The 66313-nt window shown below is 42.6% G+C and overlaps 1 long non-coding RNA gene across 1 annotated transcript; it reads right to left on the bottom strand.

Moving 5' to 3' along the window:
• Positions 1-16474: 16474 nt before the first annotated feature.
• Positions 16475-38872, bottom strand: LOC140717031 (uncharacterized). Its single transcript, XR_012096422.1, has 3 exons — positions 38801-38872; positions 35394-35571; positions 16475-16982 (listed from the first exon to the last, which is right to left on the bottom strand). It is a non-coding gene; the product is annotated as an uncharacterized lncRNA (long non-coding RNA).
• Between the last annotated feature and the right edge of the window lie 27441 nt (positions 38873-66313).

Below are 66313 nucleotides of genomic sequence, written 5' to 3'. Positions count from 1 at the left end.
ATGGTAAGGTGAGGCACTGGCAAAGAGAGAGGCAGAAAACTGGGTCTCAGGTGGAAATCGTCAGGGAGCCAACACAAAATGGCCGATATATGGATCATTTCTGACATATGATGCAGGATTCTTTGTCTCTGAGGAGTATCCACGAGTACCTGAACCTTGTCGTCATTTGGAGGCTTGCATGCCTCAGTGACCGGAGAGCTATGTCGGTTGGAGTCACATTTTATTCATTTTGGGTTGCCCCATTATCAGAAGGGCTCGCAGGCTTCGGAGAGGGTGCAGAAGAGGTTTACCGGGATTAGAGGAAACCTGATGGAGGTGGAGGGAAGATCTGATAGAGGTTTATAAGATTCTAAGAGAGAGTAGACAAAACAGTATCTTTACCTCAGGGTTGGAATGACTAATACCAAAGGACGTGCAGTTAAGGTGAGTGGGAGTGAGTGCAGAAGTGATGTGTGGGACTATTTTTTTAGATGGATAGTGGTAGGTGTTTGTAATGTACAGTCTGGTGCAGTGGTGGGGGCAACTGTGGTAGGGGCATTCAAAAGACTCTTAGACAGGCACATGATTGTGAATAAAAAGGAAGAATATGATCCTCATGTAGGTAGAAGGCATTAGTTTCATAGGCATTTGATCACTAAGCTAATTAATTGATAAATCTGATTTAATTAATAAAATGGATGTCTGAGGTAAGTCCTTTACACAGAGAGTGGTGGGTATGTGGAATACCCTGCTAGGGGCGGTGGTAGAGGCAGAGTGATGAGGGACAGTTAAGAGACTCTTAGATGTTGGCTATGTAGGAGGGAAGGTTTAGGTTGATCTTAGAGTAGTTTAAATGTTGGCAAAACATTGTGGGCTGAGTGGCCTGTACTGTTCTGTACTGTAATGCTCCATGCTCATGTTCTGCTGTATGTTCTAAGTTCTATATTACAGTTTAGCACAACATTGTGGGTCGAACAGCCTGCCCCTGAGATGTATTGTTCTCCGTCCAATGTTCTATGAGTCAAATGTGCAGTCACCACAAGCTTAGACAGAGGGTCAAGCATTCAACCTTTAGCAAGTGGCAAAACCCATTCAATGCAGATTAGCAGCATTATGACAATGTTAACGGTGGCCACAGTAGAACAGTGGTTAGCCAACATTTTACAGTGCCAGGTATGGCTGATTTGCGGTTCAAATTCCAGATGCCGTCTATAAGGAGGTTGTACATTCTCCCTGTGACCATGTGAAATGCGAAGAGACATTTTACGACATACATCAGTGATAATAAACCTGATTCCAATTCTGATTCTGACCTGTTAAACTCTCCTGCAGCTTGCTTCTTTGCTTTCATATTCCAGCATGTGGATTTAATCCTGACCTTTAGTGCTTCCAGCATGAAGTTTGTACATTAGCTATTTGTCACAAAAATGCTGGCCAGTAGGTTAATTTTGAGGCCCCAGTCTGTTAGGGTTGACTATGAATGTGGCATTCCAGCTGTCTAGATACACAAGCCAGGGCAGTATGATATGGGGAGCACACTATTGCCCAGCTAGCAAGCTCCCCCTCTCCACCCATCTGATGAACCCAAAGGAAGGGCAGAGACCGTTGCAATTTTGGCACCCGCAGCATTGCAGGACGTAACCAGTCAGCATTGAATTCAAGATAATACTGCCTTCGGGATGCCAGCTCTGGATATTTCTGTCCAGGTGTACTCCTGAAACCTTCCCCGTGAGTGGCTATAGCCACAAGCTGAGGAAGGTTTTCAAAGCTTGCAGAGGGATCTGGGCCAGCTGGAAAAATGGGCTGAAAAATGGCAGATGGAGTTTCATACAGACAAGTGAGAGGTATTGCACTTTGGAAAGAAAAACCAAGGTAGAACATACAAGATAAATGGTAGGGCACTGAGGAGTGCAGTAGAACAGAGGGATCTAGGAATACAGATACAAAATTCCCTGAAAGTGGCATCACAGGTAGATAGGGTAGTAAAGAGAGCTTTTGGTACATTGGCCTTTATAAATCAAAGTATTGAGTATAAGAGCTGGAATGTTATGGTGAGGTTGTATAAGGCATTGGTGAGGCCGAATTTGGAGTATTGTGTGCAGTTTTAGTCACGTAATTACAGGAAGGATATTAATAAGGTTGAAAGAGTGCAGAGAAGGTTTACAAGGATGTTGCCAGGACTTGAGAAACTGAGCTACAGAGAAAGGTTGAATAGGTTAGGACTTTATTCCCTGGAGCGCAAAAGAATGAGGGGAGATTTGATAGAGGTATATAAAATTATGATGGGTATAGATAGAGTGAATGCAAGCAGGTTTTTCCACTGAGGCTAGGGGAGAAAAAAACCAGAGGACATGGGTTAAGGGTGAAGGGGGAAAAGTTTAAAGGGAACATTAGGGGGAGCTTCTTCACACAGAGAGGGGTGGGAGTGTGGAATGAGCTGCCAGATGAAGTGATAAATGCCAGCTCACTTTTAATATTTAAGGAAAACTTGGACAGGTACATGGATGAGAGGTGTATGGAGGGATATGGGCCAGGTGCAGGTCAGTGGGACTAGGCAGAAAAATGGATTGGCACAGCCAAGAAGGGCCAAAAGGCCTGTTTCTGTGCTGTGATGTTCTATGGTTCCATGGTTCTATGGCAGTGGAGGTTTGAGATTAGAGTTTTCCTTCTCCTAGATAAGGTATTAACCACGGCTGATGAGCCCCAAAGGGAATGGTTTTACAGCGCCTGTAACCTGCCTTTGCCCCTTCTCCTGTCAGTAGAAACGGTTCCACTGGGCTTAGTAGCTAAATCAAAGAGCTGGACCTGGTTGTCAGAGATATTTGAGGCGGACACCATTGGGAGCACTTAATTGTCACAATATGGAGGAGCAAGGGTGCTGGAGGAGGACACAGACACGTTTTTGTAAGGTTAACTAAACAGAGTTTATTACTATTTACAAGGAGAGCCGTGACGCAAGGATAGAACAGAGAGAAATCAAGGAGAGCAATGAGGAAGCGGGAATAGGTGTAATTGACAAGGACTCAGGCCCGGGTCTAGGCTGGGACTCGGGGTCTGGGGGCTAGGGCTTGGAGCTTGGGGATCAGAGCCAGGGCTCGGAACACGGTCCTCAGAGTTTGAACTTGATACTGAAACCTTGGAGCCAGGACTTGGTAACTGGAACACCAGAGCCAGGACTTGGTAACTGGAACACCAGAGCCAGGACTTGGTAATTGGAACACCAGAGCCAGGACTTGGTACTTGGAACACCAGAGCCAGGACTTGATACTTGGAACACCAGAACCAGGACTTGGTACTTGGAACATCAGAGCCAGGACTTGGTACTTGGAACACCAGAGCCAGGACTTGATACTTGGAACACCAGAGCCAGGACTTGGTATTTGGAACACCAGAGCCAGGACTTGATACTTGGAACACCAGAGCCAGGACTTGGTACTTGGAACACCAGAGCCAGGACTTGGTACTTGGAACACCAGAACCAGGACTTGGTACTTGGAACACCAGAGCCAGGACTTGGTACTTGGAACACCAGAGCCAGGACTTGATACTTGGAACACCAGAGCCAGGACTTGGTACTTGGAACATCAGAGCCAGGACTTGGTAACTGGAACACCAGAGCCAGGACTTGGTACTTGGAACACCAGAGCCAGGACATGGTACTTGGAACACCAGAGCCAGGACTTGGTACTTGGAACACCAGAGCCAGGACTTGGTAACTGGAACACCAGAGCCAGGACTTGATACTTGGAACACCAGAGCCAGGACTTGGTAACTGGAACACCAGAGCCAGGACTTGATACTTGGAACACCAGAGCCAGGACTTGGTACTTGGAACACCAGAGCCAGGACTTGGTACTTGGAACACCAGAGCCAGGACATGGTACTTGGAACACCAGAGCCAGGACTTGGTACTTGGAACACCAGAGCCAGGACTTGGTAACTGGAACACCAGAGCCAGGACTTGATACTTGGAACACCAGAGCCAGGACTTGGTAACTGGAACACCAGAGCCAGGACTTGATACTTGGAACACCAGAGCCAGGACTTGGTACTTGGAACACCAGAGCCAGGACTTGGTACTTGGAACACCAGAGCCAGGACATGGTACTTGGAACACCAGAGCCAGGACTTGGTACTTGGAACACCAGAGCCAGGACTTGGTGACTGGAACATCAGAGCCAGGACTTGGTAACTGGAACACCAGAGCCAGGACTTGGTACTTGGAACACCAGAGCCAGGACATGGTACTTGGAACACCAGAGCCAGGACTTGGTACTTGGAACACCAGAGCCAGGACTTGGTAACTGGAACACCAGAGCCAGGACTTGATACTTGGAACACCAGAGCCAGGACTTGGTAACTGGAACACCAGAGCCAGGACTTGATACTTGGAACACCAGAGCCAGGACTTGGTACTTGGAACACCAGAGCCAGGACTTGGTACTTGGAACACCAGAGCCAGGACTTGAGCATAGGAACAAAGAACACAGAGCTGGGACCCCTCCTTGGGGACAGGACTTAGGGCCGGGGCTTTACAGAGAGTCAGGACTCCTCCTTGGAGACAGGACATAGGGCCGGGACTCATACACACAACACAAACAACAGTCTACTCGAGTAACGGCAAACGGTCTGCCTACTGAGTTGGATATGAGACCACATCACAATGGACGGTACTATAACTGGGCCCAAGTTTGCTCCAAGCAGCGGGAGCTCTTGACTCACCCTGGCAGGTTAACATTGCCCGGACCCGCTCCGGCAAGGGAAGGCGGCTTGCTGGCACTTGCTGCGGGAGGAGATTTGGCTTGCTCCGGCAAGAAACTTAGTTGGCTCCGGCTAGGTGACTTTGGCTCCCACTAGCTTCGGTGACTTCATTAACGCTCCATAACGCTCTTGCTCCAAATGGCTGAAGCCGGAGACTTATAAGCTGCCAGTTCAGTCGAGAGTAAATTGTCTTTAATCACCAAGCCCAAGGGACACAGGAGAACAGGGAATTAAAGGGAAATACGGTCCGGACCGTAACACAAAAGGAACCCAATCCGGACCATGACATTAATGGGTAGTGGGAGCTTATCCTCACTACCACCCCCAGTAATAACAACCTTAAGGAATCAGTAAGTAGGTTAATAGGTTACTGTAAATTAGCCCGAGCATTGGTGGATCATGGGAGAACTGGGTGAATTGATTGACAGGTGAGGTCACAAGACAGAGGGACTTATGGGATTGCTCTGAGAACTGAAAGACCTACTTCTACATCATAAAGTATAATCAGAGAAAACTGTGAAATCCATTCTGGGATCCTTCATCCGGACAGTGGCTGGAAAGTAAGCTATGTTGCCACAGTTTAAATTTCATGCAGAATTTTTTGGAGGACCAAGAACCACAGGGATTGGTGAATAGCAGGAATCTATTTAAGGGAACGCGGAATAATTACTTGTGGCAGAAGGGAACTGAAGTAGATGGAATGAAGTATGATGGATGAGTTTCGTGTGAATCATTAAGAAGGAACGTTAGAGCTGAACGTTCTGTTTCTATGACGAAGGGTCTCAACCCGAAACGTCAACAGTGCTTCTTCTTATAGATGCTGCCTGGCCTGTTGTGTTCACCAGCATTTTGAGTCTGTTTCTATGCTGTGGTTCTGTGGAAATCTAATTCGCATTAGATCTGTTTAATGGTATTGATTTATTAAAGATAAAATGTGGATATTGAAGAAATTTTTTTATTTTGTTTCAATTTTTAAAATGTTAACTTTAAAACATTGAAGACAAGCTTTGATTTCCCTTTGATGATTGGATGATGTAGCTGCAAAGCTGGTTTTCCTTTGCAGCAAATAAGCAGCTGGAGGAACTCAGGAGATCAAACAGTATCTGTGGGAGGAAAGGCATTGTCCAAGTTTCGGTTTGAAATGCTGCATCAGGACTGAGAGGGATTGGAGCCAAAATGCCAACAAGTTCCACAGACCCGCAGACGCTGCATTCCTACAGCAGACTGCCTGTTGCTCCAGCTTCCAACATATGCAGGCTCTTATGTCTTTTCTCATTTTGCCTTGTGTGACAAATTGGGTGGACACACTGGTGTTACTTAAGGAAACGGATGGCTCCAAATGGTCCTGTTTGATACGTGCTCCAGTTTCTTTCCCGGAACTGGTTCATTATCAACACAGGAAAGAAACAAATTACAAAGCAGCAACTTTCTGTTTGCACACAACTTTGTAGAATGTTTTGAGTTCAAGTCCAACTCCCAGATACCAAGACACAAAACAGCCTCTGAATCTCTTAAGCCACAAGTCCATAGGGTGTAGAAGCAGAAATAGGCCACTCGGCCAATTGAGTCTGCTCTGCCATTTCATCATGCCTGACTTATTATCCCTCTCAACCCCATTATTCTGCCTTCTCTCCATAACCTTTGATGCTCTGAATAATCAAGAACTTATCAACTTCCACCTTAAATATACATAATGACGGCTTGCACAGCATTCTGTGGCAAAGATTTGCATAAATTTGCCACCCTCGGCCTGAAGAAATATTTCTTCATTTCCATTCTAAATGGACATCCCTCAATTCTGAGGCTGTGCCCTCTGGTTCTAGAATTCCCGGCTATAGGAAACATCCTCTATGTGTCCACTCTGTCTAGACCTTCCAATATTCAGTAGGTTTCAATGTGATCCCCTCTCATTCTTCCATTCCATCTTTTTCTGTGTCAATGGAGCACTGCCTTGTCTTTCTGATCTCTGTGGTTGGCATAAAACAGTTTAAAGAAGATCAGGGATCTTCCTCCTCACTTGCTGGCCCTCCAACACTGCAAGGTGTCGGTAAGGGAGTGCCACCGACTGACGTATTACGGCCTGCGGGAGTACGTGCTGAGAGATGCCCAAATCTCAGTGCAGAAGCTCTGAAGGGAAGGAACACAATCTGGGCTCCTCCTGTGACAACACATTGAAGGGCTCTGTCTGGCGGGAAAAGCTCTCGAACGTTAAATCACCCAGGGGGCCACTTGAGTGACAGTGGTGCAATGGTTTAGAAAAGTGTTAATACGACCGGATGTATTGACCAAATGGGGCCAAGAATGTAGAGTTTTCTCCTGTTTTATTTCTTTTTGTATCTATGGAATGCCTTGATTCATATTTTTTACTGTTACACTGCAGATATTTCATTTTAGCAGTTCTGTAAGACCAGTCTGTTATGCTTTCAGCTTGTTGGGGTTACCATTAAAGATAAGGGATGCTTAGGAATGGGAGTCATCCAATCAGGATAGTGGAACTGGGAGAAGCTTCTTGAGAATATGCCGGGGAAAAGGTTTTGTGAGGGACACTGAGGTTGGCTGCGGTCTTTGTTCGGCGGGAGATGAGGAGAGAAGAGCTGGAGAGAACCGGCCGTAGGATTCAATCCGGTGGGAATGATCGATTCAATGGAGTCCAAGGTACGGAACTCAACCAAGGATGGGTGAATATGGCATTTGGAAGATTTGAGCTCCAACCTGTGCACATTTGACAGCTTAATTATAATGGGCCCTTTTTGGTTTTTTTCTTTTTTCTTTACTAACACTTTGATTAAGTTAACGTTCATAAATATACTTCCTTTATAATTGTGTGCAGTGTGGGATCTGTTATTTCTGCTGTGGGTGATTGCACAGGGCAGTAAATTACACAGTATTCACACAAGCCAGAACTTGGATGGGTGAGACATCCCATTCTCATGGGTTTGGCGGGACCAAAGTCATATACTCCATAGGCGTACAGAGCCTGAGAAAGGTGGATTTTTCACCGTGGAGTTCAGGGGCTGTTAGCACGTCATTTCTAGCAACACCCAGTAAAAATGGGGTTTCATCTGTATTTGGTTTTGTATTTCCTTTTAAGTTTTGAAATAATATTTATCCCAACATTGAAAGTGCTGTCCTGCTCATTATCAAGTTTTTTATTGTGGGTTTTTGCTGTGCCCACGTTAGCTGCTGTAACTCCTTCAACTGCAGCAGGCAGTAACCACGCTTTCATAATGCTCCAATGGTTGTGTGATTTGAATGTCCTGAGGTCATGAGAGGGACCAAAGAATCGTACATTGTTCAAGGTTCAACTCCAGTGTTCCCAATGGAGCTATAGGGTCAAACATACAACATAGTAACAGGTGCCAGGCTCCACACAGATCATCCAGTACCCAGCTGTACCAAGCAGAGACACAAAAAGAGAATGCAGGCACTGGATTCTGGAGCAATAAGCATAATGCTGGAGAGAAATGGACAGTTAATGTCTTGGGTTTGGACCCTTCACTTAGATACGTCTTGACTTGAAATGTCAACAATCCATGTCCCTCCACAGAGTGTGTCTGACCCACTGAGTTCCTCCAGCATCTGCCTTGATGCCCCGTCCATACTAATTTCACTTTCCACCAACTGGTCTGTATGCTTTGGCGATTCAAGTGCTTACAAGGAATTGCCCTTTGTACTGCTTTGATATGATGTCCTATCTCAAAGAACAGACAAAGGTTTCTCACTCTCCATTCAATAAGATAAAGATGAATAAGTCAAGATGGCACTGATACCAGAGGATAAAGGAAATAGCACCTTTGGCTGGCTCTGTAAAAGTCACAGCGACTGTGGCCATCTTACCAAAATGGCACGCTCAGTTGCAGCAGCTTCTATGTGGCCAGAAAAATGTGCTATTGTCATTTGTAATCGTATGCTTTATGATCACAAGATCCTGCTAGACTTTAAGAACTTAAAGTACTGCATGTCTACCCCATCAGTGAGTTTCTCATTGGCGGAGAAACTGAAGGAGCCAGACTTGGTGCGGATCGTGCTGCTGCCTGCATCAGAAAGGCTTCAGAGGAGTTGGCTCACAAAGGCGGTGCACCGTCCAACCGCGAGTGATCGTCTTAATTGCTTTACTCGTGACTGCAAAGCCCTGTTGGACCTCGTTAATGTGGAACACTGCAAGTCCGATTCATTGATTTGTTGGCGGACACCAGGAGTGGATGGCGGGGAAGCAGTGTGAGGACGAGGCCACAAGCTGCGGTGTCTCCTGTTTACAGCCGCCCAGGAGAGAGGTGTCCAAGTCAGTGCCCTCCACCAGAGCATGGGGTGGCGGTGCGGTGAGGCATCCTGTCTCGAGATGGTGCTCAGCTGAAGACAAGCCATATAGTGTTTGAATGCAGGTTGCTGCAACTTTCATGGGCTCGGGGTCTTGGACTACATATCTTTTGTTTGCAACTATATTTTACTGATGTCGTATATGCGTTATATGTGCCTCGTGCTGTTGATACCGTGTGTTGCTTCCTGAGCAAACACGAGGAAATCTGCAGATGCTGGAAATTCAAGCAACACACACACAAAATGCTGGTGGAACACAGCAGGCCAGGCAGCATCTATAAGGAGAAGCACTGTCAACGTTTCGGGCCGAGACCCTTCAGGGTTGAGTTCTGACGAAGGGTCTCAGCCCGAAACGTCAACAGTGCTTCTCCCTGTAGATGCTGCCTGGCCTGCTGTGTTCCACCAGCATTTTGTGTGCGTTGTTGCTTCTTGACCCTGTTTCATTTGGCAGTATTCATGGGTGTCCATGCATAGTTGAATAACAATTAAACTTGAACTTAATGTTATTGTATGTAATTATTGTATGTAATTAGTTTTGCTACAACAAGTGTATGGGACATTGGAAAAAAGTTGAATTTCCCCATGGGGATGAATAAAGTATTTATCTATCTATCTATCTATCTATCTAGCCAGTGGGCATTAGTCATTTCATTACTTCATCAGCTTTCCTGTTCTTTTAATACCTTCATTAATTAACAGGGAAAACAATTTTCTATTACCCTGGATGTAAATACACTTGAGAAGGTGCAGAGGTGATTCAACACTTTTATCCACTGGTATTTTATTTACCTATTTTGTTCTTTATTTATTTTACTTATTGAGTTAGAGTGAGGAACCTGCCCTTTCATCCCTTTGAGCTGGGCAGCCTAGCAACCCACCGACTTCCCCCAGCCTAATCACAGGACAACCTACAGTAACCATTACGTCTTTGGACAGTGGGAGGAAACCGAAGCACCCAGACGAAGCCACCCACACACAGGAAGGAACGTACAAACTTGCTCATAGACTGCGCAGGAACTGAACTTCAGACTCTGCTGCCCCATGCAGTAATAGCAACATGCTAACCACCAAGCTACTGTAGCTTTACAATTATGAGACTTTAGAAGCAGAATTAGTCTTCTCGGACCATTGAGACTGCACTGCCATTTAATTATGGCTGATGTATTATTCCTCTCAACCTTATTCACCCACCTTCTTTCCATAACCTATGATGCCTTTACTAATTAAGAACCTATCAGCCTCCACTTTAAGTACACTCAGTGACTGCAGATTGTCTGTGTATACAGCAGAATCACTACCCTCTGGCTGAAGAAATTCCTCCTCATTTCTGTTTTAAAAGGACTTCTCTCTATTGTGAGGCTGTGACCTCTGGTCCTAGACTCCCCCGCTACAGGTAACATCCTCTCCACATCCACTTCATCGAGGCCTTTCAATATTTGACAGGTTTCAATGAAATCACCCCTCATTCTTCTAAACCCCAGCGAGTACAGGTCCAGCGCCATCAGATGCTCTTCATACATTAACACTTTCATTCCCAAATCATTCTTGTGAAATTCCTCTGGGGTTTCTCCAATGCCGGCACATCTTTTCCTTAGAAAAAGGACCCAAAACTGCTCACAAAACCCCGTGTATGATCTGACCCATGCCTTATAAAGCCTCAGCATAGCATCCTTGCTCTTAAATTCTATCGAAATGAATGCTAACATTGCATTCGTCTTCCTCACCACCAACTCAACTTACAAGTTACCCTCCAGGGAATCCTGCATGAGTACTCTCAAGTTCCTTTGCACCTCAGACTTTTTTTTGTAATTTAAATTTTTATTATTACTTATTCTTATTTTACAAAGCAGCACAGCATATCATAGAGCAGATACAGTACAGCATATTTACACAGCCATCCCATGACAGGAAAACATATACAACTAAGAAACAGAAAGAAGTTCTAATTTAAGTTTAACTTAACGTACAACCAAAATTGATCCCACGCAGCTTTCACTTTTCCCTCATTGTTAATTCTTCCCAACATGCCATTCATACGATGAGATCTTAATCATTTCCTCAGTCCATTCCTTCACAGTGGGACATCTGGGTTTTTTCCAGTTTTTCAATATAATTCTTGCAGCTGCAATGAGACCCACCTTTAAACTAGTAAATTTGTCATTGTTTACATTAGGTCTCATTGTCCTATCACCCAGGAGACAAGGCTGTAGGCACAAGGGCAGGGTAGGACCCGACCAATTCCCCAACAAATCAAGAACTTTACACCAAAATGGACGAACCATGGAACACTCCCAAATCATGTGAAAATATGTGCCTACCTCATTTTTACATGTCTAGCATAATTTTTTTTAATTTTTATTTTCTTCCCTTTAGAAAATAGTCTACACCTTTATTCCTTCTACCAAAGTGCATGACCATACACTTCCTTACACAATATTCCATCTGCTGCTTCTTTGCCCATTCACCTAATCTGTCCAACTCCTCCTGCAGCTTCTCCGATCCCTCAACACTACCTACTCCTCTGCTCACCTCTGTATCATCCGTAAAGTTGACCACCAGGTCATCAAATCACCGACAAGAGAAAAACTGCAGATCTGGAAACCCGAGCAACACACGCAAAATGCTGGAGGAGCTCAACAGGCCAGGCAGCGTCTACGGAAAAAAGTGCAGTCGAAGTTTCCGGCCGAGACATCAACTGTACTTTCTTTCCATAGATGCTGCTTGGCCTGCTGAGTTCCTCCAACATGTTATGTGCGTTGCACCAAGTCATCAATTCCGTCATCCAATTCATTGATATAAGGAGGAGTCGAGAGAAGATGGATTTGTTTTCCCTGGAGTGGAGGAGCCTGGGGTGAGACCTGAATGATATATTCCACTTTTTTTTGGGACATAGGTAGAATAGATATTTTGTCTCTGATCAGAGGTGTCTACGGAGGACACAGGGTTAAGGTAATAGGGTTAAGAGATTTAAAAGAGACTTGAGGAATAATGTTTTCACCCAATGTGCAATTGAAATCTGGAACACATTTCCTGAAGGAGTGCTGGAGGCAGAGATGTTCATTTATTTATTGTTTAGTATTTTAGTTATCTAGAGGTACAGCACGTTACAGGCCCTTTGGGTCCATCAAGCTGGTGCCACCCAATTACACTCATGGAACCATTTAACTGATCCACCCATACGTCTTTGGAGTGTGGGAGGCCGAATTTCAAGTATTCTGTGTATTTCTGATCATCTGCCTACAGCTCTATTGAACTCTATTGAGATCGACTGGTTTTCAATATATATATTTTGGGTTTGTATTTTACTGATAATTCTATGTCTGCTTGTTATTTTGTATATACGAGGACTAGGCCTTTTAGCCACAGTGTCACCGGTTTACAACGGCTAGGAGAGAGGAGCCTGAGCCAGTGAGCTCCAGCGGGGGTGGCGTGGTGCGGCGTTCAGTCGGCGCTGCCCCCAGTGTTTGCTCGGCAGGAGACAAGCTCTATGGTTGACTGTAGATTGATGGCTCGAGTCTGAACTCTTCCATACATGGCTGTATTACCAATATGGGCTTCCTATATTGTGCTGTGTGTGACGGCTGCACTTTGGCCACGGAGTAACGCTGTCTTGTTTGGTTGTATTCTTGTATGGTTGAATAGCAACTAAGCTTGAAAAGAATTGAATTGAAAGATGTCAAAAGAATTGAAAGAGTACACCATCGATCTCCCTCCCGGCACTTGCCCTTGTAAGTGGAACAAGTGCTACACCTGCCCTTACACTTCCTCCCTCACCACCATTCAGGGCCCCAGACAGTCCTTCCAGGTGAGGCAGCACTTCACCTGTGAGTCGGCTGCTGTGGTATACTGCGTCCGGTGCTCCTGGTGCGGCCTTCTATATATTGGCGAGACCCGATGCAGACTGGGGGACCGTTTCGCTGGACACCTAAACTCTGTCCACCACTGGATCTCCCAGTGGCCACACATTTTAATTCCATGTCCCATTCCCATTCTGATATGTCTATCCATGGCCTCCGCTACTGTCAAGATGAAGCCACACTCAGGTTGGAGGAACAACACCTTATATACCGTCTAGGTAGCCTCCAACTTGATGGCATGAACATTGATTTCTCTAACTTCCGTTAATGCCCCCCTCCCCTTCTTACCCCATCCCTTATTTATTTATTATTTTTCCCCTTTTTTTCTTCTTTTCTCTCACTTTTTTCATTCTCTGTCCCTCTCACAATCACTCCTTGCCTGCTCTCCACCTCCCTCTGGTGCTCCCCTCCCCCTTTCTTTCTCCCTAGGCCTCCCGTCCAATGATCCTTTCCCTTCTCCAGCTGTGTATCCCTTTTGCCAATCAACTTTACAGCACTTGGCTTCATCCCACCCCCTCTGGTCTTCTCCTATCATTTCGGATCTCCCCCACTCCCCTCACTTTCAAATCTCTTACTATCCCTTCTTTCAGTTAGTCCTGACGAAGGGTCTCGGCCCGAAACATCAACTGTACTTCTTCCTATAGATGCTGACTGGCCTGCTCTGTTCCACCAGCATTTTCTGTGTTTTGCAGAGAAAATTTATAATGATTTTGCTGGGATTTGAGGAGCTGAATTATAGGGATAGGTTGATAAGGTTAGGACTTTATTCCCTGAAATGAGGGGAGATCTTACAGAGGTATGCACAATTATAGGGAGGGTGAATGCAGGCAGTCTTTTTCCACTGGGTTGGCTGAGACCAGAGCTACAAGTCATAGGCTTATGTTGGGGCAACATTTAACAGGAACCAGAGAGGGAAGTTGTTAACTCAAAGGGTTAAGCCGCCAGCGGAAGTAGTGGATGCAGTTTTGATGATAACTTTTAAGAGAAGTTTGGTTAGGTGCATGGCTCAGGTGGGCATGGATATTCTTGGTTTGGGTGTAGGCAGATAGCATTCGAGCAAAGCCAGGTTAGCAGACACTAGATGTTCCAAAGTGTATGCTTCAGCACTGCAGTGCTCTGTGCCTCTATGCTATATTGGAAAGTTAATGGGTAATTAAAGTCTTGATTATAATTGCAAAAGACTCCAAGTGTTGAACGTTGATAATAGTTGCTTGCACTGAACAGTGCACTTTACGTCACTACCAGGTTTAGACAAGATCACTGAACTAGGAATTACTGGAAGACATTAAATTTCAAAATGGCTTAAAAACTGCCAAAATTCTCATTTATCCACACTGTTCACAATGGCTGTAAACACTGAAACAGGGCCATGCATGACATAGCAACCAAACAGAGCTTCAAACTGAATAAAACCTTAAGTATGTAGGGCTTCTTGCCAAATGCCTTTCAGACTTTCCAAGCATGATAAATTAATTTCAGCTTAAAGCGATGATTTTGTTTTCATTCTTTATCAACTTAAAGAGTGAAAGTTTTTATTAAAGATTACTGACTCCAAAGTGAACAACTAGTTTCCTTCCTTTGGCAATGGAATGGCTACACGTATGATCTTAGAGTCAAGAAGTCAGAAAGTCATACCTCACAGAATCAGGGTCCAAGCCAATTGTGCCCATACTGACCATCAATTTAATTTATCTACAGTCACCAAATAATTGTCCATGCCCTTCTGTGCTTTGCAATTTGAGGGCTCATTCGGATGTTTCTTAGATTCTAAGGCTTCTGAAGGCATTGGTGAGACCACACTTGGATTAGTGTGAGCAGATTTTGGCCCCTTATCTAAGAAAGGATATGTTGGCATTCGGGAGGGTCCAGAGGTAGGTTCAAAATAATTATTCCAGGAATAAAAGGGTTAATTTATGAGGGGCATTTGGTGGCTCTGGGTCTGTACTTGATGGGGTTTAGAAGAATGAGGGGATTTTTCATTGAAACCTATTAAATATTGAATGGTCTTGGCCTGAAATATTGACTGTTTACTCTTTTCCAAAGATGCTGCCCGTTCTCCAGCATTTTGGATGTGGTGCTTTGGATTTTCAGCATCTGCGGATGTTCTTGTGTTTAAATATTGAAAGGCCTAGATGCAGTGGAACTCAAGAGAAAGCTTACTATTGTAGGGGCTTCTAGGACTAAAGGGCACAGCTGCAGAACACAAGGACATCCCTTAAGAGCAGAGATGAGGAGAAATTTATTTCACCAGGGGGTTGAATCCATGGAATTCATTGCCATAGACTGCTGTGGAGGCCAAGTCATTGGATATATTTAAAGTGGAGATTGATCAATTCTTGATTGATAAAGTTTGTTAGTGGCTATGGGGAGAAGGCAGGGAAATGGGATTGAGTGAGAGATAATGGATCAGCCATAATGGAATGGTGGAGCAAACGCTTGGGTCAAATGGCCTAATTCAGCTCCTAAGTCTTATGGTCGTAGAGTATGTTGTGAAAGACTCTGCCACCATGTAAATCATACCATCCGATCATAGGCACCTCCGCCACTGAGTAAAGTGTCTTGGTGTCTGCCCTTTTGATGGCTCTCATACTCCTGTGCACTTCTACCAGGTGACTCCTCAGAGTACTCTCTCCAAGAGAAACTAGCCTGACCTCTCCAGTCTCTCTTTGACTTGGAATATTCCATCCTAGACACACTGGGAATCTCCTCTGCATCCTTCCTATAATATGGTGACTAGCCCTGCACAAAGTACTCACAGAGCAGCCTAACCAATGTTTTATAAATTTGTCCTTAGATCTCTCTGCTCTTATACTCTATTCCTCAACAAATGAAGGCAAACATCCCAACTGCATCCTCCCCCCACTCCAAATTGCATCTCCACCCACCTATTGGGATTAGATTCCATTATGATATCTTGCTTGATTAGTAAGTGATCAATATCATGTTGTGGTCTATAAACACTCTCATTACAAATCAACATCATCACCAATTTTCTGAAAGTAGATTTCCAAATTAGAAGTGCATTTATATAGTGCCAACCTGCTTATTCTTTTGGTCACCCACTGCTCCATCTCTGGAACTGGTTTTCCCTTCAGAATCCACAAATCTGGAATGGAGACATTGGATTTTGCCTACAGAAGTATTTGCAAAAGGCATTGAATAAATATACCAATAAATATGAATAAAATAAAGAGGAGGGCTTACTTAAAATGGGTATTGTCTATAACGGAGGTGCTAACTACAGTCATCATTGCCTATATGAGATGATATACATTACTGTGCAAAAGTCTTAGCACTTGAAAAAAAATCATAAAGGTTTCAAAGGTTTCATAGGTACATTTAATATCGGAGAAATGTATACAATATACATCCTGAAATGCTTTTTCTTCACAACCATCCACAAAATCAGAGGAGTGGCCCAAAGAATGAATGACAGTTAAATATTAGAAGCCCAAATCCCTCCCAGCTTCCCCCACCCACGCATAAACAACAGCAAAACAATGATCCCCCTCCCCACCAGCAAAAGAAGCATCAGCACCCCCTCCCACTGAGCACTCAAGCATGCAGCAAAGCATCAATAAAGACACAGACTTGCTGTATCCCAAAGACTACTCGTTCACCCGGTATTCAACATACCACAGGCGCTCTCTCTCTCGCTTTCTCTCTCTCTCTCCCTAATAAGGGAAAAAGAGGTGTTCCCATTTCACAGCGAGAGGGGAGACGTAACAAACCACTCGCTGATTTACGATTTTAAAAGTCTGTTGCGTCACTTTTTCTGAGCTCTGTGCCCAAAGAACTCGGGTCTCTGAGCACACAGCCTGCAGCCAGCTCACTGCTTTCGATCTTCCGTGTACTCCCACGATACACCAGTTTCCTGCAGAGGCACCGACCTCGAGTCCGCCCGCCTCCAGAGCCATGAAATCCCAGAACCCTGAAGGTGCACTAGTCTTCTAGGCCACATCCTTGGTATATGGAATAGCGACCAGTGGTGAGACCCAAGAGCGGGTCCCATTCCTGTAAAGAACTGAAGTCAGCGTGTAACTCCAGGTCAGTGTCTTCAAAAGCCCCCTGAAAGGGAAAAATACAGATAGTAAAGACAGAAATAGAGCTGTTTCCGAAGATGCAAGCAAAGGAGTCGCCACTGGGCGCCATGGTCCTCCTAAGCCAAAGTGACGATGCTTTCAAAACTAATGATATGAAAAGTTTCTAAATATCATAACGATTATAAACAGTAAAAAGCTAAATTAAATCAAATCAATATTTGGGTGTGGCCTCCTTTTGCCTTTAAAACTGCACCAATTCCCTTAGGGTTGTACAGGTTTATAAGAAAATTGGCTAGCAGGTTGTTCCAAGCATCTTGGAGAACTTGCCACAGTTCTTCTGCAGACTTTGGCTTTCTTGCTTCCTTCTGGACAATCCCAGACAGTCACCATGATGTTGAGATCAGGGCTCTGTGCAGACTATACCATTTGAAACTATATAAAATATCCAGGCGTTTAGGACCTTTGCACAGTAAAGTATTTACAACAGGCCTCGCCTATACTGAAGAAACTGCAGTGGATATTACCCACAGTGGAGAATCTATTTATCATTGGGCTTTGTTATAATGGACTTTGCATGTGGTGGAAAACCATTTACAATGTACATTGCATGTGATGGAAGAACTAGTCAGTGCCTACCAGGGTGGAATTATTTACATTGGATGGTGTCTGCAGAGGAGGAGCTACCTAAATAAAGATTTCCCAGGAAAGCAGAACCACTATGTACACTTGGCCAACACACATATGAGGGACCAAATGGCCTCCTTCAACGACATAAGCATTTTTGGTCCCATGGTTTGTCAAGACCACTGTGAGAATCAAAGAAACTATTCATGCCATCACTTGAACTGGGGACCAGGTGGAGGGTAAGCCAATGATCTGAAATTTAAGGGATTCAAGGTGTGGTAGATTGGTTAATTATTGTCACATATACCGAGGTACAGTGAAAAAGTTTGTTTTGTATGCTATCCAAACAGATCATTTCATTACATCAGTGCATTGGAACAGAAAAACAAAAGCAAAAGCAGAATGCAGAATGAAATGTTACAGTACCTCAAAACTTGGCTCTCTTTTTTCACTATTTTTACAGATTCCTTGTTGGAATTTATAGTAACTTTCTATGCACTGCATGGTACTGCCACGTCAAAGCAACAAACTTCTTGGCCTGCCTCACTGGTGATAAACCTTATTCTGATTCTGATTCTAAATTAAAGAGGAAATGCAATGTAGGCAATCAAGAGGGTAAAAAGCCATAATTAAAAACACAAGAAAGTCTGCAGATGCTGGAAATCCAAAGCAACACACACAAAATGCTGGAGGAACTTGGCAGGTCAAGCAACATCTCTAGAAATGAATGGCCAGCTAACGTTTTGCACTGGGACCTTTCTTCAGGACTGGAAAGAAAGGGAGATAACACAGGAATAAAAAGGAGGGGTGGAGGAGCAGGAGGATAGCCAGGAGGTGATAGGTGAAGTGAGGTAGGTGGGAAAGGTAAAGGGCTGGAGAGGAAAAAATCTGATAGGAGAGGAGAGTGAAGCAAGGGAAGGAGGAGGGGACCCAGGGGAAGTAATAAGAGGTAAGAAGCTAGAGTGGGGAATAGGGAGAAGAGAGGAGGGGAAGGGGATATTTTTATAACTGGAAAGAGAAATCGATATTCATGCTAACAAGTTGGAGACTACGCAGATGGAATATAAGATGATGTTCCTTCACCCTGAGGGTGGCCTCATCAGGACACCGGAGAGCTGAAATAACAGAACAGAAATGGGAATCAGATTTTAAACGTTTGGCCACGTATAAGTTCCAGTTTTTGCAGGTGGAGCAGAGGTGCTCAGTGAAGTGGTCCCACAATTTGCGACGTCGGGGAGGCTGCATTGTGAGCACTGGACACAATAGACAACCTCATCAGATTCGCAGGCAGAGAATTGCCTCGCCTGGGGGGACTGTTTGGGGCTGGAATGGAGGTGAGAGAGGAAGTGAAGGGCAGGTATCACAGTTTGGCCACTTACAGGGATAAGTGCTGGGAGGGATATTATTGGATAGGACAATTGGACAAGGGAATCATGGAGAAAGTGATCCCTGCAGAAAGCAGAGAGAAGGGGCTCAGTAAAGATATGTTTGGTGGTAGGATCCCTTTGGAGATGGTGGAAGTTATGGAGAATGTAGAGACTCATGGGTAGGTAAGGACAAGAGGAACTCTATCACTGTTAATGCAGCAGGAAGGTGGGTGGGTCTAGAACACTGTTTGGGTGCTGAAAAAGCCACATTAAGATAGACTGTGATGTCAAGAGTCTATCTCTTTGTAATAGGAGACTGGAGGCTGAATTAGGAAGCAAAAAATACAGGGAATATGGAAAGTCAGGGCTAGAGACAGGTTTGGTTTGGTGGACAAAGATAAAGTGAAGGAAATTAGGCAGCTGACCACATAGTCCTAGTTTGGACAGAATAACATTGGCTCAGTTTCCATGAACATAGATTGCAGGAAGTATGAGAGAAGGAGATAATCTGGAAGAGGGCTTAGCCAAACATTTTTCACTGTAAGTTAATAAATCATCATGGCAGAAATGAGCATGACTTGACAATCTGATACCAAACCAGATCCGGAAATGCCTGCTATCAATGCAAGCTACTGCTTGGTTTTATTTGTAAGCAGAGAAGCACGCACGAAAAATCAGCAGCTAGTGACATTTTTTCCAAAAAAAAAGCCAGGAATGAGTTAGAGCCCATGAGCAATACTGCTGCTGTTCACGGTTGGAACTTACTTGCTCTTTTTATTTTCCAGTGAAGCCTGGACCACAATAAATAACTTATAATGTAACCCAGAATGTAATATTTCACTAAGTGACTAACTGGTATTCACTGCGCCCAGTATTTTCTTTAATAAAGGCAGCTTAATGCGAGTTAAATTTACTGTCAGTATAAGACCTTCTGTGTGGAACAGGCTATTCTGCCAAGCATTATGTGTAGTCATGACTGGATGAGTCACTTATTCTCTGGCTCAGTGGATAACTTTCGGCTTAAGCCTTGAAGCATGCATTTCTTTGCGCATTATTTCACAACTCCCACGTTCTTTTGAATAACCCTCGCCTAGCTTCCTGTAGATCTGAATGCTGCTGCCTATCTTACCCGATCCATATGAATGGTATGCAAGACGTGGTTTCTACTGTATTGCGGCTGGCATGATAGCATAGCGGTTAGCGTCACTCATTATAGTGCCAGTATCGGGGTTCAATTCCCGCTTCTGCCTGTAAGGAGTTTATACATTTGCCCTGTAGCCGCATGGGATTTCTCCAGTGCTCCAGTTACCTCCCACATTCCAAAGATGGACAGGCTAATAGTTAATTGGTCACATGGGTGTAAGTGAGCAGCACTGGCTCATTAGCCTGGAAGGGCCAGTTACCACGTTGTATCTCTAAATCAAATAAACCTTGGTACATATGACAATAATAAACCAATTTACAAATCTGTCAGCATCTGTGTGTCGCTGATTCTCATCGAAAGTCTCTCCTCCCACCCACTTCATCATCTTTACAAACACTTCCAGATCTCAGAGCATAGAAGAGGCCCTTTGGCCCACAACTTGGTGTCAAACCAATTTATTTAGTAATTAAGTACTTAACCACCACTTTCTGGAGTAATCAATCTATGCCCCTCATAATATTATAAATTTCTCTCAGGGTTCCCTTCAGCCTCTGGTCCCCATAGAAAACAACCCAAGTGTGCCCAATCTGTTCTTATGACGCCTCTCTCTTCAAGAGCAACTCCGGTTTCTTACCCTGTCCAGATATCACTCCATGAATAATAGCTACTCATTGGCTAGCAAGGCCTTGACTCTAGAACTCACCTGTAAACCTTTCTACTTCTCTTCCTGCACTCTCCTACAAATCATTCCTTCTTGAGATATCCTCCTCATCATCTGATCTCTTTTTTTTTGCTGGCTCAGTGTTGTTGAGTTTAGTTTCATAATATTGCTTTTAAAGCCTCTTAGAGTGCTCCAGTGGAGCAGAGGGCATGCTTTTAAGGTTCAGGAGGGCAAGTTCAACGGAGAAGTGAGGGGCAAGTCTTTTTTACAGAGAGTGGAGCAGGTGCCTGGAATGCTCTCCCTGAGATGGTGGCGTTGAATGTGAAGCAAATGGAAGGTTATGGTCATCATGTAGGCAGAGGAGATTAGTTTAGCTGGCCACTTGTCTACGAAGTTAATTGGTCTGGCACAACATTGTGGGCTGTAGTACCTGTTCCCGTGCAGTACTGTTCTATGTTCAAGAAGACTTATGAAGTCCGCATTTTATTTCTATCTCTCATGCAATTGAGCTTCCTGTAAAACTGGGCTGAGCTTGAAACTTACTAGTCTTGACTATTACCTCTTGTGAAAAGTAGTTTCTGTTTTTTCTTGTGAATGGTTTTGCCCTTTACTTTGATGTCTTAATGAGTTTAAATGAACTATCACTGCTTAAAACTGACGGAAACAACATTGGTTGTAGATGGTATAGCCCATGTAGGATATCTCGGAGGAGGCGTTTAAGGAGACGGGGTTTTAATCTCCCAATACTGACTATCTTGCTGCCAAGTGTGCAGTCTTTGGTGAATAAATTGAAAATCTCAGAGCTAGAGTGTTGAATCAGAGGGACATTAGGACCGCGTGTGTCTTTTGTTTCACAGAATCCTGGTTAACCCCTTCCATACCAGATGCAGCGATTCAGATCAACAAATCTCTCGGAAGCAGAGGTGGTGGAGCATGCCTCATGATCAATTCATCTTGGTGCACAGATATATCAGTGCTGTCCCAATTCTGCTCACCAGACCTGGAATATCTCACAGTTAAGTGCCGTCCTTTTTACCTGCCACAGGAGATTTCCAGGATCATTTTGGTAGCAGTATACATTCCACCTCAGGCCAATGTCAATCAGGCTTTAGATGATCTGAGCAATGGGATCAACATGCACGAAACAGCGCACCCTAACGCCTTCACCATCATTTTGGGAGATTTTAACCAGACCAGTCTGAAAAAATCGCTAAGTAATTACCATCAACAGATCACATGTAATACTAGAGGAAGCAACACACTGGACTATTGCTACACCACCATCAAGAATGCCAACCGTGCTATTCCACGCCCTCACTTCAGGAAGTCTGACCACCTGGCTGTACTTCTACTCCCTGAGTATAGGCAGAGACTGAAGACTGCAGCATCAGTAGTGAGGACCAAGAAGGTATGGACAAGGGAAGCACAGGAACACTTACAGGACTGCTTTGAATCGGTGGACTGGACTGTATTCAGGGATTCATCTTCGAACCTGGATGAGTATGCTGCAGTTGTTACCAACTTCATAGAAACCTGTGTGGATGAGTGTTTGCCTACAAAGACTACATTCCCAAACCTAAAGCCATGGATGAACTAGGAGGTACGTCGTCTGCTGAAGGCTAGATCTGTGGCATTCAAGTCTGGCTTCCCAGGTCTGTACCAGAAAACCAGGTATGATTTGCGGAGGGCTATTTCAAGGGTGAAGAGACAATTTTGAATGAGGTTGGAGGCGCCACAGGAAACATGCCGCAACTCTGGTAGGGTTTGCAAGACATGACCTCCTACAAAACAAAACCCAATAGCACGAATGGCAGTGATGCTTCACTACCAGATGAACTCAACACTTTTTATGCCCGCTTTGAAAGGGAGATACAACTACAGCTGTGCAGATCCCTGCTGCACCTGATGACTTGTGATCTCCATCTCAGAGGCCAATGTCAGGATGTCTTTAAAGAGAGTGAACCCTCGCAAAGCGGATGGTCCTGATGGAGTATCTGGTAAGGCTCTGAAAATCTGTGCCAACCAACCTGCGGGAGTATTCAAGGACATTGTTAACCTTTCACTGTTACAAGCAGAAGTTCCCACTTGTTTCAAAAAGGCAACAATTATACCAGTGCCTAAGAAGAATAATCTGAGCTGCCTTAGTAACTATCGCCCAGTAGCATTGAAAGTGATGAAAAGCTTTGAGAAGTTGGTCATGATTAGACTGAACTCTTGCCCCAGCAAGGACCTGGACCCATTGCAATTTGCCTATGGCCACAATAGGTCAATGGCAGATACAACCTCAATGGCTTTCCACATGGCCTTAGACCACCTGAACAACACAAACAACAGGATGCTGTTCATCGACTATAGCTCAGCATTTAATACCATCATTTCCATAATCCTGATTGAGAAGTTGCAGGAGCTGGGCCTCCAGAAACTCCCTCTACAATTAGATCCTGGACTTCCTAAGGATAACTTCAGTCAACTTCACTCAGCCTATCGCTGAACTGTTCCCACAACCTATGGCCTCAGTTTAAGGACTCTTCATCTCGTTTTCCATATTTATTGCTTTTTATCTGTTATTATTATTTCTTTTATTTCTCTTGCACTTTACACAGTGTGATGTCTTTTGCACATTTGTTGTTTGTCCATCCGGTTGGGTGTGGTCTTTCTCTGTCTCTCTTGGATTTGCTGTGTATGCCTGCAAGAAAATGAATCTCAGGTGTCGTATACAGTATGTACTTTGGTAATAAAATTACATTGAACTTTGAAATTTTATTACACAGAGAGTGTTGTACCCAGAATGCACTGCCAGGGTAATGTTAGAGGCTGATACGTTAGGAACATTTAGGAGACTCTTAGATAGGCACATGGATGAAGTTAAAGCAGGGTTATGGGCTGTGTAGGAAGGAAAGGTTAGATTGATCATGGAGTAAGATTATATAGGTCAACACACCATCATGGACGAAGGCTCCTTATTATGCTCTACTGTTCAATGTTCTATGTTTTGACCTTGACGTTTCATTCAAGAATACCTGCAAACATTGGGTAAAAATTATTGTGGGGTTAAGGCCATTGCCTTGCCATGGGATCTTTTGCAAGAAGCTGCATAACTCCATATGGTCATGGTAGGGTTAAATGAATGACATTCCAGAGAAAAACTTTTACAGGCGCTGTAAGAATAATCTAAATTCCCTTTTAATAATGTTTAAAGAACTACTGGGTTGTTGTAAGTGTCCATCTAGTTCACTATTGTCATCCAGGAAAGAATCTCCCATCCTTACTGATTCCAGCCTGTTTATGACTCCTGCTCCTTCCAGAACTAATTAATGAAAAAGGGAGTACATTGCATGGTTTGAGGGCTTTAGAAATGAGCAATAAACCAGATAAGCCTTGTTTTTACCACCTACTGTGTATCCTGAAAAATGAACATATTTTGAAGGGGATGTGTAAAATATTGAAAGAAAATGTTTATTGGGCCTCTGCCGGGCATGCAGAATGAGCAGCCAGCACCAGCACTTCCTCCTAGCAGTTTTGCTGTACGTTTCCTGCTGCCTGTTTGATTGTCCATATGCCAAACTCTACTATCGATTTTTTAAAATCCTAAAAAAGCAGTTGGATGCAGATGTGTAGGAGAAAGCGGGAAGATAGGAATGCTTCCCCCACCCCGGTGCTGATTCCATTGTTCAGAAAAAAAACTTGACAAGAATTTAGCTCAGCACAGAAGAGAGCTTCCTCACCTGCTTTGCAAAGCAAGTTTGTAGGGAGCAACATATACAAAATGCTGAAGAAACACAGCCGGTCAGGCAGCATCTGTGGAGGGGAATTAAAAACAGAAAATATTCGGCACACTCAGCAGGTCAGGCAACATTTCTAGAAAGAGTTCATCTCTACAGTCCTGATGAGGAGTCTCAGCCTGAGTTGTCAACTGTTGATTCCCCTGACCTGTTGACTTCCTCCAGCACTTTGTGTGTGTTGCTTAGCATTGTCCAAACTGTGAAGGAGAGAAAAGAAGCTGACTGAGCTATTGGGAGGGTGGTGGAGGAGGAGCTGTCTCTGATAGTGTAAGATATGGGGATGAGATGTAATACAGTCATAGAACCATAGAAACAGACCATTCAGCCCATCTAGTCCATGGAAATGTTTTTCTACCTCGTTCCATCAGCCTGCACTTGATCCATAGCCCTTGATGCACCTCTCATCCATGCATCTATCCAAAGTTCTTTTAAATGCTGCAGCTGGCTGCTTCCAAAACTGCTGGCAGCTCATTCTGCACTTGCACCACCCTCTGAGTGAAAAAAAATTGCCCCTCAATTTCCCCTTAAGTATTTCACCTTAATCTATGACCTCTATTTCCAGTCTCTCCCAACCACAGGGGAGAAAAACGCCTACAGACGTTTACCCTAATGGTAACCCTCATCTGTACTGGTTGGTAGGTTAATTGGTCATTGTAAATTGTACTGCGATTAGGCTCATATTAAATCAGGGGATTGTTGGGCGGTGTGGCTCAAAGGGCCTATTCTGCACTGGATCTCAATAAATAAATACATTTAAACAAAGTTATCTGATCAAAGAGATAAGAGACAAAAAGAGTGAGGGATTTGCCAAATGCAGAGCACAAAGACAACTGGCAGATTAGGTTGTCAATGTCCTCTAAACTCAGAGGGAAAAACAAAAGAGGAACAAAGAGTTTAAGCCTGTATCACAGAGGAATGGCTCAAACAGACAGAGAAATAAAGTACCTAGAACAGTAGACTTCAATGTTGAATCCAAAAGGCTGGAACATGCCCAGAAGGAAAATGAAATGTTGTTTCTTTAAGTTGCATTAGGCCTCACAGTAGCAACACAAAAGACCACAGACAGAGAGGACAGAGTTGGAGTGCAATGGGAGAATTGAAAGTGGTCGGTCTCAAAGACAAGTTCAAGTTTATTGTCGTTCAACCGTACTCATGTATACAGCCAAATAAAACAACATTCCTTCGGACCAAGGTGCACAACAGTGTACATATAACTCACGCACAAACAGAAAATAATATAACCATACATAAACTAACAAATAAAAAATTATATTTTAGAAGACTGACATTTAGTATAAGGTGCATTTATGACATGAGTTAAAAAGTAAAGAATATAACGCTACTGGTGCTTCATATGCGTTGATGTATGATGTAATCTCACAGTCTGGGGGAAGAAGATGTTTCCTATCCTAATAATCCTTGTCCTAATGCTATGGTACTTCCTGCCTGATGGGAGGGGTTTCAAAGAGATCTCTCTTCTCTCTTCAGCTGTCCATTGACTTCGACGTTGACTGAGGCCTGGGCCAGTTTTATAGAAGACCGGCAGTTGCCCATGCTGCAAGTCTCCCCCCTCCATGCCACTGATGTTGTCCAAGGGAAGGGCAATAGGCCACTACAGCTTGACACCGGTGTCATCGCAGAGTAATGTGTGGTTAAGTGCCTCAGCTGAGGCTCGAACTAGCAACCTTCAGATCACTGGACCAACACCTTAGCCACTTGGCCATGTGCCATTCAAGTTCAAAGAGATAGTGGGGTGAATGAGAGGACTTCTAGCTAATGTTAAGGGCCCTCCCTGCATACTGATCTCAATACTGGAGAAACCAAATACAGGTAGGGGGGCACTTTATGAAGCAACTGCATTCAGTCGTTTAAAGACATGATCCTTCATCAGTAGTGGGGTAGTTCTGGTGAAGAAACATTGACTTGAAGTGTTCATTCTGCTCCTCCTTTCGCGTTTGCTGCCTGACCTGAGGTGTATCTCCAGTCTGTTCTAAATGCAGAAAGAGTGTAGGTGTAAAGACCAACTATTCTGAATGGATAAGAGTTGATCAGCTAAGTAAGTGGGCCAAGGATTGGCAAATGGAGTTGAATTTGGATAAGTGCCAGACGCTGAATTTGGGGAAGTCAATTCCAGCTAGGACCTTTAGGATTTCTCAGTGAATGACAGGGCCCTGAGGTTTGATGTGAAACAGAGGGACCATAGAGTACAAGTATGTTTTTCCCTGAAACTGAAGGTAGGCAGGTTGCTGAAGAAGGCTTTTGAACCACTGACCTTCATAATGAGGCCATTGAGTATAAAAATTGGGAGCTAATGGTGAAGTTGTACTCGGTACTAGTGAGGCCACTCTTGTCTTCAGTTTTGGTCACCGTGCTATGGAAAAGATGTTATTAAAATGAAAAGAGTGCAGAAAAGCTTTACAAGGATGTTGCCAGGACTTGAGGGAATGAGCTATGGGGAGAGTTTGGGCAGGCTGGAACTTCATTCCTTGGAATATAGGAGGCTAAGACTTGATCTTACTAAGCGTGTAAAATCATGAGGAGAGTAGGTTGGCTGAATGCATTCAGTCTTTTTTCTTGAACTAGAAGGCTTAGGTTTAAGGTGAGGCGAAAAGGTTTTGCTAGGAAATTGAAGGGCAGCCTTTTATCAAACGGTGGTATCTAAATGGAATGAGCTTTCAGAGGAAGTTTTTGAGGCAGGTACAATGTCAAATGTTAACAGACAGCTGGACAGATACATGAATTGGGAAGGTTTAGAAATGTTAGGGACCAATGACGTGCAAATAGGATTAGCTTAGATGGGGTATCACCACCAGACACTCTCCTACTGTTGTAAGATCATTGCATGATCCCCTCAAACAGTATGTTGAAAGACTTGGCCATACAGTCTACTTCACTGGCAGATGAATGCGTGGCTGAGGAATTGGTTTGAGATTTCTGAGTTGTTGATTGCTTCTGGGAAAGATACGGCCTGCACAAATAGGATGGGTTACACCTGAACTCAAGGGGGCCCAATATCCTTGCCAGAGATGTGCGAGAGTGCTTGAACTAATTTGACAGGGGGATGGGAATCAGTGCACAGTGTGATTGGGTTCAGGATGGGGCAATTGGTGTACAACTAAATACAGTGTGTAATAAGACTGTGGGGAAAAACAGGGCAAAATTGTAGTCAGTGGGATGAATTGAATGGAACATGGGGACAAAATCAAAAGTGGTGTTGAATAGAGGACTGAAAGTGTTGTATTTGAATGCAGACAGCATACGGAATAAGGTAGACGATCTTGTAGTGCAGTTAAAGATTAGCAGATATGATATTGTGGGCATCTCTGAATCATGGCTCAAAGAAAATTATAGTTGGGAGCTTAGCGTCCAAGGATACAGGTTGTATCCAAAGGATAGGCAGATAGGATGAGGAAATAGGGTGGCTCTCTTGGTAGAAAATGAAATTCAATCCTTGGAAGGAGGTGACACAGGATCAGAAGATGTATTATCCTTGTGGGTAGAGTTAAGAAACTGCAAGGGAAAAAGACCTTGATGGGAGTCATATACAGGCCTCTGAACAGTAGCCAGGATATAGGCTACCAATTACAACAGGAGATAGAACAGGCGTGTAAAAAGGGAAATGTGATAATCATCGGGGTTTCAATATGCAGGTAGATTGGGTAAGTGCAGTTGGTGCTGGATCCCAAGAAAGGGTATTTGTAGAATGCCTATGAGATAGCTTTTTAGAGAAGCTTTATGAGCCCCATAGGGAAAAGGAAATTCTGTTGTGTAGTGACCCAGATTGATTAGGAAGCTTGAGGTAAAGGAACCCTTAGGAGTCAGTGATCATATTATGATAGGATTCGCAGCGATCATATTATGAAAAGGAGAAGATAAAATCAGATGTATCAATAATACAGATGAGTAAAGGAAATTACAGCAGCATGAGAGAGGAGCTGGCCAGAGTAGATTGGAAGAGGACACCAGGGATGACAGCAGAACACCACTGTCCAGAGTTCATGGGAGAAATTCAGAAGGTACTGAAGAAGTATTCTGGAGGGATGATGAGGTAACCATGGATGGCAAGAGAAGTCAAAGACAATAGAAATAAAAGAAATGACATATAATATCACAAAAATTAGTGGGAAGATAAAGGATTGGATAGCTTTTTAAAATCAACAGAAGGCAACTTAAAAAGCTATAAGGAGAGAAATGATGAAAAATGAAGGTAAAATAGCCAATAAGATAAAGCAACATACAAAAAGGTTTTTCTCAGATATATAAAGAGTAAAAGAGAGATGAGAGTGGATGTAGGACTGCTCAAAAATGATACTGGAGAGGTCATATTGGGGGACAAAGAAATGATGGAGGAATTTAAGAAGTATTTTGCTTCAGTCTCTATTGTTGAAGACACTTGCAATATGATAGAAATTTGAGATTGTCAGAGGGCAGAAGTGAGTGAATGTTGCTATTACTAAGGAGAAAGTGCTTGGGAAACTGAAAAGCATGATGATAGATAAGTAATCTGGACCAGATGGACAACACATCAGGGGTCTGAAGGAGGTAGCTGAAGAGGTTGTGAAGATATTAGTAATGGTTTTACCAGAATCACCTGATACTTGAGGACTGGAAAATTGCAAATGTCACTCCACTCTTTTTAAGGAGGGTTGGAAGCAGAAGGAAGAAAATGATGGGCCAGTTAATCTGCCTTCAGTTGCCGGAAAAATGTTTTAGGGTAGCTGGAGGCATATGATAAAATAAGCCAAAGCCAGCATGCTTTTCCAAAGAAGAAATCTTGCTTGACAAATCTGTTGGAACTCTTAGAGGAAATAATAGGCAGGGTAGACATAGGAGAATCAGCAGACGTTGTTTATTTGGATTTTTGGAAGGCCTTTGACAAGATTTTGGGAATGGACAAACAAGTGGCAGATGGAATGAAATGTAAGGAAGCGCACTCTTATTCATTTTGGCACCAGAAATAAACGTGCGGATTGTTTTCTAAACGGGAAGAACATTCAAAACTCAGAAGTGCAGAGGTACCTGGGAGTCCTTGAGCAGGATTCCCTAAAGGTTAACTTGCAGGTTGAATCAGTGGTAAGGAAGGCAAATGCAATGTTAGCATTCATTTTGACTAGAAGACAAAAACAAAGCTGTAATGCTGAGGCTTTTTAAAACTTTGGTTAGACCACACTTGGAGTCCTGGGACCCTTATCTAAGAATAGGTGTACTGGCATTTGAGAGGATCTGGAGGAGGTTCATGAGAATGATCCCAGGAGTGTTTGACAGCTCTAGGCCTGTAATTGCTGGAGTTTAGAAGAGTGAGGAGGGATCTCATTGCAACTTATTGAATATTGAATTGTCTGGATAAAGTGCATGTGGAGAGGATGTTTCCTGTTGTGAGGAGTCTCGGGACAGAGGACACAGCCTCAGAAGTGATGGACATCCATTTTGAACAGAGATGAGGAAAAGATTTTTTTGGCCAAAAGGTGGTAAATCTGTGGAATTTATTGCCACAGAGGTAATGTTATTGGGTATACTTAAAGCCAAGATTGATAGGTTCTTGATTAGTAAGGACATCAAAGATTATGGGGAGATGGCAGGAGAATGAGGTTGAGAGGGATAATAAATCAGCCAGAATCAAAATCAGGTTTATTATCACTGGCAAGTGTCGTGAAATTTGTTAACTTATGATCCTCTGCAGCTTCTTTCAGTCCTGTGCAGTAACACTCCCCCATACCAGACAGTGATGCAGCCTGTCAGAATGCTCTCCATGGGACATTTATAGAAGTTTTTGAGTGTTTTTGTTGACCTACCTCATCTATTCATACCCTTAATGAAGTATAGATGCTGTCTTTCCTTCTTTGTAGCTGCATCAAAATGTTGGGACCAGGTTAGGTCCTCAGAGATCTTGACACCCAGGAACTTGAAACTGCTCACTCTGTCCACTTCTGATCCCTCTATGAGGATTGGTATATGTTCCTTCATCTTACCCTTCCTGAAATGTCTATCTGCACTGTACTTTTTCTGCAAATGTAATACTTTATTCTGCATTCTGTTATTGTTTTGCCTTGTACTACCTCGATGCACTGAAGTGATGAAATGATCTGTATAGATGACCTGAAGAAGAAAGTTTTTCACTGTACCTCGGTACATAAACGAATATAATCTTGGTCAGCATGGAACAGATGGGCCAAAGGGACTGTATCCATGCAGTATACTTCTGAGTGTTTAGAGTAGTAATCTGTTCTGGGCCCTTTTGTTTCAATGAGGTTGGACTTGATGCTTTATCATTGGGCCTTGAACATCTGATCTTACAGACATAAAAATGGAAAACACCCTCCAAAGCAAGCTTTTATAATTAATGAAACTGCATGCCTGGAGCAAGGGGCAACCTTGCAGAATTTCAAAGATTCAAAGTACATTTATTATCAAATTATGCATGCAGTATACAACCCTGAGACTTATCCTCCACAGACAATCATGAAACAAGAAAAAAAACACAATGGAACCCATTCAAATGAAATATCAAATGCGCAAAAGACAAAAGAGTTACCCAAAGAGCAAAAAAATGAGCGAATTACACACAGAATATTAAACATCAAGCTACAGAGTCCTTGAAGCACTCTAGGAATGTTCAGATGAATTCAGTTCAGTTCATTTTAGCGCTGTGTCATTAGTTGACTACAGGCAGCTGTCGCAATGACGTGGCGGTGGAACGAACCCAAGTGCTGAACACAGGCGCGGAGGCCGAGTTGAGAGGAATTACGGTCATAGTGAGTGTGGAATGGATGCCAAGGGAGTCTTTACCCGGAGTCTTGGTTTTAGTAGAGAATTCAGGAATGATGCTAGACTTAGAACTGATAGTCCTAAGAACCATGGAACGAGGTTACTCACACACAAGCCAACCATGAACTGGCAACACCTTGTTGTGGTCACAGGGCTTTTCTACTGCATTTGCTGATGGAAAACAGGTGTTTGTAGTTAGCGGAACCTGGGAATGACTGGGAACTAAACGAGGTGATTGAGGCCCAATTCCTGAGGAAGATAGCCAGGTGCCAGAAGGGACCGTGACAGCAGCGGGGCCAGCCCGCCCTGATCAAAATCGTGTAAAATGGCAATAAAAAATGAGTAACCAGAAACACACATAATATGAACTGCAGAGTCCTCTAAAAATGAGCTCAATCCACAAACCTTGCCCAAGACTCCTGTACCTTCCTCTGGCAGCAGCAAGCTAGACAGAGAGGGAGATCAGTCAAGCTGGGCATACGGTGCCGAAGACCCACTCGCCTTCTGTTCTTGGCTTAATTGATTTTAACCTTGCTTGATGCTTTAATCAGCAAGATCGGTGAGTAATTGAGCTGATCATGGGTTCGAGCTACACCACAAGACTGCATACTCTATTTGAAACCTCTTTCTCAACCACAGCAAATTCCTTCAGAGACAGCAGAACGGCCAGCTTGCTCAGATGGCCCAAAGTCATATTATCACTTACTTTATTTAAGAGTTTTACATGTGACTTTCAAAGATGGCATTCGGGTTATTGTGTGTTTACAGGTCATGTTAGTTTACACTGTTCCATTATTGACCTGGTAAAAACTTAATAAGTTTAAATGTGCACATGTTGCTATCATTACTGTTTCAAAGCAACTTCACTAGAGTGTAATACAAAACATTGGAGGAACTCAGCAGGTCAGACAGCATCTGTAGAGGAATAATCAGTTAAAGGTTCAGGCCGAGGTCCTTCATCAGTATTCATTCCCCTGCATAGATACGGCTTATTAGAACTTCTTAGATTAAAGACAGATGGAAGACCGTGGTCGCCTATGCCACATAACAGGGCACATAATGATGATGATTGTTGTGACTGTGGACAACTACATATTAATTAAATAACAGCACACTCGTGGGAGATGGCTTTAACTGGTGTATTCACATTGCAGTGAAGGAGAGAGAATAATACACATGTGTAGGCAACAGATCATATGTAGTGCAGGAGGAGGTGGTAATTGCTCTAAAGAAAATAGATCCATACATCAACAACTTGCTGAGTTGCTCCAGCATTTTGTGTCTGTTGCTCTAGATTTCTAGCATTTTCAGTATCTCTAGAATCTAAATCTACTGCCTCAGTGCTGAAGTTTTTAAAATGACAATTTGGCTAAATGTTAATAAGAACCAACTGTAATAAAAGCAAACTAGGAGACCGCAAGCCCCATCTATTAAACACAATTTTAAATTGAGTCCTAAGAGCTGTGAAAGATCTCTGGAAAAACTTGGTAACGTGTTCTATAAATGTAACAGGGAAAGGTTGGAAAATAAATTTCAAAGCTAAAACTTGGATCATAACAAAGACCAAAAATGGAAAAGCATTCAGCCTATCTAGTCAGCTTATTTATTATCCTTCTCAATGCATTCTTCTGCCTACTCTCCATAACCTTTGAAACCCTTACAAATCAGGAACCTGTCAACCTCCACTTTAAATATACCCCATGACTTGTGGTCTACAGATGTCCATGGCAATGAATTCCACACATTCAGCACCTTCTGACTGCATAAATTCCTCCTCAGAACTGCATCTGTTGATGACGTTGTCATGTGGTTTAATTTGAGAAGCCCAACTGTCATGAAGAGTTCAGTCATAGAGTTATACAGAAATGAAACAGGCTCTTCAATCCAACTCGCCCATGTTAACCAAATTCTCTGTCTGAACTAGTACCACTTGATTACATACCTCATTGAAACTTTCCTATATTGTAGAAATCTTGAGCAACACACAATGCTGGAGGAACTCAGCAGGTCAGTCAGTATCTATGGAGGAGAATAAGTGCTAATGAAGAGTCTATGATCCCGTTCTACCAGTTCTTCTGGCAATTCATTCCATATAACCTCTACTTTCTTTATACAAAGGTTACCGCTCAGGTCCACTATAAATCTTTTCCTTATCTCAAACCTATATCCTATAGTTTTAGACTGCCCTAGCCATGGGAAATGGCTATCCAGTAGATACTCACTTCGTCTATGACCCTCGTGAATTTTATATCCCTCTATAAGGTTACCCTTCAAGCCTTCTTTGCTCCAGGGAAAAAAGCCCCAGCATATCCAGTCACTACTTATGACTCAAGGTAGGTACTATAAACAGTTTCAAAAGATAATTGGACAGGTACTAGGATTGTAAAGGTTCAGAAGGTTAAATGGACAACAAAGATTTTACCTCCTGAATACTTTTGGGTGTACCTCATAGATTTTGAGCTGCTGATCATGAAAATTGCCATGAAATTTCCCTATCATACGCATTTTTGGTAATCGCCTGTATTTTTTATTTCAGTTCATAATTCAAGTCAATTAAAATGTTGTCCACAACATAAGCTGAAAAGTTTTCTATCTTGTCCCAGGCATGCCTGGGCATGTTTAGACGGGACAGGTACTGCAAGGCAAGACAGGTTTTAGGAAGGCACACACCGTTCTGTGCATTGTGTTTACATGTACGTTGGTTTCTGATCACATTAATGTGCATGCTCTACATGCAGAGCGTCTTGTGCGTACTCATTGTAATAAAAGTAATTGCATTTTCAGAAGTACTTGTGATAGCAAAATGTCTCACCAATACTTTCTGTTATATTTGTGGCAGCTATATGCTTCAATTTCAAGAGAGAGCATGACTCCTCTTACTAAGCAAGCCTATGAATTCTACTTTAAGAGTAAAATTGGAGACCAAGACAAAGCCTGGGCTTCTCATGTTCATTACATTCCCATTTAGACTTCTCCCCTGCGAATCTTGTTGCTGTCAGTGACGAGCACGGTGAAAGGTTTCATTCAGTCATGGAGAAACGGTATCAGGGCAACTGGAATTCATCAATGCTGGCTAATTTTTGTTGGACACTTAAGCAAGAAGCCTCAGACACTGAGTACAAATGAAAATCATCAACAAAACATTTTTTGCTTAATTGTACTATTGCAAAGCATCAGTACCGTTATGTAATTAAATGCATTATATTCAATAAAAGTTAATTTCTGGTTTCTCAACATTCCTACGTTATACAAGAAGTCTGAAATTATATTTACATTCAGCTTCAAGTGGTTTATCATAAACAAAAAAAAAATTCTGTGGAAGCAGTACTTTCAAAAAAAATTGTTTTCCAGTGAGATTGAGAGATTTGACAGGAGTACACAAAATTATGAGGGATATAGATGGGGTAAATGCAAGCAGGCTTTTTCCACTGAGGTTGAGTGGGGTACTTCTGAACAAATTTGTGGTCCAGTGTTATAGGCCAAATGGGACAGCACTTACCGAAACGTCGACAGTGCTTCTCCCTATAGATGCTGCCTGGCCTGCTGCGTTCCACCAGCATTTTGTGTGTGTTGCTTAAATTACCAGCATCTGCAGATTTCCTCATGTTTGCTTTTAAATTCATTACTGCAAAGTCTCTGCCAGTGATGCCTACAATGAAGAAGTTTAAATCTTCTCTTCGACGGGAGTTCAGTGAAACCCTCTCTCACTGCTCCCCATCTATAATTTCTTCGGCCCTTCAACTTTTCAATCATATTTTGACCCAGACCCGCTATTACAGCCATATATCCTTTCTTAGAATGTGTCCGTTAATGCCCCCTCCCCTTCTTACCCCATCACTGATATATTTAGTTTTTTCCTCCACTTTTTTTTCTCTCTTTCTGCCGATCACTCTGCCTGTTCTCCATCTCCCTCTGGTGCTCCCCTCCCCTCTTTCCTTCTCCCTAGGCCTCCCATCCCATGACCCTTTCCCTTCTCCAGCATTGTATCCCTTTTGCCAATCACCTTTCCAGCTCTCAGCTCCACCCCACCCCCTCCGGTCTTCTCCTATCACTTCGCATTTCCCCCTTCCCCTCCTACTTTCAAATCTCTTACTATCTTTCCTTTCAGTTAGTCCTGACGAAGGGTCTCGGCCCGAAACGTCAACAGTACTTCTCCCTATAGATGCTGCCTGGCCTGCTGCGTTCCACCAGCATTTTGTGTGTGTTGTTTCGGATCCTGAGAGGTCTTGACGTGATGGATGTGCAGAAGATATTTCCTCTTCTGAGAGCACCTGGAATAAAAGATCATAATTTAATAGCAAGGACTCGTAAACTGAATACAATAGACAATAGGTGCAGGAGTAGACCATTCGGCCCTTTGAGACAGCATCACCATTCAATGTGATCGTGGCTGATCATCCACAATCCCCGTTCCTGCCTTCTCCCCATATCCTTTGACTCCGCTCGGCTGAAGCAGAGATAAAGTGAATTTCTTTCTCTCAGAGGATCAGGAGGATCCAGCACTGTTCCTTTAAATCAGAATCACGTTTAGTATCTTTGGGTATGTCATGCAATTTGCTGTCTTGTGGCAGCTGTACTGTGCAATTCATAATGTAAAACACTATAAATTACAATGAGACATAGATATAAGAAATACATTAATTAAGTAGTGCAAAAAGAGAGAAAAAATAGTGAGGTAATGTACATTAGTTCACTGTTGATTCAGAAGTCAAATGGCGGAGGGGAAGAAGCTGCTACAAATGTCAGAGAAAGTAGAGAATTTGAATATCCTTAAGGCAGCTGAGAAAACTAATCCTGCTCTTAGTTCATTTGTTCATATGTCAGTATGTTTGTACTCCTGCTGAACAGGAGCTGTAATGAAAAAGCTACAGAGACTGAAAGTCCTATTTCCATGCTGGATAACTTTATGACTCTTCAACTCCTACAATCCTGCTAACATGCTTATGAATCTTTTCTGCACCCTTGCCTGTTTATTGACTTCCTTCTTGTAGCCGGGCAACCAGAACCGCACACAATGCTCCAAGTTCAGAGCATCAATGTCTTGCGCTGTTGCATCATGACATCCCAAGCCTTGTACTCAGCACCCAGAGCAGTGACTGCAAGCACACCCAATTCATTCTTCACCACCCTGTCAACCACTTTCAGCCTCTGTCAGAGAACTATCTATTTGTACACAGAAGTCTCTCTGTTGTTCAACTCTTTCCAGGGCCCTGCTGTTTCCAGTTTAAGTCCTGGCCTGGCTTAACATATCAAATACAACACATCACCACTGTTACTGTTTTAGCTTATAGAGATAGGGAGAGGGTGATTATTTCACGACAGTGACAAACAGATGTTCGTTTATTTAAACCAGTAGTTAATAAGGTCTCAAACCATGTGGGATGGATGAATATGATTCTGCACACAAGTGCAAATTGGCAGCGCAGTTTTGAATACAATGAGAGACACACAAGAAACTGCAGATGTTAGACAGACATTGTGTTGGAGGAACTCAGTGGGTCCAGCATCATCTCTGAGAAGAAAGGAATTGGCAATTTTCCTGCCTTGATGCAAGGTTGAGACCCAAAACATCGACAATACATCTCCTCCCACGGGTGCTGATCAACACATTGTGTTCTTCCAGCAGATTGTTTGTTTCAATGATAGAGGTCAGTCTGCAGGACTTTAGAGGCTAACTTGGTGATAGTAGAGGCACACATGGGGATTTCAGCAGCCAGGGTAAAATGAACAGGCTGAGTGAGGTCATCAAAAAACAAGTTCATAAGTTGGAATGTGTGAAATAAAACCAGAAAATGATGGTAACACTCAGCAGGTCCGGCTGTTTCTGTGGAGGTGTAACACTCACCCAACAGGCTGGTATATGTCTAGGGGAAAATGAGATCCAGCCACACACCACCCCCACCTCCCATACACGCAGGTGCTGTGGGAATCAAGTTTATGCCTTGCGCACGCACACAGTATCAAATTTACACCAGATACTGTTATGAAATACACTTTAAAGAGTTTACTAAAACTAAAAGAGTACTAGGCAATACAATATATATGAAAGAAAAGAAAAAGCAAAAGGCGCCTGTGGTGAACTACATATACTTGTCTGGACTGCTTCTGTGGCTCCTCCCACAGACCCCTGTATAAAGGCGATTGAGGCCTGAGCCCAGCCTCATTCTCCAGGATGTAGTGTTGTTCATTCTTCCAGTCAATAAAAGCCGATATCTCGCTTCTTACGTCTCAGAGTGAGTTATTGATGGTGCATCAGCGCCAACTTATCAAAGTTCAGTCAGTTTAGTGCACATCGTTGGAGCTCAACCATCGAACCATTCGACCCCTCGTCACTTTCCTCCGACCTCCCCGTCTTCGCACCTGGGACCACCCCCGGTGGTCAACCAAGCAGTGCAGCGCACGTCCACTTTCCCCAGCGTCTTCTTCCCGACTCTGCTGAAAACCCGCAAAAACCCCCCAAGCCCCCAGCCTCACAAGACAAAATAACATTCCCCATTGGTTAACAAATGAATACAATCCCCATATCAGCAAGTCTAAAGCTAAACAACTGCGAGAGAAACACTTATCAGACAAAGAAGCATTCCTACTCTTAACAAACCAAAGAAGCCATTTTGAGTAACATACACAGGACATTGTACAGAGGGAAGAAAACAAGAGTTTTTTCAGGTTGCTGACCACTTATCAGAACCAGAACTACACACAATACTATCAATGTGGCCTAAGCGAAGTTTTATACAAATTCCACACAGCTTGCCAACTTTTATACTCAGTTACCTCACAAATGAAATCAGCAGTGCTGCGTTCTTTATTTAGTATCCTAACCACTTGTGTTTCTCTTTTCAGGGAGTTATGAGCTGCACTCAAACATGCGGTCCGAAGCTCACCCGAAGTTTCTGCACTTTTTTATCCATACACAGAAGGAGAGTGATTTTTCAGCAACAAAGGTGGCTCAGTGGGTTGCACAAAATCACATTTCTTAGAACAATTAGTTCTGGAATTCTTTTTTTGAATCTGGAGGTCTGTTCGGCAAATCTGTTTGATCATCTTCCAGTGCAAAGAAGCAGTTGAATAGAATTTGGTTTATCATTTCCAATGACAAAGCTTGGGTGAGTTTGAGAAATTTATTTGGGTCAAGAAATGGTTGGAGCCTAATGATTTAAGACACTCCAGCATGGAAATCATTTTAACCATTCACTGGCCTTACAGTTCTTAAGAAACAAATCCTATAAAGTAATGATTATTATGACATAATGATTAATTACTGGGATCTTGATCCAAAATTCTATTCTCTCAAGGCATAAGTTTGAATCCATGTCCAGTGGCTGTGGAATTTAAATACAATTTGACAAGAAGCCAATATCAATGCCATCTCCCAGGTTCTTCCATCATCCCCACTCTTTCCCTCCTCCTGTCTGATACCCCTCCCACATGGATCCACCTATCAACTGCCAGCACTTGTTGCAACCCTCCTCCAACTATTTTATGCTGGCTGTCTCTTACCTTTCTTCCCAGTCCTGATGGCTTCTCTGTGGATTGTCACCTTGTCGTGGTGGAGAAGCCTGTGTGGTTCTGAGATCCTGAGAGCGATGCCATCTGGAGCTATGCTACTGGTGGGGTCACCCACAGCGGTATGTCATGTGACTTGGCGAAGATTTGACAAATGGAGCACAATAAGAGATATTGTGAAATTGGCCAAAAATAGAGGGCACTATCTAAATAGTGTGAGGTTGTAGTACTCAGAGACAGTGAGGGCTCTGTGCATCCTAATACATCATTTACAAAAAGACAGAATGCAGATACAATTAGTTATTAAGGAAAAATAACAGAATGTAATCATTCATACTCGGAAAAAATTAATGGCAAAGGAAAGAGATAATAACGCTTCAATTCTGCAGGGGATTGGTGAGACCGCAACTGGAATACAGTGTACTGTACTGATCTCCTTTCTGAAGGAGGGATGCTTATGTATTGGAAGCAGTTCTGAGGAGCTTCACTTGACCTGAAATGGGTGAGTTATCTTACAAGGAAATGGCAGTCAAGATAGACTTGTCTCTGCTGACCGCAGGAGAGTGAAAGGGCACTTGGCTGAAGCACTTAGGATCCTAAGAGATCATGACGTGATGGATGTGCAGAAGATATTTCCTCTTCTGAGAGCATCTGGAACAAAAGATTGCAATTTAAAAGCAAGGACTCATAAGCAGAATACAGAGATAAAGTGAATTTCTTTCTCTCAGACGATCAGGAGGGTCCAGCACCGTTTCTTCAAATCAGAATCACGTTTAATATCATCGGGTATGTCATGCAATTTGATGTTTTGTGGCAGCTGTACTGTGCAATTCATAATGTAAAACACTATAAATTACAATGAGAGATAGATATAAGAAATACATTAATTAAGTAGTGCAAAAAGAGAAAAAATAGTGAGGTAATGTACATTAGTTCACTGTTGATTCAGAAGTCAAATGGCGGAGGGGAAGAAGCTGCTACAAATGTCAGAGAAAGTAGAGAATTTGAATATCCTTAAGGCAGCTGAGAAAACTAATCCTGCTCTTAGTTCATTTGTTCATATGTCGGTATCTTTGTACTCCTGCTGGACAGGAGCTGTAATGAAAAAGCTACAGAGAGTTTCATTATTTTCCTCAGGGATATACAGGCTCTCTGGTCTGAGTTATAACAGGCAAGCACTATGATCTGGAAAAATTAACAATTAAGTAACTTAAGGAGAAAGAAATTATCTGCAAGATAAACAGTAAACTCTGTAAATATTCAACCAGCCAGGAATTATGTGTGAAGAGGTAGGCAGAGGTAACATTATAAGACTAATTATCTTTCCTCATCCATCTGAGGAAGGTCACAGTCAGAGAGTCCGAGTGTCAGACAGAGCAGATGCAGGTCTTTCGGAACAACTAGTCCACGCTGTGGAGGGCTCTTGTTTTCACACTGTAGATGTCGACAGACCTGAAATGTGAGGGATAAAGAATCTTTTCCATGGAGGTGGCTTCCTATATACCTCTGCTGCCTTAGTAACCTGCCCCAACATGGAGGTGGCCAAGAACAATGCCCAGGCCTTTGTAGAGAAAAATCTGGCTGCCTGTGTGAACACTGAGCCACAGATAATATGCATTTACAAATGGGAAGGAAACGTTGAGGAAGACAGTGAAGTTTCACTTATGATTAAAATATGAACCACTAAAGCCAGTGATTTGTTTGGCAAATTACAGTAACAATACCGTTACGGTAACAACCCCACCATTTTATACTGGCTATCTCCCCACATGGGGTGCAGGGGGCTCAGGATAGAGGTGGTATCTTTGTTGTCTGCCAGCTGCACTTTACCTAGTAGGGTGGACAGGCATCACTGGTCCCCATCCATCTCCTAAATCTCTCACATCTGCCTCCAAGTGACACACCCTGGTACACCGTTTCAGCTGGCGGGCTAAACGATGTGAGAAATTGGTGTTAACATGGCACATTTGGGCAGAGGAGCTCGTTGGTAAAATCACCAGTCAGGGCGGATGAGTTCCCGGAAGAACTACAATGGCCACGTGTTCGAGACCAGGGTGAGCCACTGAGCTGGAGGACATCGGCTGAGGTCTGGCCTGGAGAGGGATGGGTGCCGCCAAGCCTAACTAGCTCAGGACACGTGAAAGCACCCATCCCACCCATAAGCATGTTGTGGAATCTGAACTGAATCGAAACTCCCCAGTTGCTTTCCAGTCCTGAAAAAGATTCTCAACCAGGTACATTTGCCTCGATTGATGTTACCTGACCCACTGAGTTTCTCCAGCATTTTCTGTGTTACACTATGAAACTACTAGCTTACAGTTGACTTTTGGAAAAAAAGAAGTCTATCAGGTCAAGTTCTTTGTGCCCTTTGGCTCACCAACATTGTTCCTCCTCAGTCTGTAGGAAATTGACAAGGATGTTTCCAGAGAAAGGCACTGACCCACTCGCCCACCGTTGAGCAAATCTGCAAACAGTGCTGCCACAAAGAAGCATCAACCAACTACAAGGACTCCTCGCTATTCAGGCATGGCTCTCTTCTTGCTGCTGCTAATGGGCAGGAGGTACAGAAGCCGTACGTCCCACACCACCGGGTTCAGAAACAGTTATTACCCCTCAACTATCAGGCTCCTGAACCAGCATGGATAACTTTACTCACCTCAACACTGAGCTAATTCCACAACTTATGGACTTACTTTCAAGGACTCCACAACTCATCTTCTCAGTTTGATTTATTTATTTTTATTTGTACAGTTTGTCTAATCTTGCACATTGGTCGCTTGTCACTCTTTGACTGTGTGTGCATTTTCATAGATTTCATTGTTTTCCTGTGAATACCTGCAAGGAGATGAATATCAAAGCAGTATGTGGTAATATATATGTATGTTGACAATAAATTTGCTGTCAGCATTGATCTTTGAACTTAATTATGGATGCTTCCTCTTTCAAAATGTAAACAGACTATAAATAGGTAGGGATATATCATGTGATTTGGCAAAGATCTGACAAATGGAGCACAATAAGAGATATTGTGAAATTGGCCAAAAATAGAGGGCACTATCTAAATAGTGTGAGGTTGTAGTACTCAGAGACAGTGAGGGCTCTGTGCATCCTAATACATCATTTACAAAAAGACAGAATGCAGATACAATTAGTTATTAAGGAAAAATAACAGAATGTAATCATTCATACTCGGAAAAAATTAATGGCAAAGGAAAGAGATAATAACGCTTCAATTCTGCAGGGGATTGGTGAGACCGCAACTGGAATACAGTGTACTGTACTGATCTCCTTTCTGAAGGAGGGATGCTTATGTATTGGAAGCAGTTCTGAGGAGCTTCACTTGACCTGAAATGGGTGAGTTATCTTACAAGGAAATGGCAGTCAAGATATTGTCTCTGCTGACTGCAGGAGAGTGAAAGGGCACTTGGCTGAAGCACTTAGGATCCTAAGAGATCATGACGTGATGGATGTGCAGAAGATATTTCCTCTTCTGAGAGCATCTGGAACAAAAGATTGCAATTTAAAAGCAAGGACTCATAAGCAGAATACAGAGATAAAGTGAATTTCTTTCTCTCAGACGATCAGGAGGGTCCAGCACCGTTTCTTCAAATCAGAATCACGTTTAATATCATCGGGTATGTCATGAAATTTGATGTTTTGTGGCAGCTGTACTGTGCAATTCATAATGTAAAACACTATAAATTACAATGAGAGATAGATATAAGAAATACATTAATTAAGTAGTGCAAAAAGAGAGAAAAAACAGTGAGGTAATGTACATTAGTTCACTGTTGATTCAGAAGTCAAATGGCGGAGGGGAAGAAGCTGCTACAAATGTCAGAGAAAGTAGAGAATTTGAATATCCTTAAGGCAGCTGAGAAAACTAATCCTGCTCTTAGTTCATTTGTTCATATGTCGGTATCTTTGTACTCCTGCTGGACAGGAGCTGTAATGAAAAAGCTACAGAGAGTTTCATTATTTTCCTCAGACAGGCTCTCTGGTCTGAGTTATAACAGGCAAGCACTATGATCTGGAAAAATTAACAATTAAGTAACTTAAGGAGAAAGAAATTATCTGCAAGATAAACAGTAAACTCTGTAAATATTCAACCAGCCAGGAATTATGTGTGAAGAGGTAGGCAGAGGTAACATTATAAGACTAATTATCTTTCCTCATCCATCTGAGGAAGGTCACAGTCAGAGAGTCCGAGTGTCAGACAGAGCAGATGCAGGTCTTTCGGAACAACTAGTCCACGCTGTGGAGGGCTCTTGTTTTCACACTGTAGATGTCGTCAGACCTGAAATGTGAGGGATAAAGAATCTTTTCCATGGAGGTGGCTTCCTATATACCTCTGCTGCCTTAGTAACCTGCCCCAACATGGAGGTGGCCAAGAACAATGCCCAGGCCTTTGTAGAGAAAAATCTGGCTGCCTGTGTGAACACTGAGCCACAGATAATATGCATTTACAAATGGGAAGGAAACGTTGAGGAAGACAGTGAAGTTTCACTTATGATTAAAATATGAACCACTAAAGCCAGTGATTTGTTTGGCAAATTACAGTAACAATACCGTTACGGTAACAACCCCACCATTTTATACTGGCTATCTCCCCACATGGGGTGCAGGGGGCTCAGGATAGAGGTGGTATCTTTGTTGTCTGCCAGCTGCACTTTACCTAGTAGGGTGGACAGGCATCACTGGTCCCCATCCATCTCCTAAATCTCTCACATCTGCCTCCAAGTGACACACCCTGGTACACCGTTTCAGCTGGCGGGCTAAACGATGTGAGAAATTGGTGTTAACATGGCACATTTGGGCAGAGGAGCTCGTTGGTAAAATCACCAGTCAGGGCGGATGAGTTCCCGGAAGAACTACAATGGCCACGTGTTCGAGACCAGGGTGAGCCACTGAGCTGGAGGACTATCTAAATAGTGTGAGGTTGTAGTACTCAGAGACAGTGAGGGCTCTGTGCATCCTAATACATCATTTACAAAAAGACAGAATGCAGATACAATTAGTTATTAAGGAAAAATAACAGAATGTAATCATTCATACTCGGAAAAAATTAATGGCAAAGGAAAGAGATAATAACGCTTCAATTCTGCAGGGGATTGGTGAGACCGCAACTGGAATACAGTGTACTGTACTGATCTCCTTTCTGAAGGAGGGATGCTTATGTATTGGAAGCAGTTCTGAGGAGCTTCACTTGACCTGAAATGGGTGAGTTATCTTACAAGGAAATGGCAGTCAAGATAGACTTGTCTCTGCTGACTGCAGGAGAGTGAAAGGGCACTTGGCTGAAGCACTTAGGATCCTGAGAGGTCTTGACATGGATGTGGAGAAGATATTTCCTCTTCTGAGAGCATCTGGATCAGAAGATTGCCATTTAAAAGCAAGGACTCGTAAACTGAATACAGAGATAAAGTGAATTTCTTTCTCTCAGACGATCAGGAGGGTCCAGCACTGGTCCTTCAAATCAGAATCATGTTTAGTATCATCGGGTACAGGTGAAGTCAGAGATCTACATACACCTTAACCAAATACATTTAAGCTCAGTTTTTCACAATTCCTGACATTTAATCCCAGAGAACAATCCCTGTCTTAGGTCAGTTAGGATCACCACTTTATTTTAAGTATGTGAAATGTCAGAATAATAGTAGAATGATTGATTTATTTCAGCTTTATTTTTCTTTCATCACTATTCCAGTGGCTCAGAAGTTTACATACACTTTGTTAGCATTTGGTAGCATTGCCGTTAAACTGTTTAACTTGGGTCAAACGTTTTGGCTAGCCTTCCACAAACTTCTCATAATAAGTTGCTGGAATTTTGCTCCATTCCTCCAGACAGAACTGGTGTAACTGAAGCAACTCACACAAAATGCTGGTGGAACGCAGCAGGCCAGGCAGCATCTATAAGGAGAAGCGCAGTCGATGTTTCGGGCCGAGACCCTTCGTCAGGATTAACTGAAAGGAAAGATAGTAATAGATTTGAAAGTAGGAGGGGAAGGGGGAAATGCGAAATGATAGGAGAAGACCGCAGGGGGTGGGGTGCAGTTAAGAGCTGGAAAGGTGATTGGCAAAAGGGATACAGAGCTGGAGAAGGAAAAATACCAGCATTTTGTGTGTGTGTTGCTTGAATTTCCAGCATCTGCAGATTTCATCGTGTTTGGTGTAACTGAGTCAGTTTAGTAAGCCTCCTTGCTGGAACACACTTTTTCAGTCTGCCCAGCTATACAGACTCTCTGGTCTAAATAAAAACAGGCAAACACTATTGTCTGGAAAAAAATTAACAATTAAGTAACTTAAGGAGAAAAGATTATCTGCAAAATAAACAGTAAACTCTGTTCAACCACCAGGAAGTGTGTGTGAAAAGGTAGGCAAAGTTAACATTATAAGGTTAATTATCTATCATCGTACGCTCTGAGGAGAGATCATAGTCAGTGAGTCCGAGTGTCATACAGGGCAGATACAGGACTTTCAGAACAACTGGTCCACACTGTGGAGGACTCTGGTTTACACACTGTGGTTGTCCAGCCTAGCCTGGTCTGAGTTATAACAGGCAAGCACTATGATCTGGAAAAATTAACAATTAAATAACTTAAGGAGAGAAGATTATCTGCAAAATAAACAGTAAACTCTGTAAATATTCAACCAGCCAGGAAGTATATGTGAAGATGTAATCAGAGGTAACATTATAGGGTTAATTATCTTTCCTCATCCATCTGAGGAAGGTCACAGTCAGAGAGTCCGAGTGTCAGACAGGGTAGATACAGGTCTTTCGGAACAACTAGTCCACGCTGTGGAGGGCTCTTGTTTTCACACTGTAGATGTTGTTAGACTTGAGACATGAGGGATAAAGAATCTTTTCCATGGAGGAGGTTTCCTGTGTATCTCCGCTGCCTTAGTAACCTACTCCAACATGGAGGTGGCTAAGAACAACGCCCAGGTGTTTGTAGAGAAAAATCTGGCCGCCTGTATGAACACTGAGCCACAGATAACTGCATTTACGAGTGGGAAGGAAACATTGAAGAAAGCAGTGATGTTTTACTTAATGATTAAAACATGAACGATCAAAGCCAGTGATTTAAGAATGTAAAAGGAAACTTAAGAAAGAGATTAGAAAAGCTAAAAGAAGTTACGAGTTTGGTTTGGCAAATAAGGTGGAAGTAAATCCGAAAGGCTTCTACAGTTATATTAAAAGCAAGAGGATAGTGAGGGATAAAATTGGTCCCTTAGAGAATCAGGGTGGTCAGCTATGTGTGGAGCCGAAGGAGATGGGAGAGATTTTGAACGATTTCTTCTCTTCGGTATTCACTAAGGAGAAGGATATTGAATGGTGTAAGGTGTGGGAAACGAGTAAGGAAGTTATGGAACCTATGACAATTAAAGAGGTGGAAATACTGGCGCTTTTAAGAAATTTAAAAGTGGATAAATCTCCGGATCCTGACAGGATATTCCCCAGGACCTTGAGGGAAATTTGTGTAGAGATAGCAGGAGCTCTGACAGAGATCTTTCAGATGTCATTAGAAATGGGGATTGTGCCGGAGGATTGGCGTATTGCTCATGTGGTTCCATTGTTTAAAAAGGGTTCTAGAAGTAAGCCTGGCAATTATAGACCTGTCAGTTTGATATCAGTGGTGGGTAAATTAATGGAAAGTATTCTTAGAGATAGTATTTATAATTATCTGGATAGACAGGATCTGATTAGGAGTAGCCAGCATGGATTTGTGCATGGAAGGTCATGTTTGACAAACCTTATTGAATTTTTTGAAGTAGTTACGAGGAATGTTGACGAGGGTAAGGCAGTGGATGTAGTCTATTTGGACTTCAGCAAGGCCTTTGACAAAGTTCCACATGGAAGGTTAGTTAAGAAGGATCAGTCGTTAGGTATTAATGCTGGAGTAATAAAATGGATTCAACAGTGGCTAGATGGGAGATGCCAGAGAGTAGTGGTGGATAATTGTTTATCGGGATGGAGGCCGGTGACTAGCGGGGTGCCTCAGGGATCTGTTTTGGGCCCAATGTTGTTTGTAATATACATAAATGATCTGGATGATGGGGTGGTAAATTGGATTAGTAAGTATGCTGATGATACTAAAGTAGGAGGTGTTGTGGATAATGAGGTGGGTTTTCAAAGCTTGCAGGGAGATTTATGCCGGTTAGAAGAATGGGCTGAACGTTGGCAGATGGAGTTTAATGCTGAGAAGTGTGAGGTTCTACATTTTGGCAGGAATAATCCAAATAGAACATACAGGGTAAATGGTAGGGCATTGAGGAATGCAGTGGAACAGAGAGATCTAGGAATAACAGTGCATAGTTCCCTGAAGGTGGAGTCTCATGTAGATAGGGTGGTGAAGAAGGCTTTTGGAACGCTGGCCTTTATAAATCAGAGCATTGAGTACAGAAGTTGGGATGTAATGTTAAAATTATACAAGGCATTGGTAAGGCCAAATTTGGAATATTGTGTACAGTTCTGGTCACTGAATTATAGGAAAGATATCAATAAATTAGAGAGAGTGCAGAGACGATTTACTAGGATATTACCTGGGTTTCAGCACTTAAGTTACAGAGAAAGGTTGAACAAGTTAGGTCTCTATTCATTGGAGCGTAGAAGGTTGAGGAGGGATTTGATCGAGGTATTTAAAATGTTGAGAGGGATAGATAGAGTTGACATGAATAGGCTGTTTCCATTGAGAGTAGGGGAGATTCAAACGAGAGGACATGATTTGAGAGTTAGGGGGCAAAAGTTTAAGGGAAACACGAGGGGGTATTTCTTTACTCAGAGAGTGATAGCTGTGTGGAATGAGCTTCCTGTAGAAGTAGTAGAGGCCAGTTCAGTTGTGTCATTTAAGGTAAAATTGGATAGGTATATGGACAGGAAAGGAGTGGAGGGTTATGTGCTGAGTGCGGGTAGGTGAGACTAGGTGAGATTAAGAGTTCGGCACGGACTAGGAGGGCCGGAATGGCCTGGTTCCGTGCTGTGATTGTTATATGGTTATATGGTTAACAACATACGGTCAGTGTCAGAAGTTATTAGTTTGTCAATCAAAAAAGAAAACTCACCTTATCTGACATGGCATGGTGAGGTGGCCCTGGCATAGGTCCCCCTATGGGAGGTCATTGTCATCCAAGTGTATTGCTATTGTTAATGCCCATGCTCCACAGAGGAACGTCTCCTCTTCATTTTCCCCAGGCGTACAACTTATAATTCTTTCTGCTTCAGAAGGTTCTGTGTTTTAAGTTGTTCTTCTAGCATGCAAAGTTGCAATAATGTCATTGACCATGAAGAGACACTTGTCTGCTCATCACTGTTAAACATTCAGCCGCCGAGCTGCCGGCAGTGAAGTGTTGGGGGCTTGAAGGTGATTGAGCGACTTTACAACTGCTGCCTAACTGGCGATGCTCCCTCGTCGCTGAACGCAAGAGCCTCAGTAAGACATCCTGCTGTATTGCAGTTGTCCTCTGCAGATCACTGATTAAAATTTAATTTGTTTAAAATAATGATGACCAAAATGTCCATCCCAGCCATTTCCACTTGCCTGAGATTGGCCCATATCCCCCCAAATCCTTCACATCCCTGTGCCTTTTAATTGTTGTCAATATATTGCACCTGCCTCAGCCATTTTCTCTGGCAGCTGGTTCCATAAACTGACCATCCTCTGCATAAAAAAATGTTGCCCCTCAGTTTCCTATTAAATCTTTCTTATTTCACCAATATTCTTGGGCAGATTTGCTGGAGCTGTTTGGGAGGCTGTAAGCTAACTTGGCAGGGGGATGGGAACTGGAGTGACAGTGCTGAGAATGACTTTATAGATTTACAAACAGAGGCGGTGTGTAGTGAGACTTCTAGCAAGGAAAGGCTGATTTTAGGGCAAACTTGCAGCCAGCAGGATGAGTTGCAATGTAAAGGGTGGACAAAATCGAAAAGGGTGAATATTTCACTGAGCGCAGCATGAAGAATAAGGTAGATGAAATTCTAGCACTATTATCGATCGGCATATATGATGTTGAGGAATTCGCTGAATCGTGGCTGGAAGATTATAGCTGGGAGATTAATGTCCAAGCTACACATTGGACGCAAAGGACGGGCAGGTCAGCAGAGGTGGTGGTGTGCCTCTGTTGGTAACAAAATGAAATCAAATCGTTAGAAAAAGGTGACATAGTGTTAGAAGCTACTGAATCATTGCGGGTAGAGCTAAGGAACTGCAAAGGTAAAAAGACCTGATGTGAGTTACATATGAACTGCCAAACAGTAATAAAGATGTGGTAGTAAAGAGGAGGAAAAACACCTTATATTCCGTCTGGTTAGCCTCCAACCTGATGGCATCAACATTGACTTCTCAAACTTTTGGTAGAGCCTCCCACCTCCTATCACAATTTCTCATCCCCTTTTCCTTTTCTCACCTTATCTTCTTGCCTGCCCATCGCCTCCCTCTGGTGCTCCTCACCCCCTTTTTTTTCTTCCATGGCCTTCTGTCTCCTTCACCAGTCAACTTCCCTGCTCTTTACTTCATCCCTCCCCCCTCCAGGTCTCACCTATCACCTGGTGTTTCTCTCTCCCCCCACACCCCCACCTTTTAAATCTACTCCTCAGCGCTTTTTCTCCAGTCTTGCTGAAGGGTTTCGGCCCAAAACGTCGACTGTACTTTTTTTCCACAGATGCTGCCTGGCCTGCTGAGTTCCTCCAGCATTTTGTGTGCATTCCTAGGGGGTAAGTGATCATAATATGCTAGAATTCGCCCTTCAGTTTGAGAAGGAGAAGCTAAAGTCAGATGTATCATTGTTACAGCGGAGTAAAGGGAATTACGGAAGCACGAGCTAGGAGCTGGTCAGAATTGATTGGAGAAGAACACTGACAGGGATGACAACAGAGCAGCAATGGCTGAAACTTTGGGGAGTAATTTAGAAGGCACAGGATATATACATCTCATAGAGGAAGTAGGTTTATATTCGGTGGGACTAAGTGAGAGTAAGCGTTCAGCACAGACTAGAAGGTCTGAGATGGCCTGTTTCCGTGCTGTAATTGTTATATAGTTATATGTTATAGGAAGAAGTATCCTAAAGGCAGGAAGACACAACAGTGCCTGACAAGAGAAGTCAAAGCCAACATAAAAGCTGAGGAGAGGACATATAGTAGTGGAAAGTTAGAGGACTGGGAAGTGTTTAGAACCAACAAAGGCAACAAAAAAGTTATAAAGAGGGAAAAAATGGAATACAAAAGTAAGCTAGCTAATAATATTAAAGAGGATACCAAAAGTTTTTTCAGATACATTAAGTGTAAAAGACGCAAGAGTAGATATCAAACCACTGGGAAATGATGCTGGAGAGGGAGTGATTCATTGACAAGGAAATGGTGGATGAACTGAATAAATATTTTGCATCAGTCTTTACTGTGAAAGACACTTGCAGTATGGTGGAAGTTCAAGTGTGTCAAAGGGCTGAAGTGTGTGAAGCTGCTATTACTAAGGAGAAGTTTCTTGGGAAACTGAAAGGTCTGAAGATAGATAAATTACCTGGACCAGATGGTATACCCTGGGGCTCTGAAAGAGGTGTCTGATCAAATTGTGGAGGATAAGAACTGATCTTTCACAAATCAATTGATTTGGGAATGGTTCTGAAGGAATGGAAAATTTCAAAAGTCACTCCACTCTTCAAAGAGAGAGAGAGGCAGAAGAAAGGAAATTATAGGCCAGTTAGTCTGACTTCAATGGTTGGAACGATGTTGGAGTCGATTGTTAAAGATATGGTTTCAGGTTCTTGGAGATGCATGGTTCTTTCAGGGAAAATCTTGCCTGACAAATCTGTTGAAGTTCTTTGAAGAAATAAGAAACAGGATAGACAAAGGATAATCAGTTTTTGTTGTGTACTTGGATTTTCAGAAGGCCTTTGCAAGGTGCCACATATGAGGTAGCTTAACAAGCTGGCAGTTTACAGGAAAGATACTAGCATGGATAAAGCAGTGGCTGATTGGCCAGAAGGAAGGAGTGAGAATAAAGGGGGCCTTTTCTGATTGACTGCTGGTGACTAGTAGTGTTCTGCAAGGATCTGTGCTGGGACTGATTTTTTTTATATGTCATTGACTTTGATGACAGAATTGATAGCTTTGTGTTTAAGTTTGTGGACAATGCAAAGATAGGTGCAGGGGCCAGTAGTTTTGAGGAAATAGAAAGGCTACAGAAGGACTTAGACAGATGAGGAGAATGGACAAAGAAGTGGCAGGTAGAACTCCGTGTCAGGAAGTGTATGGTCATGCAGTTTGGTAAAAGAAATAAAGAGGTAAACAATTTTCTAAACGGACAGGAAATTCAAAAAACCTGTGATGCAAAGAGACTTGGGAGTCCTCATTCCCTAAAGGTTAATTTGCAGGCTGAGCCTGTGGTGAGAAAAGTATTTAACTTTTAACTTAACTGAGTTAAGTATTGTATGTAATTAGTTTTGCTAAAACAAATGTATGGGACATTGGAAAAAAATGTTGAATTTCCCCATGGGGATTAATAAAGTATCTATCTATCTATCTATCTAGAAAGGCAAAAATGATGTTAGCATTCATTTTGAGAGAACTAGAATATAAAAGCAAAGATGTAATGCTGAGGCTTTATAAGGCAGTGGTCAGATCATACTTGGAATATTGTGAGCAATTTTAGGCCCCTTGTCTAAGAAAAGATGAGCTGGCATTGGAGAGAGTTCAAAAGAGGTTCACAAAAATTATTCCAGGAGTGAAAGGCTTGTCAGAAGAGAAGCGTTTGGTGGCTCTTAGCTTCTACTCACTGGAAATCAGATGAATGAAGGATGACCTCTTTGAAACATATCGAAAGTTGGAAGGCCTCAAAATAGAGGGGTGTCCTTTTAGAACTGAGAAAATGAGTAATTTCTTGAGCCAAAGAGAGGCAAATCTGTGGAATTTGTTGCCACAGGTGGCTGTGGAGTCCAAGTCATTGGGTATATTTAAGGCAGAGATTGATACATTCTGGATGAGCCAGCATGTGAAGGGATACAGGGGGAAGGCAGGAGATTGGGGTTGAGAGGGAAAGTGGATCAGCCATAATGAAATGATGGAGCAGACTCCTTGAGCCAAGTGGCCTAATTCTCCCCCTATATCTTATGGTCTTACGGTCTTAAACTCATACCCACTCATACTTTATTCCCCAATCCTTGAAAAAAAGACTGTATGTTCATTCTATCTACATTATCCATGATTTTATACACCTTCATAAGATATCACCCCTCATCTCCAGCACTTCAAGGAAAAGTCCCAGCCTATATATTCTGTCCCTAGCAACATCTTTGTAAATATTTTCAGCACTCTTTCCAGTTTAATAACATCTATCCAATAAACAAACATAGAACATAGAATAGTACAGCACAATATCAGCCCTTCAGCCAACGATGCTGTGCCAACCTTTTTCAAAGTTCAAGGCAACTTGATGGTTGATGAATAATAACTGTTCCTGAACCTGGCAGTGGGGTTTCTGAGGCTCCTGTACCACCTTCCTGATGGCAGCAGCGAGAAGACAGCATGGTCTGGATGGTAGGGGTCCTTGATGATGGATGGTGCTTTCCTGTGACAGCACTCCATGTAGGTGCGTTCAGTGGTAGAGAGGACCTTACCCATGATGGACTGTGTTGTATCCACAACTTTTTGTTGGGTTTACCATTCAAGGGCATAGGTGTTTTCATACTAGGCTGTGATGCAAACAGTCATAAACTCTCCACCACACATCTGTAGAAGTTTGTCAAAGTTTTAGATGTCATGTGGAATCTTCACAAACTTCTAAGGAAGTAGACTCACCACCGTGCTCTCTTCATAATTGCACTTATGTGCTGTGCCCAAGATAGATTCTCTAAAATGATAACACAGTGGAATTTTAAGTTGATGATGCTTCTGATCAGCTGATGAGGACTGGCTCAGGGACCTCCAGTTTCCTCGTCCTGAAGTCAAAAATCAGCTCTTTACTCTTGCTGACATTGAGTGAGATGTTGTTATTGTGGCACTGCTCATCCAGATTTTCAATCTCCCTCCTATATGCTGATTCATCACCACCTTTGATGTGGCCACAGCAGTGGTGTCTTCAGCAAACTGAAGTGGTACAGGAACTGCACCTGCCCTCACAGTCATAAGTGAAAAGCCAGTAGAGCAAGGGCTATGCACAAAGCCCTGTGGTGCACCTGCGCTGATGGACATTGTGGAGGAGATGTTGTTGCCAATCCAGATCGACTGGGTCTGCAAGGATCCAATTGCACAAGGAGATGTTGAGGTCAAGGTCTTGAACCATCTTGATTAGTTTTGAGGGGGTGATAGTGTTGAAGGCCAAGCAGTAGTCAATAAGGAGCTTCCTGATGTACTGTATGCAGTAATCTTTTAAACCTACTCTACGAACAATCTAACCCTTCTCTCTCACAGATTCCTAAATTTTTCTTTCATCCATATGCTTATCTAAGAGTCTCTTAAGTGTCCCTGCTGTATTAGCCTCTACCACCACCTCTGGAAACATGTACCATGCACCTCCCACTCTCAGTGTAAATAACCTATTTCTGACATTCCCCTTGTACTTCCCTTCAAATATCTATGCCTCTTCTTACCTTGCAGACCTCTACCAAATCACCTGTTTGCTCCGAAGAGAACACCCCTTACTCACTCAAAGTACCCACATAAGACATGCTCTCAAATCCAGGCAGCATTCCTTGTGAATCTCCTCTGCACACTCTATAAAGCTTCCACGTCCTTCTGATGATGAGGTGGCCTGAACTGAAGACAACATTCCAGGTGTGGTCTCACCAGAGTTTCCTAGAGCTACAACATGGCCCCATGGTTCTTGAACTGGCATGGTGACCAAACCTGAACACAGTAATACAAAAGCAGCCACAGCAACATCTTGTACAACTGCAAGATAAACTCCTGACTATACTTAGTGCCCTGACGGATGAAGGCCAGAGTGTCAAAAGCCTCCTTAACTGCCCTGTCTGTAAGTGACTTCACTTCCAGGAAACCATTTAGCTGAAGTCCAGGCTACCTATGCTCGGCAACACTCCCACTTCAGGAACTATTCTGTTTCTCCCTCCATAGATACAGCCTAAATTGATCACTATTTACAGATTTTTTTTGTTTATAACTGTTATGTTTCCATCATCTGCAGTTATGGATTTCCATTTAAGAATGAGTTGTAAGTCCTGATGATCAATGGGGGCCAGATGGATAAGGCTCTTTAGTGGTGTCACAACAACAACCTCTCACTCAACATCAGCAAAACCAAAGAGCTGACTATTGACTTTTGGAGGGAGAAAATGGAGGACCATGAATCACTCCTGATTTTGGGATCCAACATAACACCAGATGGTTTCAGGTCACTAGTGATGTTCTGCAAGGGTCAGTGTTGGGACCACTTCTTTTTATGTTATATGTCAGTGATTTGGATGATGGATTGATGGTTTTGTGACCAGGTTTGTGGACAATATGGAGATAGGTGGAGGGGCAGCTGGTGTTGAGGAAGCAGGAAGGCTGCAGAAGGACTTAGACAGATTAGGTGAACGGGCAAAGAAGTGGCAGATGGAATACAGTGTGAGGAATGCATTATGGTAGAGATACACTATTTTCTAACTGGGCAGAAAATTCAATACTCTGAGGTGCAAAAGGGACTTGGGAATCCTTGTGCGGGGTTCCCTAAAGGTTAATTTGCAGGTTGAATCAGTGATAACAAAGGCAAAGGCAATGTTAGCATTCTTTTCAAGAAGACTATAATGTAAGAGCAAGAATTTCATGCTGAAGATTTATAAAGCATTGGTCAGACCATGCTTGGAGTATTCTGAACAGTTTTGGGCCCCTTATCTAAGAAAGGATGTGCTAACATTGAAGAATTTTCAGAGGAGGTTCACAAGAATGATTCCAGGAATGAAAGGGTTACCATGTGAGGAATGTTTGATGGCTCTAGGCCTGTACCCACTGTAATTTAAAATTTAAAAGAGGGCGTATCTCATTGAAACAGACCCATATAAGGTGTAAACATGAGGAAATCTGCAGATGCTGGAAATTCAAACAACACACATAAAATGCTGGTGGAACACAGCAGGTCAGGCAGCATCTATAGGAAGAAGCACCATCAACATTTCGGGCCGAGATCCTTCGTCCTGACCATATGAGGTGGATGTGGAGAGGATGTTTAGTAGGGGAGTCTAGCACCACAGGACACATCTTCAGAATAGAGGGATGTCCATTTAGAACGGAGATGTGGAGGAATTTCTTTATCCAGAGCCTGGTGAGTCTGTGAAATTCATTGCCACAGGCAGCTGTCGGTGCATTCAAGATGGAGGTTGATAGGTTATGGATTAGTTAGGATGTGAAAGGTTACGGGGAGTAAACAGGAGAATAGGATAGAGAGGGAAAATGGATCAGCCACGTTGAAATATAGGAGCAGACTCGATGTGCTGAATGGCCTAATTCTTCTCCTATATTTTATGGTCTTATGGTCTCATTAGGGGATTGGAGATGGAAAGTGTCAGTACCTTTAAATTCCCCGGCATTACTGTTTCGGAGGGTTTGTCCTGGGATCAGCTCGTAAGTGCCATTCAAAGCTTATGCAAATTCAGCATGTCATCGAAAACTTTGGCAAGCTTCTATAGTCACACCGTGGAGCTTATCCGGACTGGTTGCTGCACAGGCTGGTATGGAAACTTCAATACCCACTCAGCTCAGCACTGAAATGAACACCGAACACAACCTACAGATGCACTTTCAAAGACTTTACAACTCATGTTCTTAGTATTATTTATTTACTTATCAGTTTATTATTATTATTATTTCTTTATTGTATTTGTACAGTTTGTCTTTTACACATCAGTTGCTTGTCAGTCTTTGTGAGTAGTTTTTCATTGATTCTATTGTGTTTCTTTGTTCTACTGTGAATGCCTTCAAGAAAAGGAATCATAGGGTAGTATATGGTGATATCTATATGGTGATTGCACTACCTGTATGTATAATCTATATTTTCATTTATATTTATCATTATTATTGTTATGAGCAGAGAGACAACATCTGCCGGAAGTAAATTCCTTGTATGTGCATAGGTACTTGGCGATTAAAGTCTGATTCTGATTCTGATTCTGATCTTGACAATAAATGTACTTTGAACTTTGATGGGATAAAATTTGGTTAAGCCTTTCTTACTGTACTTAACTGTGGATCAGACAATTTTACAAATGTAATCAAACATAGAACAATGTACATTTCAGCACAGTACAGGTCCCCTGGCCCATAATGTTATGCCAGCCTTTCAACCTAATCTAAGATTAATCTAACCCTTCCCTCCTACATAGTCCTCCATTTTTCTATCATCCATGTGCCCATCTAACACTCTTTAAAATATCCCCAATGTATCTGCTTCTGCTACCACCCTAGCAGGGCATTCCACACAGCCGCCACTCTCTGTGTTAAAAAAAAACTTAATTGCAGTGCCGAGAAATGTATTCACCACCCTTGTTCTTCTACAACATTGAATGAATTGATACAATTTGGCTTTTTATGACACTGATCAACCAAAAGAGAACCTTTCATGTCAAACTGAAAACAGATCTCTACAGGGTGATCTAAATTAATTACAAATATAAAACACAAAATAACTGATTGCGTAAGTATTCACCTCCTTTAATATGACACACCAAATCCTCAATGGTGCAGCCAATTGGTTTTAGAAGTCAGATAGTTAGTTATGGTGTCCTAGCTATCTATAAACTTGTGTGCAGTCAAGCTGATTCAATTGATTGTAGTAAATATACACCTGTATCTGAAAGGTCCAACTGCTGGTGAGTCAGTATCCTGACAAAAGCTACACCATGAAGACAAAGAACACTTCAAGCAACTCCAAAGGTTATTGAAAAGCACAAGTCTGGAGATAGATTCAAGAAAATTTCCGAGTCACTGAATATCCCTTGGAGTACAGTTAAGTCAATCATCAAGAAATGGATAGAATATGGCCACAGCTGTAAATCTGCCAAGAGCAGGCCATCCTCAAAAACTGAGTGACCATGCAAGAAGGGGACTAGTGAGGGAAGCCACCAAGCGATGTATGACAACTCTGGAAGAGTTACAAACTTCAGTGGCAGAGATGGGAGAGTCTGCGCATACAACAACTGTTGCCCAGGTACTTCACTACTGACAGCTTTATGGGAGCGAGGCAAAGAAAAAGCTACTGTTGAAAAAAAACACACATGAAATCTCAACTAGGGTTTTCCAGAAGGCATGTAGGAGTCTCTGAAGTCAGCTGGAAGAAGGTCTATGGTCTGATGAAACCAAAACTGAGATCTTTGGCCAACAGACTAAACATTATGTTGGCTTAAGCCAAACACCGCACATCATCAAAACACATCATCCCTACCGTGAAGTATGGTGGCGGCTGCATCGTGCTGTGGGGATGCTTCACTGTAGCAGGCCCTGGAAGGCTTGTGAAGCTAGAGGGTAAAATGAATGCAACAAAATACAGGGAAATCTTGGAGGAAAGCCTGTTGCAGTCTGCAAGAGAACTATGACTTGGGAGAAGATTTGTTTTCCAGCAAGACAATGACACCAAGCATAAAGCCAAAGCTGCACAGGAATGGCTTAAACAACAAACAACTTTGGAGTAGGCAAGTCAGTGTCCAATTGAGAATTTGTGGCTAGACTTGAAAAAGACTGTTCACTCATGATCCCCATGTAATCTGACTGAGCTTGAGCAGTTTTGTAAAGAAGAATGGGGAAAAATTGCAGTGTCCAGATGTGCAAAGCTGATAGAGACCTATCCACACAGACTCAAGGCTGTAATTGCTGCCAAAGGTGCATCTACTAAATACTGACTTGATGGGGGTGAATACTGATGCAATCAATAATTTTGTGTTTTATATTATTGTAATTAATTTACAATAATTAATTTGTAATTATATTTGTAATTAATTCAGAAATTTGTAATTAATTTACAATAATTAATTTGTAATTATATTTGTAATTAATTCAGAAATTTGTAATTAATTTACAATAATTAATTTGTAATTATATTTGTAATTAATTCAGAAATTTGTAATTATATTTGTAATTAATTCAGAAATTTGTTTTCACTTATACACGAATGACTCTTTTCTGTTGATCAGTGTCAAAAAAAACAACCAAATCCACTGTGATTCAATGTTGCTAAACAATAAAACATGAAAACTTCCAAAGGGGTGAATAGTTTTTATAGGCACTGTTAATAAGTTTCCAAATTTACCTAAATAAAAGGTTTAAACTGTATTGAGGTATGGAAATAGATGAGGAATAGTGAGATCTTACTGACATGCAATACACTTAGCAGAACAACAAGAAAATCCTGTGTTTCATTTGCTGACGAAGGGAATCAGCCTAAAACATCAACTGTTCTCTTTTCCACAGGTGCTGCTTGGCCTGCTGAGTTTCTCCAGCATTTTGTGTGTGTCGTTTGGATATCCAACATCTGCAGATTTTCTCTCGTTTGTTTCATTAGCTGTTATCTACTGTGTTGGTGCCAATATAATTTGCAATGAAATTGTAACAGTAAGCTTCTTTGCTGCTACATCACCATTCTAGCAATCAGATAAACAAACTACATCCTGTTTAATTAATCCCAGCCATTTTACATATGGCTTTCTAAAAATAAATGAACAGTTTACCTCTGGCAGTGGCGCACCATCAATAACTCTCGGAGACGTGAGGCGAGATATAGGCCGGGGCTGTGTCTCCAATCGCCTTTATACCGGGGTCTGTGGGAGGAGCCACAGGAACAGTCAGCAGGGGGGCGTGTCCGGACAGGTATATGTAGTTCACCACAGGCAGTCTTCCTTTTATTTAAAGTTGTTGCTTGTAAAGGCTCTCATGATCAGACTCTTGGATATGGAAATGATGAAATTCTCCCACTACAGGTCAGTCAACAGCCAGCAAAGTGAAGTCAGTGTGGTGGATGGTTCTCTGGCAGAAATGATCAAACAAATGAATGATAATTGCAGAAACAACATCATTTAATGGAGCAAAATTTGTAACTTCCTTTTGGCTTTCATATGAAGAGGAGGGACAACTTCAGAGAAGATTATATGAAAAGATAATAAACTGACAGTAGTAAACATATCTGTTGTGTATTGTGTACCTGTGACCATAATAAACTGATTACTGATCTGTTGTTCCATCATATGGTCAAATTATAACTTGTAGCTCAGAGCCATGTTTTGCTCTACCCCCATGTTCCTTGATGCCTTTAATATAGAGATTCAGACCTTTTTCAGATTCAGATTCATTTATCACAGGTACAGTGAAACATGTTTATTTGCATTAACAACCAAAACACCCAACGATGTGTCGGGGGCAGCCCACAAATGCCACCACACATTCCGGCATCAACGTAGCGTGCCCACAATGCTCACCAGAACGTACAAACAACAACCACTACAGCAACAAAATTTAAAACAGACAACAACAAAACAATTTCCTTTACCACCTTCTCACCCCTGCGCCATCATACACACACAAACAGGCCTCCAACCCCAGGGCAAGCTGCATCCGGGGCTCCAGACCTTGACTCCAGAATGGAATAACTAATACTATTGAAGTCCAAGATGTCTAGGAGATATTTTCCTTTTTCCTACATCATGACCTTTCCATGACCATTGTGATTGGGGTTCTTGACTGCATCTTGGCTCTTCCTCACATTCCTGCTTTATCTATTGGGCAGAGCGGTGATAAAGCTCCCATAGTCCTCACCTTTCACCCTACTAGGCTCTGCAGTGAATATGTTGATGCACTTTCTGTTACCTTTAATGAGATTTCACCTTTGCTCATATCTTCACCTCCCCTCTCTTCCCAGCATTCTGGAAAGGCATTCCCTTCAGACTATGTAGTCCGTACTTCTGTTTCCAGCAATCAACCTCCTTCTCAAGCATCAAGAGTCAAGGGTCAACTTCATTCTCCACATACAGTACACTTACATGTATCAGGAAATATGCTGGGGTGTGATGTGCAACAAGAAACAACAACGTTCAACAATAAATAAAGGACTATATAAAAATAACATTAGAGGTTAAAGTACGGATATGGAGTAAAATGTGCCTAAATAAATACATTCCAGCATTCATTTACAAAGTAAACAGCATTATAGTGCAGTGACAGGAACAATAAATAGAAGGGGTGGAGGGGATATCTCTCTCTCTCTCTCTCTCTCTGTCTCTCTGTTTCAGTCTGTCTGTCTGTCTCTTTGTGGAAAAGGTGCACAAAAAATTCAGTGGATATTACTGGGGCTGGATGACTTATGCCATAAGGAGGGACCGGAGAGACTATGGCTTTATTTTCCTCGGAATACTGGGGACTGAGGGGGTGACCTTACAGTGGTAGAGAGTATAAAATCAGGAAGGATGTAGAAAGGGTGTTGATAAAGTCTTTTTTCTAGGGAGGGGTCATCTAAAACTTGAGGACATGACTTTAGCGTGTAAGGGAATAATTTAAAAGTAACTTGAGGGTAAACATCTTCACAAAAGAAGAGTGGGCATTTGGAATGAGTTGCCAGAGGTTGTGCTAGAAGCAAGATTATCTACAATGTTTAAATGATAAACACGAGAAATTCCGCACAAAATGCTGGAGGAAATCAGCAGGTCAGGCTGGAAATGAACAACCAGTTAACATTTTGGGCCTTTCTTCAAAACATTTAAATGGCAACAGCGCAAGTATATGAAGAGGCAAGATTCAAAAGGATATGGGCCAAATGCAGGCAAATGGGATCATCGCCAGTGGGCACCTTGGTCAGCATGAACAATTGGACTGAAGGAGCTTCTTCCAGGCTTTGTCACACCATGACTCAGGAAAAGCTTACTGCCTCTCCTTCCAGTTCACACGAAGGGTCTCTTACCCAAAACTTTCACACCATCTCTTTCTATAGATGCTGCCTCTCATGGTGGAAATCCAAAGCAACACATACACAATGCTGGAGGAACTCAGCAGGTCAGGCAGCACCTATGGAAATCAAGAAACAGTTGACTATTCGTGCCAAAACCCTTCAGAGACTCATTACCAGCATTTTCTGTTTCTCTATCGATTTTTCTCTATCTTAAATGCATTCAGTGCCTGGGCCTCCACAGCCCTGTAGGCTGTGCAGGAATCTCAAACCTTTACCTCTCTCTGAGTGAAGCAATTTTCTTATCTCCACTCTGAATGGCTGAAGTCTTAAGTGGAATCCTGATTCAAAGCACTCCAGCCTGCGAATAAATTCAAGAAAGTACACTTCAAGGCTGCCTGTGCAAACATTATTTAATTAATGATAATGAACAACAATATCATCCCAGCATTTTACCTTGCCAAGCCAAGGATTAACTTTGTATGTTTCTCTGAGATGACTCCTCGTTCTTCTAAGTCCTTGCGAATGCAGGCACAGTCTGCTTCATGAGATCCACAGTGGAATCACTCAGGTGAAACCAGAGTCTGTTCCGCTTCCTCTTTCAGAAGTATTTTCACCCGAACAACGTAAAATTACAAAGCTAAAGTGCTTGGCAGAGCAGTGCATTTCTAAGTGTCAGTAAGGATAAGATTTCAGCTCTGCACAATGTTAAAATGGAAGTCTGGGATATGAACCTCCCTGGCTGGAGAGGATCCAGTTACAAAAAGAACATTTCCTCATTGATATAAGGGGTACTGCAGGTGCTGGAGATCTGGAGCAACGCACACAATGCTGGAGGGGCTCAGTAGCTCAGGCAGCATCTATGGATGGGAATCAACAGTCGACGTTTCGTGCTGAGACCCTTCCTCAAGACTCCGGCATCTGCAGTATCTCTTGTGTCTATGATTTACTTTTTCACCACAAAGTTTCTTCGAGGTATGCTTACTCTAAAAAGTTTAAATCTTCTCTTTGATGGGAGTTCTACAAGACCCTCTCTCACTGCTCCTGCACTGTGATCTCTGCTGCTCTCCGACTTTCAACCACGTGCTCACCCAGACTTGTTAACACAGTCACGTATGCTTCCTGGGAACTTGTCTTTGCTGTTAGTCCTGATAAAGGGTTTCATCCAGAAACGTTGACTGTTTATTACCATACATAGATGCTACTTGACCTGCTGAGATCTTCCAGCACGTTGTGTGTAACACTTTGTCACTGAAACATTCCTTTTCTTTTCCATTAGAGTGCTGAACTCTTCTCCCATTCCACCAACAACAATGGAGCAAAAATCAAAGATCATGGAAGTAATTGATTGGTTTCTTTCTGGATCTTTAATGCTGTCCTTGTAGAGTTTGCACATTCTTCCTTGACAATAAGAACAAAAACATAGGAGTGGAATTAGGCCATTTGGCCCATTCAGTCTATTCCACTATTCCATCACGTCTGATATATTATCCCTCTCAACCTGATACTCCTGACTTCTCTCTGAAACGTATGACGCCATTACTAATCAAGAGACTATCAAACTTCTCTTTAAATATACCCAGTGACTTGGCCTTGACAGCTGTACTTGGCAATGAATTCCACAGATTCTCCACCCTCTGGCTAAAGAAATACCTCCTCATCTCAGCGATAGAAAATGGAGGTCTATGTATGAGGGAAGGATGGGTTCAAATATTGGCACAACACAACATCATGGGCCAAAGGTGCTGTGCTGTAGTTTTCGATCGTTTATGTTCTTTCTTTTTATTTTTTAAAATTTTATTTTTATTCAGAATCACAGCATTGAATAATCCCTTCCGGTCCTTCAAGCTGCTTTGCCCCACAACCCCCGACAAGCCTGATTTAATCCTTAGTTTATCATGAGACAATTCACAATCTCCAATCATCCTACCCAGTACATAAAGACACCTTACAGAGGACACTGGAATTGGACTCCAATGCCTCGAGCTGTAATGCTATTGAGCTAACTGCTATGCTACCATGGTACCTATGTTCTACCTCTGTTCTAAATGGACGACCTTGAATTGTGAGGCTGTACCCCCGGTCCTCGACTCACCCAGTATTGGAAACATTCTCTCCACGTCCTCTCTGTCTCTGCCTTTCAATATTCAGTAGGTTTCAATGAGACCCTCCCTTATCCTTTAAAACTCCGATGAGTACAGGCACAGGGCCATCAAGCAGTCTCTTATAGTATGATACTCCCTGTGACTGTATGGGTTACCTGCAGATACTGTTCCCTCTCACATGCCAAGAGTGAGCAAGAAGGTTAATTACTCACTGTATATTGTCCCTATTGTGCAAAAGTGGTAAAATAGCAAGCATGGGGTGAGGGTTGATGGAAAAGAATGGAAAATATGGGTTGGAGAGGATTTGTTTCAATAAATAGGTGACTGATGGTAAGTAATGATACAGAGGATCGAAGGGCCTCTTTCTGTACTATATGTCTCCATGACTCCATGAATGTTCATAGACTGTGCAGTCTGAAATTGTCACGGTAATGCTCTACCCACCAGACTTCACTGTAAACAGCAGGATCACTTCATCAAGGATAACCACTGTCCTGTCTATTCTCTCTGTAATTTGAACCTTTCTTGTTTGTTCTCTTTCCCAGTTTTCATGAAGGGTTTTTTGACATTCTGCATGTTGGATGAGGCTGGAAGAGGGAATGTCCAGGACAGCCAAGGCGTTTGGTTCTGCTGGTTGCTTTATTGAGGGAGTGAGAAGTATCGACAGAATTCATAGAGAGTAAGCTGGTTTCTGTGAAGTGCTGAGCTGTACCCACATCTCTCAATAGTTTCTTGTGGTCACATGCAATGCAGTTGCCTCACCATGCTGTTATGCATCTGGATAGGATGATTTCTCTAGTGCATCAATAAAATCTGGTAAGGGTCGACGGGAATATGGCAAATTTCTTTCGCCTCCTGGAGAAGTAAAGTCATTGGTGGGATTTCTTTGCCATGACGTCTACACGGTTGTACCAGGATGGGCTACTAGTGAAGTTCACTATTTGGTCTTTGAAGCTCTCATCCCGGGACATCATCGGAATTAGCAGCATACAAATTAGCTAATACTACCTTAGTGTTATATAATTTGCCAGAAACAATAATAAAACGGCCATTTGTATCAGATATCTTACTGTGGAATTCAAAAGGAACATTTGAATTGATAAGGATAGAAACCCCCCCTGGCTTTGGCCAGGAAAGAGGAATGAAAATGCTGACCCACCCACCTTGACATAAGACGAGACTTATCGAAACTACGAATATGAGTTTCTTGCAAGAAGGCAATGTCTGCTTTAAGTTGCTTAAGATGGGAGAAGACCTTCCTTCTTTTAACAGGATGATTCATTCGCTTTACATTCCAGCTTATAAATTTCAATGGACTAACCATTATCAATGACCAAACCAGTTTTATTAATAATTGTCTTTCCTTTTTTAATATACGGTGTTTATTCAATATTTTATACTCACCTTCAATTGGGACTCCTGAAAGCATTATTTCTCTTAATGCGGAGAAAGCGTTTGATCGTGTAGTGTGGAGTTATCTTTTTGCGGTTTTAGAAAAAATTTGACCTCAGTCAGATTTTTATTTCTTGGATTAAATTGTTATGCCTATGTCCTACCGCTTCTGTTCTGACTAACTCTCAGCAATCCCAGTCTTTTAGCCTTAAACGTGGCACCTGTCAAGGATGCCCTTTAAGTCCCTTCCTTTTTGATTTGGCTATAGAGCCACTGGCGATCGCATTTCAAAGGATATCAGGTGCTCCCAATATGGCCATTTATACATTGGGGAGACCTGCCGCAGACTGGGAGACCGTTTCACCAAACACCGGCGCTCAGTCCTCCAGCAGTGGCTGGATCTCCCTGTGGCCACACACTTCAATTCCACAGACCACTCCCACTCCGACATGTCTGTCCATGGCCTCCTCTACCGTCAAGATGAGGCCACAAGCAGGTCGATGGAGCAGTACCTTATCTCCCACCTAGGTAGCCTCCTTCCTGTCGGCATGAACATCCAACACACTGACCTCCGTTGATACCCCTGCCCCCCACCCTTACCCCCATCCCTATCTATTATTTTAGTCTGGTTCTCTTTCTCTCTCTTTTTCCCCCCTCACTGTAATCTCTCCCCCCAGCCCTACCTTTCTTTCTCTTTTATTTCCCATAATTCTCCACCTTCCCCCTAGCCCATTTCCCTCCAGCCTATCACTTCCCAGCTCTCTACTTTATCCCTCCCCCCACTTCTTATCCCCCCTCGACCATCCCATGTTACTTCACTCCTGATGAAGGGTTTCGGCCCGAAACATCGTTATTACCTCCTCCCATAGATGCTGTCTGGCCTGCTGAGTTCTGCCAGCATTTCGTGTTTTTTGGTTTATTTCCAGCATCTGCAGATTCACTTGTGTTGCTCTTGCATAATCATCTTTTTTTACCTTCTATGCACGATTCAACATTTCATGATTGGTATAGAAAGGGCATTAGACATTTTGAAGATCTTTTCATTGATAACCATTTTGCAACTTTTCAACAACTTTCTGCTAAGTTCAATCAACCTAATGCCCATTTCTTTAGGTACCTCCAAATCAAACATTTCATTAATCCTTTATTACCCAACTTTCCAGCGATGCCTGAGAAAAATGTTGTGGACCTGTTTCTTTCTATTAATCCACTGGGTAAAGGCTTAATATCTTTTATTCATGATAAATTAGTGCCCTTATGGCATGCCTCCTTTGATAAAATTAGAACGGCTTGGGAGCATTACTTAAATGTTTCTTTATTTAATGCGGTTTGAGACTCAATTCTCAAGTCAGTTTGTGCTCTTTGTGCTCACCACTGTCTTTTACATTTTAAGATTGTACATAGGGCCCACATGCCCAAATCTAAATTGTCCCGATTTTACCCTAACATTAGTCCTGTTTGTGATAAGTGTAAAAGTGGCAAAGCTTCTCTTATTCATATGTACTGGACCTGTCCTAGTCTAGAGAAATTTAAGAGAGAAGTTTTCGTAACCTTATCCCATAGCCTCTTAAAACCTAACTCTCTGACTGCTCTTTTTGGTACCTTGGGAGAGACGGATATACATTTGAGTCCGACTAAACGTGGAACATTATCTTTTGCTTCTCTTTTGGCTAGACATTTAATTCTTCTTAGGTGGAGAGATGTTGCCCCACCCACGCATGCTCAATGGCTCAATGATATTATGTCCTGTTTAGATCTTGAAAAAATTCACTACTCACTTCTTAATTCGGACATAAAATTTCATAAGGTCTGGGGACCTTTTCTTGGATTTTTCATAACTTCTCTTCAGATTATTTTTTTTTTCAGTTCCTTACTTTCAGCTTTTTTTTCCCTTGGTAGTAGGCATTATTATATTTTGTTCTTATTTTCATCTACAGTTTTGGGTGTTTGAATGTTCCGATTTATACTTCTTACATCTTGCAGTGGTTGGTCTGGAGTTTCTTTTTCTGTGGGGGGGGGTGGATACTAACTCTACATGACTTTATTTTGGGTGCTTTTTCATCATTATTTTGAACCATATTATTGTATGTTTATCTTGCACTGTATTAATCTTTATTTTGTAGTTGGGTTTTTGTCATAGTAATTGTAGAAATGCATAAAAA

The sequence above is a fragment of the Hemitrygon akajei genome, chromosome 27 (assembly GCF_048418815.1).
Source record: "Hemitrygon akajei chromosome 27, sHemAka1.3, whole genome shotgun sequence".
In the NCBI taxonomy this organism is placed as follows: Eukaryota; Metazoa; Chordata; class Chondrichthyes; order Myliobatiformes; family Dasyatidae; genus Hemitrygon; species Hemitrygon akajei.
The sequence above is the reverse complement of the archived record's forward strand: the minus strand, read 5'-3'. Positions and strand labels throughout refer to the sequence as shown.